Genomic DNA, 71,384 nt, shown 5'->3' on the forward strand with positions numbered 1-71,384 from the left:
GGACGAGCATATTCTTTATTTGCTTATGTTTTACCGCCCCAGACAAAATTTTCCAGGGCTCTTTGAATAACACCCGCGAAGCAAACATTTCACAAAGCGACAACAGAAAGTAGAAAATTGCATCCTGCCCTGCCAAGGCTCTCTGTAACAGCCTGGGGAGCTGTGCGTGACCCAACACACAAGCGGCAATGCTGGCGTGGACTTCCATGCCTTTGGGAAGCTGTGGCTGCCCCATCCCTGGAGGGGTTCAAGGCCAGGCTGGATGGGGCTTGGAGCAACCTGGGCTGGTGGGAGGTGTCCCTGCCCAGGGCAGGGGGGTGGCACTGGATGGTCTTTAAGATCGCTTCCAACCCGAACCATTCTGTGATTCTATGATTCTGTGATCCCAGCCCCATGCTCGGCACGTTGTTCTCAGTGTGCCTTTCCGTAGGCTGCTCTACAATGCACCGTGCACACAAAACTTGGTTTCTAAAGAGATATTTCTATGTTTTCTTTCAATGTACATATTATATCTTGGGCTTCTATGAAATAACCATAGCAACAACACTAACACTGATATCTTCCATGAGAAATATTAAGCTATGGCTCTCGCTGTGATTCTAAAATGAAATCTACCTCGCTGTTGGCAAATTCTGGGGTATGAGCCAAGCCAGGGATTAAATCCCATCCCCAGGGCTGTTTTACAGTGCAAGACGGATACATAGAAATCTTCAGTAGTTTCTTGAGGTGTTTGTCCAAGAATGCTGGTGCAGACTGACTGCTGGTTTCCTCAGAAACAGCCGAATTTCTGGGAAGTAGCAAGCAAACCGTGGAGTTGTACCTGCCAGTCATCCCTTTGATAAGAGAGTTGTTCTGGGAGCCCCTGTCATGCCTAATGGCTATGGGTGAAATAGAAGTCTCTTAACCTGGTGGTGAGTCCATCAGTAATATTTCTTAGGTTGGGTTTTTTTCCTTCCTTCCTTTCCTTAAATGGCTGCATAATCTTCTGCTGGGGGAATCAAAGACCTCGTCCCAAAGAAGTGGGTCTTTCTTCGTACTCCCTTGATCTTCTGCTAACCCATGTGGTTAGCTATCTCTTGCTGTGAAAAATAACCTAGCTGGTTTTCCTTGGATCTGTCAATCGTAGCATCTCTTCATCGCCGAATTTTTCTCCCCTAAATGGGCATGATGTAAGAGCTGACTGTATTGCATCTTCGTAATGGCTTAGCTATCTAGACGGGTAATTATCAATGCCTGAATGAGATTCAAAGCCTCACACGCTTTGCCCATTGCCTTGGGGCTCTTGTATCTCTTGAGGATGCCTTGGCTAACACAGCAGATCTCTCTCAGCAGCATTCAGGCAAATGATAGGATGCACAACATAAAAAAAAAAAAAAAAAGATAAACTGAGCTATGTTGTTTGACTTGGGCAAGGAACAGTGACTGAGGGGCAAGAGATTGCATCTGTGGTGAACTGCGGGCGCAAGGCTTGCTGCAGCGATCAGAGGGCTTACCCAGGCAGGGTCTGGAAAAGAGAATCTAAGAAATTCTGCTTTGGCTGAAACAGATCAAAGTCTGAGCCAAGTCAGCAGGTAAATAGATGCTTAAACAGTCATTAATTTGTCTTCAGACACGCTGCTCGCCTGTAGGAATGGCTTCCTGCATGGCACTGCAGGCAACCCGGTGTCCAAGAGCAATAGGACCAAGGGAGAGCTTCCAAAAATGGGACCAGCGCTGGGTGCTTTCCTCCCTGTTCCCAGCAGGGCTGGGCTAGAGGGCTGCTGTGGGTTTTGTGCACAGGGACCTGCCCCAGCCGGGGCAGCCCGCGGTGACATGAGGGCAGCAGATGTGGCACAGTTTGCTCCCCGCAGCCTGACGGTGTGGGAGCCCTGAGGCTGGAGATCTGGATGGGAGCGTGGGGTGGGAGAAGAATCACCCAGGGAGCCTGTGCCATCTGGAGAGCCTTCACCCTGCTCACGCGCTGTGGACCGAGCCATCACCCTGCACCTCTGGCAGCTGCTGTCCTCAGCAGGCAGGTGACTCGGACCTGTCCCCAGCAGGCAAAGCCCCAGGAGGCAAGACCCCAGGGGTGAATTTGGAGGGCAGATTATTAAAACACTGAGTTACCAGAAATCTACTCCAGAGAAACTATTTGAGCACACACAAATCTGTATGCAGAGATTCAACAGAGACATGTCTGAGTGATTAACAACCCAGATTTATTAAGGTTAGCTCATGCTGAATGCATCTAACTGCCTTCAGCATAGTTGCTGATGAAGATGATAACAGAGAACACAGTGCAGGGGATACCTGAATTCCAGAGACAAATCCCCTTATATAGCCCCATCACATAATGAACAAAGAGACCACAAAATGCCAACGAGATGAAGAAAAAGCAAGCAAAAAAAAAAATCCAGAATGAGTCAGAAAATTAGCTCAGGAAGGAGAAACAGAATACAATTATCATCAGTTAGCTCTTCAAGTGGAAAACAGTACCAAGGGGCTAGTCCAAAACACGCTGAAGGAATAAATGGAAATGTCCTCAGTTAAATCCAGACCAAGCCCTGGGAAGTGGGGATATAGCTGGGTCAGTGTCGGAGACCATCCTCTTGCGCTGAGATATAACTCAGCAGCTTGGGTCCCTCCCAGACCAGGGGAAGAAGAGGGAGGAAAAAGCCCGACCCTTGCTCGGGAGGCTCGGATGCAAAGGGCACACCCAGAATTAACACTTGGCAGATAACGAGCAGACACCCTCTGCCATGGGCAGCAAAGGAGAGTCTCTGCCTCAAGTCAGGGCAGATGGCTCTACCCTCTCACCGACTGAGGAGCAAACACGCCTGCTTCCCTCCAGCTATCGCCTCCCGCGCTGCGGTAGGGAGAAAAATGCTTCTGATCTCCCCAGACTTTGGATGAACCCCAAGCAGGAACGCTGACAGGGTAAGGGCAGGTTTATCACGCCAAGCACGGTGCTGCAATCAGCTCTCGGTTTGAAGACTCAAGGCTTTTCACAAAGCCGCCCTGCCCCCAGTGCTCAGCAGTAATCCCTACCCAAATTCCAGTATATATATATTCCTAAACTGCTCCCACGAGCTTGATGTCCAAGCACTCCCCACTTGATGACCACACCACTCGGCTCATCCCGATGTGGCCAGCAGGTATGTCAGGGGCAATCTCATCGCCAAGACGTGTTGGCAATGCCGCGTTTCTGGCGCCTACGTTGGAGCAGGACTGAAGTCCTTTGGGGTCGCTGGCGGGTGGTACGAGGCAGGACTGCAGGAGCAGGTCGCCAAACGCTGCTGCAGGCGAGGCGAGTGCCCGAGCGATGCTCCGGGTGGTGGTGGAGAGGGTGGGTACCAGCGGGTGGGAGGGAAGCGAGCTGACACGGCCGGAGCAGGGATGTCTGCATCCTCTGTGCCTGGTGCGCTGCACTGAAGCAAACCCCTCCTTAGGAAGCTGCTGGAAGGCTCCCCATACAGCAAAGCAAAGGCGCTTCTTGCCCTGCCCCACCTCCAGGGTTTTCTTCCTTTGCCCCAGTAATAAGGGTTGAATTAGTGCATTTGGCCCTTGTAATGGAGTTTTATTCTCCCATGAGCCCATGCTGGCTAATAACGCCTTGTTCAGCAAGGCCAAATCGCGTGAGGACACTGCCCTCTGCAACGAGCCGCCAGTGAAGAGCAGCTGTCACTTATCAGAGGTGAGAGGAAAAAAAAAAAAAAAAAAAAAAGCAATAAAAAACCCCCGAAGCCAACAGGCTGCGTCCTGCAGAAACCACATGTCTGATTTTACAACACAATAGTCTGTCCCTTGAAGAGACTTTCCCATGACAGGCCTCATAAAAATCTCCTTGGCAGATAAGAACAGACGAATTGCTTTATAAAATCAGATTCATGGACCACCTAATTTGTCTGCTGGAGACAAAAACGATTGCTTTATGGGACACCATAGGGGACAATTATAGGGAGTGTCCCCATTAATGGAATTCTGCTTATTGCCTTGCAATTAATGCTGCTTCAGACCATAAAGGTTTATATCCTCTCCAATTGTCATCTCTATCCAACGTACCCATATGCTCTCATTGTATACGTAAGCATCTAATACATACTGTGTCCTGGCCAGGTTGCTGAACCTCGGTGGCCTCTTGCCCCAAGGATTTCCCCTCTGCAAGGACCTTCAGTTGGTGTTTGTAGCTGGAAGTAGGGCAGTGATTTTTCAAAACATCATTCTTGGCAGTTTCATGCCTTTCTACCAGAATTGCAGCACATTCCTCAACCAGGTCTGCAGAAACCCTTGCTATTTCAAATCCACATGTGTAGCCAATTTGAGGACCGCAATCAGTGTGATTCCAAGGTGGCCAGGCTTTGGGTGTTGTTAGGAGACAGTTTATGATACATAATAAAAATGAAGGCAGGCAAGTTTCGGAGCAACAGATTTTATTCCCTTCTTTTGCGACAGAGGTGATGTTTGCTTGCTACTACATCTTGCCTCAGGCAATTTCCAACAGGGATTAAGTGATCAATTAACCAATGGCCTAAACCGTTTGCAGCTTCTTTCTCCTTCCACTGCTCATTTTGATCTTTTGCTCGTGATACGTGTCAAACAAGGCAGGATTCAGAATTACAAGGAGTTCCTGGATCACCCAAAACTTCCGTGATGGATTTACCACAAAGTTCAATTAATGAGGAGTTGCAGTTGATTGGATAAATCTGGGCTATTTTGGAAATTTCTGTTTCCTTCTGAACTGTGATTGATTGCTTGGACCTTTCACATTAAGGTTAATAAACCAAGTTTCCCAGACTGGGAAGGAATCAAGTTTTAGTTTTTACCCTTACTGTATTTCTAGGATTCCCTACATCGTACATTGCCTGTCCTGAATCTGTCTTTACAGGTCAGTTATTTAACAGAATATCTTCATTTTCTACCCTGTTCTTGAATTAAATGCACCAGTGGCTCTTCCTGACCAACGGGGAATAATGCTGACAGTTCCCTGCGTGGAGACGGCGATAGCTACAGCTCCCAATAAATACTTCAATGCAGTATCCCCTCTTCATGTTCACATTTCCATTGCAGGCAACAGATATTTTCCCCCTTTATTAAATTCGAAGGTTAATTTTAAGAAACCTAAAGCTAAAGGTGGCTTGAACATAAGGTTACCCTGTGTCCTATTTAAAAGAATTGTATTAAATTGCGTTACATTGCCTTCTGTTTAGTGGAATATAAGTATTCCGCTGTCCTTCACAGCTTGCAGGGCACAATGTAGAAATATATTCATCCTCTAGGTGAACTGTAATGATTAACACAGCTAATAAAGATGAAATGTTTAGTAGCACATTCAGACATCTCAGCTATAAATGGGAACAGGTTAAAAATTAACCTTAAGCTTGTCTGATCCCCAGCTTTCAAATGCCGCAGGCGCCATCGTGGTCCTTCCAGCAGTCCGGGATGAGAAACTTTTAATATGCCCTTGGTGCCCTTCACCGGTGCCCCTGTGAAATATTTCTGGTGAGAAGCTGGGGGATTGAATCTTCAAGCTGTACATTGCAAATATAAAGTTTGGTGCCCTGCATTTCTAGTTAGCTCTGGGGGCATCAGTTCTAATTTAAGGGCAGATGACGCGATTCACGGAGTGGAAGGAAAAACGGAGGGACAGAAAGAAAAAGAAGAAAAAATCATTGTGAGATTTAGTGACAAACTTGGCTTGGGTGTGCAAGACCTTCCAGCGGCATTTTCTGTGCTTATTCCCTCAGGTCCATCCACGCACCCCGGCCGAGCATCCCTCTGACCCCCCCAGCTGCCCAGCAGTCAGTCTTCTGCCGTTAACCCCATTTCACAGAGGGCCAGACAGAAGCAATGGGTTCCTGGGGTTTTGACTAGGGAATTTACAGCTAAAACACTCATTTTAATCCTCGGTGCAACTCTGCAAAGCGATCCTTGCTTTTTAAAGCAACGAGGCTGCTAAACCCTGCAAGTGACAGTAAAGGGAGGCTGGTGACCTCAGGAAAAAGGACCGGCTGTGTTTTGTGCTCTTCTTTTCCTCCAAACTCAAACATTATAAAATCCAGCTGGCTCACATGTTCTCGCCACACGAAAGGTTATTTATCGCTGCATCCTCTAGGTCTTACCCGAGAACGAGAGAAGAGCTTACTCGGGAAGAGGGCAGACACTTCAGCTCCAGAACAGGCTTTAAAGGAAGGTTTTCTCCCTTTCCCTGTGGGTGATTTCGTTAATCAGCGCTACCGCCCCGTTCCCAGTGCCTGCATCCCGGCCCAGCCAGCTGTGGCACAGCTGTCCCCATGGGATGTGCCTTTGGGAGAGGCACCGCCTCGCAGGTGCACCCAGCAAGAGTCTTGCCCCATCATTTGCAGACTGGTATAAAAGGGGTCGGTAAATGAAAGGACAGGGAAGACGCTGGGAACAACAGCTTGGCTAATATCCCTTGTTATAGAAGCTTAAAATAGCACAGAAAGCCCAAATACCATGTAGCTTTCCACGATTTGTATTCTCCATATTCTTGGGGAAAATAAAGCTCTCTCAGAAACTTTAAGAGTTCTGTTTTACAGCCTTTTATCTGTTTGCTCCTTTGAGCCCTTGTCATGGCGTGACAAAAAGGTTTGGTAAGTGAAGAACACTGATTGTATTTTCATTATCTTAGAACATTGGCATGGCAGTAAATTAATAGAGTAGGAAATAAAACACGGGCTGTGCACAAAGGCGGGGAACTAAAAGGAGGCAAGGCAGAGGGAAGGGATGCTTTATACTGTATTTTATACTAAGGTATCATTCACTGGAGTGCATCGTGGAGGGGTTCAAGGCCAGGCTGGATGGGGCTTGGAGCAGCCTGGTCTGGTGGGAGGTGTCCCTGCCCAGGGCAGGGGGCTGGAACTGGATGATCTTTAAGGTCCCTTCCAACCCGAACCATTCTGTGATTCTATGATTGCCTGGGCAGCTGGACCCCAACAGACACCTCTTCATCGGCGCAGGCTGCTGAGGAGCCTGGCTGGTTTCTCCAGAGGCACAGGTAGCGCCCACAGCGCTTTGTGCATCGTCTCTTTGCTGGTCCCTGCAGGGTGATTCCACATCTGGCACCAAGTGTGTGGAAACAAAAACGGTCACACCATTTAATGGCAGTCCAGGTCCTGCTTGTAGAAGATGCTGAGATCTTGTTGGAGCTCCTCCCCGTCGGGGAGAGAGGGAGGTGTGCGGACACAGTGTCTCACACCAGCAAAAGTGGAGTGGGACGGGGGAGCACCTGCAAATGTTGCTGCAGGGTGGGGGCTCATTGGCACGGGCTGCTGGTACCTCCGGGGGATCAACCAGAGCCTGTGTCTGCCTTGGGCTGCAAAAGCAAAGTGTTCGAGGAAGTTATGCTGGATTTTACCAGAATATTCTACTCCAAAACATTCTAAAACATGGCTGTAAAGAACATGAGAGTTGGAGAATCAAGCAGTAAAAAAGGAGGAATTTCAAGCTTCCCACGAAAATGGGCGTTCTTGTGCCTATGCGTTATGCTACAAGTACTGCCATCTTCAGTTAGATGTCAGCCAGGTATGATTAATGAGATCTTATGCGTGTATGTGTGCGTGAAACATGTTTTCCACTAACCTCATTTCTTGGGAAAAGCTTAGTTCTTTCATCTATAGTTTTCCAATAAAAACATGGTTAGTCTGAGGCAGACAGAGTGTGGTAAAAAATCCATGGATGTTACTTCCGTGAGGCAAAGTTAACGGCCATGAAAACCAGAGCTCCGTGCCGGAAAGTAGTGCTCATGGCACCTCGCATCCAGCTGTGTCTGGAGAGATGGTGTGTAATGGCCGAGCGTTGATGTGAACCTTCACTGCTTACAGCTCTTCTGCAGACACCTCCTGATGATTTCTCCCCTTGCAGACCCACCAACTCGAGCTTTCCACCCCGGTTCACCTCTCCTGCATCCCACCTCCCCCGGTTTCCCTTCTTGTTCGGCTCGGCCAGGCAGTCACTGCTATCGCCCCGAGCTGGTCTCGGCTTGGGCCAGGCTAGCGACAGCCTCAGTTGCCAAGCCTGAATTGATTTACCTATTCCTTCTGAAGCCAAGTTGTCAATTATTTTTTTTTTTGTTTACCTTTGCATTTCCCCTGGTCATTGCAAAGGAAGGAGAGACTGAGGGTGAAGGTGTGAGGAACTGCAGTGTTTTCCTATTTGTTGTTTTAAGCATTGCTAATACATTCTCTGCCCCCCTCTCCCCATACAAAGTGGAAGATATCACAGAATCACAGAATGGCAGGGGTTGGAAGGGACCTCTGGAGATCATCTAGTCCAACCCCCTGTCAGAGCAGGGTCACCCAGAGCAGGTGGCACAGGAACGCCTCCAGGCGGGTTTGGAATGTCTCCAGAGACGGAGACTCCACCACCTCTCTGGGCAGCCTGTGCCAGGGCTCTGCCACCCTCAGGGGAAAGAAGTTCCTCCTCGTGTTGAGATAGAACTTCCTATGGTCAAGTTTGTGCCCATTACCTCTTGTGCTGCCACTGGACAAAGTGTGGCAAGCAGATTGAGGGAAGTCATCCTCCCCTCTCCCTCTGCTCTGCCCCGGTGAGGCCACATCTGGAGTACTGGGTCCAGTTCTGGGCTCCCCAGTTCAAGAAGGACAGGGAACTGCTGGAGAGGGAACAGCAAAGGGCTACCAAGATGCTGAGGGGACTGGAACACCTCTCTTATGAAGAAAGGCTGAGGGATTTGGGTGTCTCCAGTCTGCAAAAATGATGACTGAGGGGGGATCTTATCAACACTTATAAATACTTCAAGGGTGGGTGTCAGGAGGATGGGGCCAGGCTCTTCTCAGTGGTGGCCAGTGACACCACCAGATGATCTCCAGAGGTCCCCTCCAACCCCTGCCATTCTGTGATTCTGTGATTCTGTCACACAGAGCATCTCACAGCCCACCCTGCTCTGCTGACGGAGTGGTCCTCGTGCCTACCCCGGGTCCCGCGGCATTGGGGACAGCACTGGGACAGCATCGGGGACAGCATCGGGGACAGACACCCCCCGGCTCGGTCTAGGTCGTGTCTGACCCCATCCTTTGGAGGTGGCCGAATACCCTGAGGCATCGTGCGCTTGTTGCTCCCACTTGTTTTAAATCAACTGTAGGAGGTAAGAGATTATGAAAATTGGCCCATTGTTTTTGCAGTTGATTGGGGTATTTATTTGTAATCCAGTAATTTCTTAAAACCAGCTCAGAGGAGGATGTGAGGGGGAGTTTGAAGAGATATTGAGTGGGTTGCAAAAACACTTTATTCTTTTGCTAAAACCCTGCTCCCCGATGCAGCTGCCTTTGAATCCAAAATCAGTCCATTACCCAGTCTGTTGGCTCCCGTTAACATAATAATTGTCACACAGAAATGGGCTGGCCAGCCTCAAAAAAACCCCATTTACCATTAGGACTCAGGGAAGGAATACAGGAATTTCACTGGGATAATAATGTATTTTTGACAGATAGTAATAATTATTGGCATCAGGCTGTGCCTGAAGACAAAGAGTGTTTGTTTTTCATCAGCAAGGCTTTATGGTTGGAGCTGCAATGTTTTTCCTTAAAAATTAACTTCTGCTGCCAATAAAAGGAATCAGGCTTCCATTCTTAATCTTTTTTTTTTTTCTTTTTTTGTGGCTGCTGTCCCCGGTTTGGTTCCAGTTGAGAGGGTTTGCTCTCATTAATATCCCCCTAATCCTCTAAACGCTGTGCCCAGTTCCCCAGCCCTCCGTCCGCACTGCCGGGGTGGCATGGATCGGGGGGGTGGGGGGGAATGTCCCCTTCTTTGGATTTGGAGGGAATCTAATGGCAGAGACAGTCCCTGGGCCTGGGTGCAGGTTTGTCTGCCCAGTAAAGCCATGGGGAGATATTTCATAGAATCATAGAATGGTTTGGGTTGGAAGGGATTTTAAAGCCCACCCAGTGCCACCCCCTGCCCTGGGCAGGGACACCTCCCACCAGCCCAGGTTGCTCCAAGCCCCGTCCAACCTGGCCTTGAACCCCTCCAGGGATGGGGCAGCCACAAACTCCCTGGGCAACCTGTTCCAGTGCCTCAGCAGCCTCACAGTAAAGAATTTCTTCCTGATATCCAACCTAAATCTCCCCTCCTTCAGTTTGAATGTTTGCACTTACTGCGCGGGTGATGGAGAGCAGCCGGAGCCGCTGGCGCCCCAAACCCAGGCATTGCGAAGCTTTTTAGCTGCCTTTTGAAAACCGCATCAGGAGACACCCCATGAGTCAGCCCACAGGTGAGTTTGAAAGGTAGAAGAAAAAGAAATTTGTTTCCTGCCAAACACACTCAATAATTCAATAACGTGCTGTAAAATGTGTGTTTTCGTTCACTCGTAATTGCCCTTGTGTCCTGCAGAGAAGCAGTAATATGAGAACCATGCGCGCAAGGGAAAGCTTGTGGAAAAAAACAAATGGGAAAATCAGAGAACAAACAATAAAAAAAATCATCTGCAGGGAAGGAGAGGAAAGCGAAGAAGAAAAGAAACTTGGGGCTGGAAACTCAGTTCTCTCTAATGGATTTCAAGTCTTCGTTTTTAGCAACCGAAATTTAATTGACTGTCCACTAGCCCCTCTGCAGAGGAGACCGGAGCACACAGAAATTGGTGCAGAGCGGATATAAAAGCTACAGAGCCGCAATTACTCTGTCAAGGAGAGCAGGGAGGTGTGGGGCTGAGCAAGACGAGCCCAGCGGGAGAAGTGGTTTATTACGGCGCTAAGTGTGACCGATGCCTACGGGCGCGAGCAATTCCCACGCGAGGAGCAGCAGCAGAGCAGAAGGGAGCTGAGCATCACCTGGGCCTGTCCGCCCCCCCCCCCCCCCCCCCCCCGACATGAAAATGAGCTGAAATTTAATTACCGGCTTTCTCCTTGAGTTCATCCCTGTGAATCCCCTTCTCTGCCTGCCATCATTCCCCTGGGGTTTCTGCTCTTTCCTCTTTGTCATGGCCACACACAGGGAGGCTGGAGAGTGGAGCCAGACCCTCTGCCATGGGCAGCTGCTGCATCCCCGCTCCCACCCCTCACCTAAAGCCACTGCAGCGTCTCGTCACCGCTGCTGGGTGTGGGGACGTGGGGGATGCTCTGGGCACGGCCCTGGCTCTGCTCCCCCCACCAGCGGGGTCTGCATGGCCAGGGTCAACCTCGCTGGGGCACCGGGCTGAGAGTCGGGACCAGAAGTGGGTTCCAGCGTGGGGAGAGCCAGCAGCACGTTCCTCCCTCCTTCCTCTTCTCCATGGCTGTCCCACCTTTGGCTCCGAGGACAGCCTGGCACAGATACGTGAAGGAAAACTTTGGAGGAACATACCGGTGACCCTCCAAGTCCAGATGCAGTTTGGTGCCCGGCTGCTTACCTAAATTCTGCCAAATTATTCATGCTGGATAAGTAGATGTTAATGACTCGGCTTAAGTTACTTTCGGCTGACACAAAAATTTGGTCGGACAGTTTTCCACCCGCACGAAATGTGCTCTGAACATTTGTGAAATATTCTTCTAACTGACTGTCACATAACTGAACGCAATCGGGCGTCTGTGTGTGCTAACGAAGCAGCTGTGCCAGGTTCAACCTCTGCCCAGCCAAGCTGTGCAGGGCTCACCCCCGCGTGCTCCTGGGGGGGGGCGGTTCTGCCTCCCTTACTTTGTGGTGGCTCACTTTTCTTCAGATCCCTTTGGTCTGTGTTTAAACATCATAGCTTTCTATAGGGTAGGCAAGAAAATGAAGTGCAAAAGCTGGAAAGCTGCGTTTGCCCAGCTGCTACTGAGCACTCTTTGTCATTTCTGCCCTTTGCTCGCTCCGCCCCAGCTCTGCAGTTTAGTCAAACGCCCCTGAGGAGCACGTGCTTCCCTCTTCTGACCCTTTTCTTCGGAGAAAAGAACATTCCTCTGGTTCTACAGTCCCTTTTCCCGCCCTCTCCTCCCTATGAGTACGGTTTTTTTCAGGTCTGCATTTTCATGCAATGTTGGTTTTAGCCCAGATCATCTCAGACCAAAGACGGACAAGCAGACGCAGGGTTTCAGGAAAAAGGTCTTACTGCAAAAGCGCTTGCTCTGTGCCTCCAGACTCCACACACGAGGGAAACCTTAGAAAGCTCATCCGCCTTAACTGTTCACAGATCACGCAGCCCTTGTTAATACAGGGTTCCTTAATTAGCCTCGCCCTTGCTGTAGGCCGCCAAGTAGGATCCCACCCAACACGCTGACATTAATGGGAACATCTCCTTCAGCCTGGCCAGACCCCTCCATCAGCTCCACTTTGCAAGTCAGTGCTCACTGGGCAGGAGGAGCCCCAACCCTCAGGTGGGAGCCCCCTGTGAGAAGGACGCAAAGACCCCACTTGACTTGCAACGGCGCCTCCGTAGATCTTAGATAAAGTCTGCTCATAAAGTTTACTGGCCTACACGAGGACATGGAGTCACTGGTCTCCACCTCTGCAGTTACTTCACCAGGGCATGCAAGTGATGTATCTCAACACCCCACACATTTCAGTCAAGTTCTTTAAAGTAAAAACCCACCAGTCAGGAATATTTGGCTTGGCAGGATCACTGGCTGTAAGCTGTGGCTGCTGGGAAAGGCAGGACACACGTCTGCATTCCTGCTCGAGACCAGCTCAGGAGAACACCCAGTGCACATGCCTCGTGTGGGCCAAATGGCATTTACTGGCATCCTCCTCTGGAACTGGAGGCTTGTCTAGCAGTCGGCCCGTGTGCTTTGGATGCCTTTGTACAGCTTTGCATCCCAGCTGGAGATGTTCCTCCCAGAGGCAGCTGAGGTGAGGACCGTCTGTACCCCAGCATCTTGATATGCTGCCAGCCTCTCTGCAAATTGTGGCTGATGAGGCACCAGGAACCGGAGAGGTAGAAGTCAGCCTTGCTCTGACCACCTCGGAGCTGGTTTTCAACCCCACGCTTCTCTCCTTGCATGGGGTATGTTCCTCCTGCCAGCTCGGGCCCACAGATGTCTACTTTTATCACAGCGCTGAAAACAAGAATCCCAAGTACTTTGAGGGGAACACAGTTTATCATCGCTCCTTGTGCATCAGCCAAAAAATGAGGCGAGACCAGACAACACAACCGCTCTGAGGCAAGGAGCAGAGCGGGGTGGAAACCTCTTGTTCACAGGGAGCTCCTGGTTGGGGTGTAAGAGTCTGCTTTGCATGGGAGTGGTTACCCCAGGGACTTCTCCGCAAGCGCAGACCCTCGAGATAGGGCCAAGCCCACCCACACCTTACCTACTGCAGCGTGTCCAGTCCTCGGACACCTGAGAAAGAGAAGTCCTAGATGGTTACAGCCCCCAAAACCACGAGACATTCAAAGGTAAGGCAAGGCATACTCTGAACTCCCATCCCAACCGCACGCAAGAGGCTGCTCTCCCAACAAACACATCTCTGGGGCTCTCCTCCAAGCACAGCCTTCCTGCAGCACGCCAGTAGCCTCAGGCAAGCTGCCGGGCATGGGCTGGGCTCTCAGCCCGGGTCCCAGGACATGCCTCACCCGTGGGAGGGCTGGGCTCCTCCCGAGCCGGCAGTGTGCCCGCCTGCACCATCCCCCTCGGGTTTTACTGGGGCTGGGTGCAGGTGGAGACATCATGATCACCGACTCCTTGCAGGCCCTCCGTAAGGCTGGTTCTTCTCAGAGCAGCAGCAAATTCATTTCACTGTTAACTTGGGGTGCATTATTTCGAGCGTCTGTGAAAACAGAGGCTCCACACACCCGAGGAGACCCATGGAAAAGGCTTCTTTGGAAAACGCGCGCACTGAATACCTCTACCGATACTACGGTTTTGCATTCGGTGGTGAACGACTGGTTCTTCTGGGCCTTGATTTCAGAGGCTTCTTGATCTATACCTACTGTATGGCGTTAATGGCAGGACTGCACGCAACAGCATGGCGTGAGGGCATTCTTCACAACAGGAACGAGCTAGAGCAGTACAAGCACCTATAAAGCTGCGAGAGTTTGGACAAGTATAATAGCTTTAATTAGAAGAGAAAATCATCGTATCCTTCATTCTAATAATTATTTTAAAGAACAGACCAAATGTAAGGGCATGAACAGACTTAACGAGCGCTTAAACGAGCAAGTAATTACCAAGCTTAAAGAATGACTGCTCCTTAGCAAAGCTTCAGGAATGGGAGCTCCTTGGGCATTATGAGCTCTCTGCCTCCTCCCTGTCGACGAACCCTGCGTGGGATTTGGCCCTTCTGAGGCAGATTAAACCTACACAACAAATAGCAGCTGATGTCCCCTGGTCAGGGCAGGCACCTCGCTGGGGCCGCAGCCGCTTCTCTCCAGCGGCACCCATTTAAGCTGAAGACAGGCTGAGAGTTGGGGTGTTCAGCCTGGAGAAGAGAAGGCTCCAGGGAGACCTTAGGGCCCCTTCCAGTACTTGAAGGGGGCCTACAGGAGAGATGGGGAGGGACCCTTGATCAGGGAGTGGAGCGATAGGACGAGGGGTAACGGTTTTAAACTGAAAGAGGGGAAGATTCAGATTAGATATTAAGAAGGAATTCTTTGCTGTGAGGGTGGTGAGCCCCTGGCCCAGGTTGCCCAGAGAAGCTGTGGCTGCCCCATCCCTGGAGGGGTTCAAGGCCAGGTTGGACGGGGCTTGGATCAACCTGGTCTGGTGGGAGGTGTCCCTGCCCAGGGCAGGGGGCTGGAACTACATGATCTTTAAGGTCCCTTCCAACCTAAACCATTCTGTGATGCGAAACTGTTCCTGCCCCATTCCCACACCAACATCACGAGGATGACGGACTCAGCTGCAACAGCGTCTGCTTTGAAAAGTGCCACCTGCCCCTGACGGACGCACCCCTCCAGCAGACCCCACCGTCAGCACCCACCTCCCAGGCCCCAGCTGAAGGGACGCCCCGGGTGTGGGCGGGGGGGGGTCCCACTTTTCTGTACGCTCCTGCCCAAGCCAGACCCACAGGCGGGAGGGGAGAGGAATCCAAACTCACCGAGCACCATCACCTCTGGCTCCAAAATTTATTTAACTACAAACACACAGCATCCGAGAGCACCAGGTCCGGGAGGAAGGTGGGGCACGCAGACACATACCCCTTGTTTAACAAAGAGGGCAGGAGCTTCAGCTACTGCTTTATTCGAATACAGACATCACCCCAAAAAACAAGAGGAACAACTCTACTTCAGAATTACAATGGCAATGACACAGAATTTACAAAAATATAAATAACCTATTCGTAACCTTAAAGAAAAATAACATCCACCATAAAAAATACCATGTATTCCCCTAGGTAAACCATGGCTACAGAAATGTATCACTTTTTTAAAAAAAAAAAAAGCACCAGAGTCTGCATTATTAAGTAATCCAAAACACATAGGGAATGTCCCCCTAACACTTGCAGACTTTTCTGAAAAGTGTGCCCAGATCATTAAAACCGAGTTTTCTTCAGTATTTCCTGCTTCTGTAAGAGCATATTGAAGGTACAATTCTTATAAGCACCCTGTTCAAGAAAAGCACCCGAGGATGTACTAATTGTTCATTTTATTGAACGTTTTAATAGGATTTAAGTACGTGCCTATTTTTAAGCCTATGCTTAAGAGCTTTCCAGAACAGGGCTGGACTTAAACTTATCATATAAATTCCTCTGCAAACCAGACTTCCAGACAAGAGCGGTGTCAAAAAAACAATCGCTTGTAAAAAAAAAAAAAAAAAAAAAAAAAAAAAAATCATCCCGCCGCACAAGAGTATTCCCATTGTTCAGCCCCAGCTAAAAGTTTGCCCAGATGTTGAATGATTTGATTTCTTTCAGCTCTTTTTGAGCCACGCCAGCTTGGCACAAACGCCTTCCTGACGCTGCAACGCGAGATCCAGCGCTACGGGAATTTCCTTCCCTTACATTCCACGTATTGTCCTGAAAATACTATTAAAAAGCGAAAGTCAAGTATCAAGTCCATTGGTTCCCAGTTAAAGGAATTCACCGGCCAGGGACTGCCGCTGTTGCCGATGTCCAAACCACAGTGTTATGCCCCATTTTTCAGGCTCTCGTTCTTCCCCGTCTCCCAAGGACTTCAGCCGGGCTTGTGGCTGAATCCGGCCACAGGGGTTCCCAGGGGGGTGAATTAAAGGCCACTTGTAGGTATTTTGGCCCGTGTAAACACAGCTGATTTTGTCACCGCAGCTGGAAGGAGGGTGCCCGCCATGGACACTAGGGAGAGTGGGGAGCAGCCCTTGGGTGGGAGGGGTTGGAAAAACCTCATCCCGCAACGCTCTCGTGCGGGCTCCAGCCTCCAACCACGGCGACTCGCACCGAGGCCACGTAGGAGGCTGTGGGTGGGACTGAGAACAGTTAAAACACTTAAAAGACGGCTAAAACCAGCCAGGCAGCGTGCCCAGCGGCACGGCTGGGGCACGAGGGACAGCCCCCCGCGGGGCAGGAGCTGTGGCGCGGCACACGCACACCCCCCTCCCTACACATCGTATACGGTGTGGCACAAACCCACCCTATGCACTGTGTAAGGCGCAGCACCCACCCACCCACCCCACCTGCCGCCTCCTCGGCCCCCAGGCGGAGGTTAAGTTTTGACGGTGAAAAATATTGCTCAGGCGTCAAAACTGCGGAAAAGTCATAGTTTGCCTTAAAAACGATGAAGCAAAGGGGGTTGGTTTCTTTAAAGAAGAGAGGGAAAAAAAAATAATATTAAAAAATAACCCAGCCAATAGGTCCCGAGCCCACCCACTGGCACACCAGCAGAACTGCTCAGCACACACGGCAGGGACAACCTGCAGCACACACGTGTAGTGATGTCCTCGTTATTCACCGGTTTTAATTTAATGGCCATTCCTGCCCATCCCTTGCTCCTGACACTGCCGTGGGACAGGAGGAGGCTGGCTCTGCTGCCCTGCCCGGCTGCCGCAGCACTGGACACCCCGAGGGACCACCGGTGGCACTGGTGACACACCAGGGACACACCGCCCTGACCAGTTCCAACTTCAAAGCCAGGGCTGGTGAGTGGAGCTGCATGAATGCTCTGACTCAGCCAGCTCTAGGCGAATTTATCTTAATTCCCGCTGGAAGTGACTAAGTGTGTCCACAGAGGGATTAAATATTTATTCGATTTTGTTAAGTGATTAATCCAAACACTCTCTCCCTGCTGCAGACAAACCTCAAACAAAAAAAAAAAAAACAAAAACAACAAAAAAAAAAAGCCTGACCCCAGGCTGCGTTTGCTTTAACAATACTCTTCCTGACTGCTCCGTAACAGACCAAGTATGTAACGAGAGCCTGACCAAATCCTAAAATGGGTACGAGGTTTACTACTTCTGGTTCTTGCGGAGCAAAGAGCAATAAAACTGACCTTGACTTTGGAAGAAACAAACAGCGGGGGAGAGAAAGTGTCAAATCCAGCTGAAACTGCCCGTGCCTCCCCTTATCTAACCACATCCTGAGCGCATTCAAGTCTTAACAGCATTTAACGGGGAAAAGGAAAAAAAAAAAAAAAAAAAAAAGAGAACAGCAGCTATTAATACCCATGTTCGGGCAGATCTGAGGAAAGGGCTGCCTTCCCAGAAGGTCACCCTCTTTTTCCAAGTGCTGTGGTCAGATAAAAGGCAAAACTTGTGAGCTCAGCCGGGGATGCCCGGCGGGTGTCTGGGCGGGCGGCAGGGTAACAGTGCCACTTGCTGGTGGCCGGCGTGGCCGGGGACCCCGGGGAGAAAGCAGAAAGCGCTCGCTGGACCCAGCCACCAGCCGCAGCCTTGAGGAACAAAGCAACAAAGCCACCGGAGCAAGCGCCACCAGCTTGTCTCCCGTGCTGCCGCCCAGGGGTCCCAGGACAACCCGGGGTGACACTTATGGGATGTCACAGGGAGCAGCGGGTCACCGATGCCGACCGCAGCCCCGCCGCCGGCTGCTCTGGCCATGACCTCAGCAGGAACGGCATCCGCGGCCCCACGCCGGCTCCACCGCCTTGGCCCCACGCCGGCGCAGCTCCCGCATGCCTGGCCGCCCCCGCGCCGCCTCGCCCCCGACAGACATGCCAGACTGCAGAGAGGCGAGCAGGAGCAGCGCAGGGCTCGGCTCCGGCACGGGCATCCCCCAAGTCCCGTCTGCCGGGAAAATCCCGCCTGATGCCCCAGAGGCTGGGGGCAGATTCAGGAGAACAGCCCGGGACGCCCACAGCCACCCGCCTCGGGGCACAACACCCGAAATCGCGGGCGCCCGGCGCAGGCGGGACCATTACAAGCTCCGACAAATCCTCCAGGAAGAAATTAAAAGCAGAAGGGTGCTCCCCTCCCTAGCAGCTACTCCCAGAAATTAGAAAAGTAGGTCATTTTTAGGCAGGAAAAAGAAAAAAAGAAAAAGAAAAAGATGATTTTAAAACAAGCTGGCTCTGTTGTGACCGGCAAAGGGACGTCATCGCTGACTGTGACGCAGCCAGCGTCCAGCTGCTGCCCGGCGCTGACATGGCACCGTCTGCTCCCCAGGGCACGGGGGTGAAGCAGCGCTGCCTCTGCCACCCCATGTCACTGCAGGGGGGTTCGCAAAGCCTCGGCGCTCGCAGGCGGGGGTCAGCAGACGGCCGCGGGGCTGGGGTGCACAGCAGGAGCCCGGGGAGTGAGCCAGCACCCACCCCAGGCTGGCAGTCACAGCACGGTGCTGCAACAAGGACATATGTCAACCCACCCTGGGGATCAGTCTGAGACTGGACACGAAGGGGAAGGCGCCGGCGTGGCACAGGGAGACCATGCAGCAGCCACGGCCAGGTCGTCTGCCGAGGACCATCTCCGGCACAGAGGGAGAAGAGCAAGCGAAAAGTAAACCAGGAAAATGGCAACCGGCACTCAGGAAAGCAGAGCACGGGCCAGACAAAGCACAGGAAAGCTGGAATGGGAGGGAGGCAATGGCTGGGCCCACAGGAGGGTGGCTGCCCGTGGAGACCGAGTCCCACGGCCAAGGGACCCCACGGGGTCAGCACAGGGCTCACTACAGAGAGAGAGCACCACGGCGCGGGCGGCACAGTGACTGATGGCACTCCATGGCCAGATGAGGGTGTCAACACAGCTGGAGAAAAACAGCCTCCGGAGGGGCCCAAGCAAACCCTCCCGCATGGCGGGATGCTCCCCCTTGCATCCTTCTGTCCTGCTATGCAATGACCACCTCCACATACTCCCCACGTGCACACCAGAGAGATTATGTGACCGCAGGGCCACCGGATCCTCTCCCGTACCAGTACACACAGTGCCTGGAGCTTCCTCCGGCCCTTCCCCGTCCTCTCTAGCGCTGGCAGCCCTCAGCCTGGCCGAGGGCGAAGTGATCGCAGAGCAGGAGCAAGGCATCGAACCGCTGGAGCCGCTGCAGAGCCTGGGCCAGGAGAGGGACGGTGATGGCGTCTCCCGAGTAGGTGAAGTGAGCGACGAGCTGCTCAAATCCCGATATCCGTCCCAGCAACTGGGGCGCGACCCCCAGCTCCAGCGCCACATGGCTGAAGTTCTTCACACCGTTCAAGGAAGGGTCCAGCAGGAAGGCAAGTGACTGCACCAAGGAATGGGGCAGCTCTGCTACCGGGAGACCTGGGGGCAGCAACGCAGCAAAGCTGGGTTAGAAACCAACCCATCCGGCTAGGATAAGGAGAAACGGAGCAGCCAGACTCCAGCCCGTGTCCCAGCTGAGCAGGTGGAATGTCACCCTGCCAGGGAAGGTACCTCCTCCAAAATCACTTTCACAGCACAGCAACATGGAGCTGGCTCAGTACCAGGGAGGCTGGTAACTGGTGACAACTGGGCACCCATCTGCCACCTGCCCACAGACCATTCAAGGAAGCATCACTGGAAATCTACCCCGTGAGCTATCTCCAAAGGCCACGAGAGTCAGATAAGTAAGTCCCTGTGATGACTGGTACCTCTACGTAGCCCTGGTGGGGCTTCTGGAGGATCTCCCTTACAAGAATCTGCTTTTCTCCGCTACCCAAATACTCGGAGAACAAAGATGAGGCTGGAAAAATGCTTACCCTTCGCCATGCTGCTGATCTGAGTCACGAGGCTCTGGGCGTCATCCACCTGGCAAGACAAAGACCAGAAGGTTGGTGCCAGTCTGGTGAGACCAGCAATGCCTGTCACTGCTCCCAGGGCCGTCAGAGGCTCAGAGGAACGGCGCTTCTCCTTCCAGCACTACCATCCCACGGAGCCAACGACCTCCTCAGGATGTTCCAGGGCCTCCCAGCAAATTGCTTCCATAAACGGTCACCTGGAGCTAAGCTGTTACACACATCTCTCTGCCAGACATTTTCTGAGCCTCAATGATCTTAGTCACTGGGTTCATTAAGAGCTCACCAGAGAGGGAGGAGGAACCAGCTCCCCCCGCTGCCAGGTCAGCTTTCTGGAGAGCAAGAGAACAAGAACCACTCGAGAGCACATCAGTTCAAGACACGCTTATTCGATAAATCGACTCTGGTCTTTTGGGTGTTTGAAACCGCCCCAGCAGGTTATGTCTCCATGGCTGATGGCCTGTTGAGTGACATATCACTAAACATCTGGCAAATAATTTTTGGTAATTACCAGTTAGTCCCAGATATTAATGAACTTTAGTCTAGGTCCCTAACCCACCGGTGAGCCCAGCACCCTGTGCCCAAGCCCTGGATGCCCGGTAGGGGTTTGGAGGAACAACGAGGATGGAGGAACTTACCTGCTGTTCCCCACTTTCAGCGGTGGGATTTGGGAAGGCGGAGGGCATGCGCTGGGTCCCCTCCCGCCCCGTGCCACCACTCTCTGCCGGGATCCTCTGCGCCACCCGGCTCGCCGTGTCCTCCGACCGCTCGCCGCCCACAAACTCTGCCTGGGTGGAGAACTTCTGGAGGTCCAGCTCGGTGCACTCCACCGGGGCGTGCGGCCACTTGTGCTGCATCTCGGAGGCGCAGGAGGAGAGGGGGGCCAAGACCTCCGCCGTGCCTGGCTGGCCCTGCCTGGGGTCGGGGGGCGGGAGGACCCCCGCCAGGCGGTCGCCGCGGCCCGAGGCTCGGATGAGGGGTTGGCTTTCCAGGAGGCTCCTGCCCAGCTGGGCTTTGGAGGCAGCGCTGACCGCGACGGCTGGTGACAAGTCCATCTCCGGCTGGAGAGAGGGGAGCTGGAGACCCACAGCTTCCCCGTCTGAAATGAACTGCACGGCTTCCATGGGGCCTGAAACGAGAAGCCGGCGTGGCTCAGCGAAGCCCAGCATCTGCCCTGGCCCCTTCCAGGGCACTGCCAGCCCCCCCCGCCACCCCCAAACCCATCAGCCCAAGGCCTGTGGGCAGAGCGGGGAGCCCCCTGCCAGAGGCCAGGCCCCTGTCCCCTGCACCACCCCCCAGCAAAGCCACTTTGGGCCTTTCTGCAAAGTTCTAAGTGGGGTCAATCCCTCCCCCAGTCGCAGGGCGGGCAGGAGCGGGCTGGGGGTTGATCAGGAGCTGCGTGAGCATTTCTGGTACAAGATCTGCAAGCGTTTGTTAGGAGAGGTCCCACATTTCAAGTTCGTGGGACTCAGACACCATCCTTCCTGCCTAAGGGCATCTCAGTAGGTCCTAGGACCATGCGAGCTGGAATCCAGCATCACCCTCCCTCCCCCCAGAGAAAGAGGTGGCAGAAGCCAGGTACCTTCTGCCTGCCTGTAGCAGGGGCTCAGGTTCTTCACACCCAGGCAGCAGGGACCAGACATCTGCTCCTCACACAGGAATCTGCCAGGCGCCGCCGCAGTCGGGAACATTGCTCGCTGGCCCGAGAAGTCCTGAGTCCTCAGGAAGACTTGGGAGGATAGAGGAGAACCAGCCTGAGCGAAGGCTTGGCTTGCTTCCCCGGTGTGTCCTCAGCCATGCGGTATGTCTGCCGGCGAGGAGCTGGGAGCCAGCAGCTCCCTGGCACGCTGCTGGATGCCAACGTGCCCCAACCCCAGCCATCAAACCTCCTGCCCTCTTCCCTCACCAGTCCGACGGTCCTGCCCTGCAAAGAGCCACTCAACCTCAGCCTGCCCCTGAGAAACCCCAGCAAGAGAGGATCGCCAGTTCTGGCTGTGTAAACCGCTTTCTCCTACTACTAATTACGGTACTAAGGAGGAGGGAGGCTCCTCCATGTCTTTGAGCAGGCAAAGCACAAGAGAGGTCTTGCAGATGTAAAAAGCAGGATGAGGCCTTTCTTCTGCAGAGGAACGTTTGGGTCACTGTATGCTGCAGGAGCAATGGGGCAATGCTCCACACAGTGAGGAGGGGGCCACGGGCACGTGTGAACAGCAAAGGGAGAAGGAAGAGAAGCACTGCAGGCATCGACTCACCTCGCTGGCACTGGCTCTTCCAAAACCGCTTGCAGTAGATGATGGAGAGTGCCAGAAGCACCAGTACAATGATGACCAGGGCACTGCTGGTCAGGGCGAGAAGGGCCGTGTCCTGCGGCGGTACGGTGGGGATGGCTACCTTCACCAGGTTTGTTCTGGACCGACCTGCAAGCACACCAGCCACAAAACATTAGAGCCTGACCCCGAGGCTTGGGCCACCCCCTCCCGGCCCATCCCTCTTCATGTGTAGTGACCATGCCTCCTCCAGCAGGTCTGTGGCACAGTGGCTCGTGCCGTGGCCAGCAGAGTAGACTGGCCAGCGAGCAGGATCAGGGAAAGGATGGTGCGCATCTGAGCACACGTCTGACGTGGTCACCATGACTTTGCATGTACCACGAATCTGCTCCACCAGGTCCTCACCACCCGCCCTATCCCAGAGCACCTCGTCCCCTCCACCGACGAGGGACGGCACGTACACTGGGGCTCGGAGGAGGGCGTCTGCTTGGTGCAAGGGATGCACTCCCAGTCCAGCTGCCCGCTGATCCGCGCCTTGCGGTAAAACCTGCAAACAAATCAGAGGGTCTCAGCAGGGCATGGAGGAGAGCTGAACCCCCAACGCTCCAGCCCCGGCAGGATGGGACACCCCACAGCAGCAGGTGTCTCCATCGCTGGCTGATGCCGTACCCACAGCTACTTTTTCATGTCTGTCACCACTTCGGCCACGAGCGACATCACTCAAACTGCCTCCCTCCCTCCCCGCATCTGCTAAAAGTGGGCGATAGTGATCAATAGCTCCATGAAGCCACAAAAACAGCCCAGCCTACAACTGTGTCTGGGAAGAGGTTCATAAGCCAGTACCCGACTCGTTCCTCTATCCCAAGTCCTACTGCTCGCCAGCACATGGTCTGCAGCCCTCAGGCATTTTGCTGGCTGGTTGTACGCAGCAGTCTTCATTTCAGCAACTCCTTAAAACGATCACCGGAGCCGTAGCCTGTTCTCCTCTACACGCGACCACCGGTTGTAGTGGTCTACAGACACTCATCTTCCAGGGCTTAGCCAACCTGGTGGCCACAAGAACAACTCAGGCCTGGAAGGAGTTTCCTTCCACTGCTCGTTCACGGGAGCCTTCAGGTTCCCTTCTTTAGAGCTACAAGGGGGACATCAGGTGGGTCTGATTCGCATGTCATTAGCAGTGTCCCCCTCTTACATCTCATGTTCTGGCTGGCCTCAGATAAAGACCCCTCTGACCATCCCGTCCCTGCACACTCCCACGTGTGACCACCGTGACTCTGCTCGAGCCAGGATCTGGCCCCACTCACCCCGGCAGACACTCCCCACAGACCGCGTTGGTCGTCGCCGTGCAGTTGGACTTCTGGATGCGGTTGATGAGGGTGCAGGACAGGCAGGGCTTGCAGCCATGATGCCCCCAGCTGTCCTTAAACTTCCTGGGAGGGCAGGCAACGCACTGCGCGTCCCCCCCGATGCCATCGCCACAGTCCTGCAAGACAGGAGATCAGGTGCACAGCTGTGGCGAGGAGCCACTTCAGGTCCCAAAGTAGTACCGAGAGGAACGGGATCCCTTCTTCGGGGCAAAAAGTGGAGGGATTGCCACTCATGTGAAGGGTCCTCAGAAGCCAGCCGAGAGCAGATGCCACCAGAGCAGCTCTGATGGAGACGCACTGGGAAACTGGTTGCTGCCCAGCTGGGACCCACCGGCAGAGTTTAGGGAGGAGGAAAGCTCCGGCAGCGACGTGTTCCTGGATGCACCGCTGGTGGGGGCAACCCGTGGGGTGCCTGGGTGGGAAGCACCCGTCTGACCGCCGAAGCCAGGCCAGACCCCCTCTGCAGCCATGTCCTGCTCGTGCCCATCCAATGTGCAGCCCGGCTGGGCAGCGCAGCTTCACCTGGCATTCCAGGCCAGGAGGAAATTTAGATTTCCATTGGCAAAAAGGAAAGATGGCACCTCGAGCAGCAACCTGAAATCCCTTCCCACCCGTTACTTCCATCGTCTCGCCCTCCTATCCAAGGGGAGGGAAACTGTTCACCGTCCCTTCCCCCAAGTCCCAGCTCTTCCCAACATGACAGGATCTAAGATTATCCTTCTGAAGGAAGGCTGGCAGGGGATTCCCCAAGCACCATAAAAGCCTCATGATGATTCCCGGTCCTTCCAGAGCAGCCGATTTACCTTGGAAAGCTCCTGCCCGGGCATGCAGTTTCTGCAGGGGACACATTTCCCATGCTCATCCCGGTACTCGCTCTCTTGGCAGTTCATTGGGGCCGGAGAGGGGCCAGGAGCCTGAGGAGGAGAAGAAGAGAAGTCAGAGAGGTCACAGCCAGCCCCGACACTTTTAAAATGAGCAGTGTGCCCTTTTCGGGGCAGAAGTTTCCGCTCTGGCCGGGCCGGCCGGCTGCATTTCTTATGGATCACGGATGTCGCTGTGGCAGGAGGCGGCTGCTCCAGCAGCTCAGGAAGGGCTTCCCAGCAAGGCTGGAGATGAACTGCCTGGTTCTGCTGCCACATCGCAGCCTTCACGATGGAGCAAATGAAATTTCATTTCCAGCATTAAGGCAGACCCACTGATTGCTTGGGTCACCGATTTGCAGGAATTTGCCAGCCCTGGCTGGAGGTCTGGGCATCCCAGACTATCAGTAGAGCTCAGTACCAGCAAAATCCCAGTTTTGGGACCTGGTAGCCCAGTCCTGGCCAGTGTGGCTGCATTGGTCTGACATGACCAAGCACCGGTGGCTGGCCATGTCCCCAGCAGAACAGGACACACACCTGTGGCCCCGCTGTGCTGGCCCAGAGCGGTGCAGGTTGCCCAGGCTTTTGCTCCACACGTGTTCCACCTCAGTGTGGGCTCACTTTGATATCTCAGAGGACCAGCAGAACAAGCACCCACCTCCCTCCAAAACACCATCCAGAGCCTTCTCCAGGTGAGCTAATGGCTTGGCTGAGGTTAACGGCAGAACTGCCCCAGCCTCAGTGGAGCCACAGTTTGCACCTTCAGGGAGGGCAGCTCACGGTGGAACACGGGACCGGCATCTCGCTGAGAACAAGCAACTCGGACTGAACTATTTATTTGGAGTTTTGGGGCTGTCTGTTTATTTCTGCATATTCTAGGTAGGTTCTTACCGTGATGACAGAAATGGAATAAAATCCGCTCCCACTAAACCAATCTTCATTTCGCTTTCCCCACAACCTCATGCAACAAGTCAGGAGAGAAACAGGGTTCCACCAGCCTTGGGAACAAAACTCAACAACTTCTCAACACCCACCAGGAACAGGGAACGCCTGAAAATGCTCTTTTGAAGACCACCATCCTGAACCACCTGGGAAAACCTGGCATTTCAGCCAGAGCCGTCCTGCTCCACAGCAGGAGGAGGACAGGCTTGGCTGGGATGCCCATACCCTGGGCATCAGTACTGGGTCCAGTCCTCTTCAACATATTCATCAATGACCTGGATGAGGGGATAGAGTGCACCCTCAGCAAGTTTGCTGATGACACCAAGCTGGGTGGGGTGGCTGACACACCGGAAGGCTGTGCCGCCATACAGAGAGACCTGGACAGGTTGGAGATCTGGGCAGAGAGAAACCTTATGAAGTTCAACAAGGGCAAGTGTAGGGTGCTGCACCTGGGAAGGAACAACCCCATGCACCAGTACAGGTTGGGGGCTGACCTGCTGGAGAGCAGCTCTGTGGAAAGAGACCTGGGAGTCCTGGTGGACAACAGGATGACCACGAGTCAGCAATGTGCCCTTGTGGCCAAGAAGGCCAATGGCATCCTGGGATGCATCAAGAAGAGCGTGGCCAGCAGGTCGAGGGAGGTCATCCTCCCCCTCTACTCTGCCTTGGTGAGGCCGCACCTGGAGTACTGTGTCCAGTTCTGGGCTCCCCGGTTCAAGAGGGACAGGGAACTGCTGGAAAGGGTGCAGCAGAGGGCTACAAAGATGATTGGCGGACTGGAACACCTCTCTTATGAGGAAAGGCTGAGGGATTTGGGTCTCTTCAGTCTGTAAAAAAGACGGCTGAGGGGGGACCTTATCAACGCTTATAAATACTTAAAGGGTGGGTGTCAGGAGGATGGGGCCAGGCTCTTTTCAGTGGTGCCCGGGGACAGGACAAGAGGCAATGGGCACAAACTTGAACATAGGAAGTTCCACCTAAACATGAGGAGGAACTTCTTTACCCTGAGGGTCACAGAGCACTGGAACAGGCTGCCCAGAGAGGTGGTGGAGTCTCCGTCTCTGGAGACATTCCAAACCCGCCTGGAGGCGTTCCTGTGCCACCTGCTCTGGGTGACCCTGCTCTGGCAGGGGGGTTGGACTAGATGATCTCCAGAGGTCCCTTCCAACCCTATGATTCTATGATTCTACCCTGCAAGGCTCTAGCAGCAGAGGGGGGAGCGGACTGCAGGACCCCCAAGCACCCCCCTTTCCCCTTCCATCCGCACCGTTCCCAGGCACCCAACACCACGTCCCACAGCAGCATTCCTCCGCAGGCTTTTTTTCCTGCGCTCCTCTGCTTAATCCCCCACCACTCCCTTGCTGGCTGCCTTTTGGAAGCGGACACTTGGACGAGCTCCCTGGGCTCTGAACGACCGAGATTCATTCGAGATGAAGTCTGCCCCGGACGAGCATAGAACGTGAGTCACCCCTCGCCGCAGCTCCCGCACACGGGACGGCTCTCATTAGCTGTTACAAGGAAAAGCAGCACAAGCCAGCGAGGACTGGGGATGAGAAGCTGAAGGAGCTAAATTTATCTGGCAAACATCTCGGGAGGGGCACGATCACAACCTATAAATAGCGTAAAGGTTACTGACACAACCGAATAAATAAAGGGGATTTGTCACCATCTCAGAAGGTGGTGAAGAGGGCGCCCGGTGCCAATGCCCAGGGAGAAGCACAGGGTCTGGCGTTAGGGTTCAGCTACGGGCTGAATGCGGTAGCAAAAATAAAAAGGGGGGGAGACAGGCTCAAGAGGGGTGACACACAACTGCTTTGGGAGGCTGGCACGCTAACGGCCCGAACCCAGCCTCTCGGTGACACACACACACACACCACCCCCGCCAGGGGGTACCTCTGCCCAACACAGGGGGGTCAGCGCTGATGATGCTCTGGTCCAGAACGCAGAGTTTGATTTAGGCTTTCACTCGTAACAAAGAGCACGAAGATGAATGAAATAGAGCTGCAGGCAACAGAAAAGGAGCCAAGACACCGGAGCCTGGAGAACAACGGGACCGATTTTCATCGGCTCTCCAAAGCGCCGTTGTAACACAAGAAAGAAATACCGGTGGCAAAAAAGAAAACCCACCAAAAAACCCAAACCAGCAGTCTTTTTGGTGCAACTGTCCTGCGAACACAACACGACCGCTTTCTCTCCTATACTTACAGACTTTTCTGCACTTCAGAAGGGCCTGCAGCTAGGGATACATCTCCCCAGAAGAGGCACAGCTCAAACCAGTTTCCCAAATACAGAAAGTTACACAGGCAAAAGGAATCCCGTGCCAGCGCAACTCCACGCGCGGGGACGCCTGCCAGCATGACGGTATCACTCCGGGATGGCGGGGAAACTGCGCACCGCAACCATGCCAGCAAAACTATTAAGCGTAGAGCAAGCCTGCTCTTTCTCAAGCCACAATATAATGATACATGGAACAAACACTTTGTTGAGTATCTGGCACGAAATTCAAAGCTGTGAGATTTTTTTTTTTTTTTTTTTTTTTTTTTTACTTCTTATTTTAACAATACCAGAACCAAGACGTTTAATTTGCAAGTAGAGCATACATCCAAACCACATAGCACTGCCCTGGTGGAGCAGCAATTTCTGATAGTCTAATAAGCCGCTAAAACAACTGGTCCTAATTAGCCAAAAGTAAAAAACAAACAACAAAAAAACCCCCCAAAACAAACAACAAAACCCTCCCACCTCTTTGGAAACTACACAGGAGCTCAAGGCGACTGCCAGAGCAACAGATTTTAGTTGCCGAAGAGGAAGACCAACATGACAGTATCGATGCGCTTCTAAGTTGGAAGGAAGCAAAACGTGCTGCCATCCTTTCGAGATGCATGGAATCTTTTAACTTAAAAACATCGTAATTTGTTAAGAGACTCTTTTATTGTCTTAATGGGACAACTTGCCCGGGCAAGGCGAGCAGAGGGTGCTCCCCACCGCGATATTACTCAAGGCGGCGAAAACATGAGTTGCTGAATGAGTTTCACTGCATGAGATAAAAAGCATTTCAGCAAAGCTACAGTGGAAGCTGCAATTCATTCACCTCCGTGACACTTCTGGAGCTCTGACATTTCCTTTTCCCCCTTGAAAATGTCATTTTCAAAAAAAAAATTAAGACTATCTGGGAGTCTAAACTATTTATAAATTTCTTTTGTGTCCAGCTAATGGATTCTGGTAGGAAAAAAGAGGGCAAGGAAATCAGTAAGTGAAAGGGTACAAAAGAAAATCATCAGTGAAAGCATTAGTGCTTCTGGTTCTCCCTATCTGACCATGGCCCAGCTGGTACCGGGGGGGGTCAGGCAGGGTGGCGCAGGAGATGGGCCAGGCTGGTCCCGCTCCAGGAGAGGACCCCGTCCCCTCAAGCCGTGGGTCTCTGTTTGCCCAGGGACAAAGGGGTGCCGAGACCCACCTTCAGGGGCTCTTCCACATCACCGTATCAGGCAGCGGGACATCACAGGAGGATCCTATTCTGCTACCGCGTGACAGACTGGCAGAGCCAGGCAGTAACTGCGGCTCGGATGAGATACTTGTATATAGTGGAACATAAAACTAGAAAGCTGAAAGCCTAAATAAGAGCTGCAAGTGAAAAGGAAAGGGGGGGGAAAAATGAAATGTTATCTGGAAAATATTACTGCATGCCTTGTGTATGGCAGTGTCTAGTCCAGCCTCTTGCTCAGTCATTCCTCTGCTCCTCCTCATTAGTCGGCACTCATTTTGTCTGGACAGCATCTCTCTGCACCTCCCTGGACTACAAATCATGCCACCCCCTGAAGGATGGCCCTGACGACAAAGGACTGCTCAGGGAAGCAAAAACAGAGAGGAAAAAAAGGCTGAATCTGATTCTTTCCATGTGGTTTGGAAATGAGCAGGTATTCCAAGATATTTGGAAATTCTACTCACAAGACTGTTTCACTTGGAGCGGCACCCACCCAGACACAGGTTTATCCCTGCCCAAACAAAGGGGGCAGGAGCCAGGCTACAAACTGCAGTGGAGAACCAAGGCTTGAGAAAGAGAGAATCCAGGGTCCTGGAGGACCGTGACATCCCTCCGGTACATGGAGGACTTCAGCCCTGTGATCCCCAAGGTTACGGCTACAGGGCTCCACTCCTATATTCACTGCATAGAGGTTTCATAGATAATTACAGACGGGGACCCTAACTGCTGAATTTTGTCAAGTTCTGGCTGTCCACCTTGGGCAAACGCACTCTACCTTAACACATAACTCAACTCAGACTTCCAAAACTCCTATCAACTTTTATAAAACCTTGGATTTCTGTCTGGTTTTTGCCCCGCGTCTACTTCTAAGTAATTGTCGCTGTCTTGCTTGCAGTAATAATTCAGTCTCTTTGGAGTCCCCGTTTTTTTCTTCACTTCTTAACACCATCCTAAATAAACTCACACAGGTTACTCTGAGAAGGGGAAAAGCATCATGTAATTTGAATAACGACTGTTAGGAATACAAGATTTTGCAAGCAGTACTTACTCAGAACTACTTAAACGTGCCCTTAAAAATACCCGACGCCTTTCGATAGCTGCAAACACTTGAGCGTTTCCAAGGGGTGAGCCCACCACCGTGCGCCCCAACAGCCGACCCCGCCACATCCGCAAATCCTCGCGTGGAGGTGGGCGAGGAGCGAACCGAGCACCCCGCCACACCTTATTTTTGACTTAAATAACCCAAACGTGGCCGGCGGTGGCTGCGGGACACGCGTGTGGCGGGCAGTGCGGTGTCCCACGCGTGCGGGGCGGCGCGATGCGGGCGGCGGGTGTCACCCACGCGTGTCACCGCCCACGGGTGCGCCCCGGGGCCGGTCCCCGCTGTGCCGCAGCCCACCCGCCCGCCTACCGGCCCCGCTGCGCGCCCCGGCAAGCCCCGGCTCGCCCGCCGCCCCCGGCCCGCCACTCGCGGAGCCCCGGCCGCCGCCCGACCCACGCGGGGCGAACTACCGAGAGCCGCCCGGCCCCACCGGCGCCCCCCGCCGCCGGCCGGGGGGAAGGCGGGCAGCGCGCCGGGATATGCCCGGGCACGTCTCGGCGAGGGGGTCCCCGGCCCGCGGCGGCGCGACTGCTCCACATCACCTCGCCCGGCACCCCCCGGTCTCCGCACCCACCGTCCCGGTCCCCCCCGGCGCTCAGAGGTGCCCACCGGAGCCGGTTACAGCCCACGTGCATCGCCGCTGCTGCCCTCCCAGGTGCGGGACCCGCCGCAAACCCCGCCGGTCCCCTCGACACCCTAAGAGCCCCCGCCCGGCGGTGACACCGGCGCCGGAGAGGGTCGGTACCGCCGGTGCCGGACCCGCATCTCACCTGTGTCCCGGGACCGGCGGGAGGGCGCAGAGCGGGACCGGCGGCGCGGGCAGGACTCCCCGGGACCCCGCGGGGACGGCCCGCCCCCAGCCCCGCCCCTCCGCCTCCCATTGGCGGGCGCCGTCGACTGGGCGGGGATATGCAAATGACCGCCCTTGCAGGGGCGTCCGGCAGCGGAGCCGACCTGCAGCGCCGAGCACCGGGGAGCGCAGAGCAGCGCGGCCGGGGCCGGGGCCGGGGCCGGGGCCGGGGCCGGGGCCGGGGCCGGGGCCGGGGCCGGTAGGGACCGGGGCCGGTAGGGACCGGGAGCCGCGCAGCGCCACACGGCGTCTGAGCAGAGAAACGGCGGGGCGTGCCGGTGTTAAAAAGGAGAACCCCCCGGGCCACTCGTGTCTGGTGGCTATGGAGCCCGTGGGGCGGGGAAGGCAGCCGGGAGCCCCCAGGCGAGGACCTTGTTCCCGGAGACCTGGATTTGTTTGGCATCTCAGCACCAGGTTTCTTATAGAGTTTGGAAGACCCCCCCCCCGTCCCACCACCCCTCCCATCAGTGGGAGGGAATTCATGCGATAAAGGAATAAATGTACCGTTTTCGACTGTGGCTCTGCCGCCCCGGGGTCAGGTACAGCACTGGCTACAACAAACACCGGGGCAACACAAATCACCGTGGCACGGGGGCTTCTCATGCTCAGAATTAAACTTCTAACGGTGCATTTGGCGTGACTCATGGCTTGAATCTTTGGGGAGGTTCCAGGGAGTTATGCTGGAAGTATCCCAGGAGTATTGTGCAAAAGACTTAACTCCATCACAGTGTTTACCAAATTGCCAGGTGGAATCTTAACTTTCTTGTGCAGGAGGGGGTTTATTTTCCCACTTGTACTGATCGTGGAACTCTCTCTTCAGTTTATTGTGTGTCCAAACTAGTTAGGTCTGAAGTTTTGATCTGCCAGGCCCATTTCAAAATCTTGCTGTCTTCCCGAGCTTTGGGATGTGGAGGGCAGGCAGAGTTAGTGCTGCTTAATTTCGGCGGGTTGGGCAGTAGCTTTCAGTAACAGTTGTTGCACGAGAATGTGTACCTGGACTGTGTTTGGTTTTAAACCTGCTATTTTGGGACATTGTCCCTACATCTCTCTCCTTTTTTTCAAAATTCAAGCAATCTGTCTGTAGCAAATGCTTTTGAGAACTCCCATAAGTTCCCCGCCATTGCTGCATAACAGCTTCTAGAGAAGCTAGACTGTCAGATTGGAATAACTGCAAGGATTTTTATATAAAATTCAATTAAGCAATCAACTCCCTCACTGTTTCCTCACTGGTTTTTCACAGCTCGGTGCTTCAGCCGGGTTAACGATGCAATCTTCACAGGAAAAAATAAGAAACTCAAGGCGGGGGGATAAGGATGACTTCATCTTTCACGTGGGGCTGTTTGGGTCCGTGTCTGATGCAACTGGCCCGCACTGTAACGCCGCTGCCCCTCTTGCATCATGCAGACGGCGCTGACGGAGGGGCTGCCTCGCATCAGGGCTCTGGGGCAGCAGGACAGCCGAGGACATAAACACCAGCTTTTTGCACTTTGGACGGCTGATAGAGTTGTTATTTACATCAGCAGAGGTCACCTTGCAGGATTATTTTCTGCTAAAAAGCTGATTGACTCAAGGTGAAAGATTTGCAACAAGAGCATCCGGCACATCCCGCCGCTGGGTTATTCGCAGCGCTGCCCCGAGCGGTTTGCGGTGGTTCGTGGCGGTTTGTGGTGATCCGGCTGGTGGCTGATGCCCAGCGCTGGGAAGCTGCTCTGCAATGTCCAGCCTGAGCCCTCGGCATGGGGCCGGGACTGTAGCAGGCAGCCCCGCTCTCGCCTCAATTGCTTTCTGTGAGGTTCTGCTGCCTCCCCTTGTGGCCTCAGCGGAACCAGAGGAAACTGCCAAGAAAGCTGGAAATGCTGTTACTGTGGTGGGGTTTTTTTCCCAGTCAGCCCAGCACCTCACAGCCCCCCAAGCGAGTGCCAGTGCTGCCCCGGGGACGGCTGTGAAAGCCTACAGTGACACGGGGAGGTGGCAGGGCTGCCCTTTTGGTAGCAGCACGGACTTCGACCGGCTTCAGTGGTTTGCCACGCTGCACCAAGGAGTGACTGGTCGTGTGATGTTTGCCAGATTTCTGATATTCCAGGGTCAGGTAAAGTGCTGTACATCCAACAGATCTGGGGGTATTTTGCAGGTTAAGGCTGTTGAGACGTTAGCTTCAGCCTACAGAAACCTGTCCCGAGATATTTGGTGTTGAGACTGTAATTACTTGATATGCTCAGGATCATGTTATCTCCATTAAGTTGTAGCTATGTAGCATAATTAACAAAGTTACTGTATTATGAGTTAGCAAAACCATGAATTCTGAAGCAGGGAATCTGGTTTACAGATTTTTTCTTACATACTGGAGTATTCACAACACTAGAGGGCACCAAGTCCAGGCACAAATCTATCGTGGGGGCAAAGCAGAGTGTAAACACCCCACCCGCACACAGACACACACAAACACACATGCACACACAGAAATGCCCTCCCCTGACACAGGGGGATCATCCACTTAACAGACAATGTGGAGAAGAAGTCACGCTTGTACAGTCAGACGGACACCTTCCACCTTCCCTTCGGTTTCAGATCAGCGCTCTGCCCATCCCTGCCCCAGGCATCACAAAATCATGTTTTAACCAGGTGGGGAGGTTATAGGAGGCAATGGGAGCAGTGCAGAATTCCCCTCTGATGCACCTGGCCTCCAGGTGAGACCTGTTGGAGGTGCCCAGCGCTCAGCCAGACACGACGTTCAGCTGAAGTCTCATCCCTGCCAGGCTGACGTTCCTCCAGTTTCAGTTCTCGCTTCATAGTCAAAGCCACCTTTTCAGAGCCACCCTTCTTGCTTACCTTGTGCGAGAGTCTGCTTTGGGCTGAGATCCACTGAATTTTCCCTGTGAGAAATTTCCTATGATTGCCTAAGATGTAGCTGAGCAGTAGAGTTTTGAGGTGATTTGGCTTATTTGTTCTTTGATTCAGTGCCCTTTCCATTTACAGTGCTCAAAATAATAGGGCGTGTGTTCAGACGGGCTTATTATCATTCCTGGCCATACGGCATTTACTGCACCTATATGTCTAGCTCAGTGAGCACGATTTCTTTCCAGGGCCATTACATAAAACGGGTTTTTCACATGATCACCCCATGCATGCTATGACTCTTCTGTACATGTCAGTTAGCATTTGCTGCTGTCTTTTTTGGAAAGGTATTTGTAAGACATTTGGCTTCTCTCAAATATTGTCTTGTGGTGCTCCAGGGCTTGAGTCAGGAAACTAGGCAAGCCTTTCCCAAGACAGGAACGTGCTTTCCAGTGCTCATGGCGTGTTCCTCCTGGTGTAAGCCTGTGGACTGCAGGTCTAATTGTGAGCTGGATGCTGCCTGGGAGGTACCGCCTGGGGAGATTCCACTTAAATCCAGGTTCAGCTGACTGAAAGACTATAACCCTCTGAAACAGAGACCTGTGCCTCCAAATCCATCCAGGCTGCCTTGTCTTGACAATGATTTAGCATCTTCATGACACTCTTAGAGGCGGCGTCACTCACTTTCTGGACATGGCCTGAGGGAAAGGGGATGGACGGTTGGATCTGCTTTTACATCAGCACCCATTGGTTAAGTCACCTTCCTGGGAAGTGGAGGAGGTAAATGAACTTCCTCTCTCAGCGAGAGAAGTCACAGGCTGACCTAAGAACAAGCATTGCTGGCCAGAAGTCACCTGTGTGACAGGCTTTGTCTGGTAGACATAAGGATAAAGCTAAAGCAATACTTCTCCAGAAGTGTCTCTCAGCCTCTGAACAAGCTGCAGTTCAGAGACAAGCGATGTTTTTGCATTAAATAATGCAGATGGCTTATTTTTCCAGTGAATCTGTCCAGCCCATAAAAGCCAGGTAGGCTTTTACATCCTCAGCCTTCCTGGGCAGAGTATCCAAAGTCACCTGGGTAGGACACAGTCATCTCTCCTTTCAAACCTGCACATTTGCTCTCGGGGACAGGCCTATGAAAGTTAATGCTACAGCATCTCGTTTGCCAATGCCTGAAGTCCTTACTTGGACCTATAGTACCCATCACAAATCTTTCCAGGGCATTAATGATTAAAAATGTTCCCAATCTGCTCATCTTCACATTTGAAAAACCAGCCTCCAAAATAAAGGTTGTCGTTCCTGTGCCTGAAAGCTCATTTGTTTGCTTTCCCCAGCCCTCTCAGCCCATCTCTCCCTGTAAGCCTTGCCTTTGTACACCCCTCGCGGGACTGTTTTTCCCCAGCATCTCGTGAGGCTGAATCACGGGTGTTTCCGTGCGCGCTGGAAGGTGTGAGGATGCGCATGGGCAGGCAGGCATGGGCAGGACACAGGGCATCGCCCGCAAGAGCTTCAGGGAGGGCCAGGCCAGCCTTGATTTCAGCATTTCCCCAGAGGGGAATTGTTGGGGTTTTTTTTCTTGCTGCCAGAGGAATTCAGAGCTCAGAAAGTTGCGTTTGTGAAGCTGTCTGGAGCTGACAACTCACGGGCTCCCTGCAGCAGCCGCTGCTCGGGCTGGTGTCAGCAGAGGGCACTGGATGCTCGTCGGGAGCAGCCGGACCCCGCAGCCGGGACTGCTCACCTCTGCCATCAGCAAACTGCCCTCTCCTTCCCAAGCTTCATTGATGAAGGTCACGCAGCCACCGGCACAGATTTCATTTTACTTTGCCTTACATTCTCCTTTTCTCTCGTTCTGCTCTCCCACCCAGTTTCACTCATTTTCTCCAGTTTTTCCTCACCACTGCTCTGCCGTGTTCCTTCCCAGACATAAAATGGAAGGCTTTCCAAGTAACTGAGACCTCTTCCCCATGCTTTTCACCCCTTTCAGTCCTCACATGTGTGACAAGACGCTTTGGACCTCTCTTTTTCATACAATTATGTGCAACAACCTGCAGTTTTAACTGTAAGAATAGAAGCAGGCAGTACCCCTGACGACAGATGATGAGTTCAGACTCAGCATTGTACAGGCAAATGGTCCGTGCTTTCACACTATTCTTCTCAACAGCAAGCCCAAAATGAGTCGTTCTTTGCTTCACTGCCCTTCCCATACCATTGCTAAAATCCCCCTGTTCTTCCCACCAGGGCTCGCACCCTTCAGACAGCTAAAGACAACCCCAATATCGTTACTTAAAATCAGCATATGAGCTAAAAAGGGGGACTCAAACCATTCTGTCTATGTTTGGTTTTGCTTGTAAGCAGGTGGTATAGTATGGCCTTGGGGTGTCATCACATCAGAGATGGGACATACCAGCCAAACTTTTCCAAAACAGCAAGTATGGTGAGGAGACTGCTACACCTTCCGGAGAAGGGGCCGGAGGCTTTGGAGGCTCTGGGTGAATCAGGGATGCTGTGGATCTCTCCCAACTCTGCCTTAACTCACTGCTTTCCAAGTGATACAAGAGAAGAGAGCTTGGCAACCATCTTTCGAGGACAATATCCTGCCAGAGAAGCTGCAGTGTATAATGATCTCTGGTTCTGCAATACCCCCCACCCCACTAGTGTGGGACACCGGACACCCTTCCTGAGAACGATGACCAGAAGTGGTGATGGAGGACGCAGTCCATCTCCAGCCCCTTTCCACTGCTTGAACACAGAGGGCTGCCCCAGCTCTGCAGGGAGAAAATTATCACAAAGGCATGCAGAGCCAGAGGGCCTGGGCTGGGCCACCATGCTAGGACCACCGACATCATGGTCATGTTGTCACACAGCAGAGCTGACTCCTAATGGCGTTGGTTTCCTCTGCAATGCCTGCAGTTCAGCAGTGGTACCCCTCTCCTGCTGAACAGGACCTGCCACTGCGCCTGGGCCACACTGGGATTCATGTGTGGGGCTGGCATGGGACAACCCCACCAAGAAAAAAGAGGAGATTAGATGTCCTTTATGCCTGCCGCTCGGAATCCCCCCAAAGAGAGCTCGTCTCTGGCCCCCAGACCTGGGACCAGACGTGTGATCCCACCCCAGCTCTTGCCCCATGGGCAGCACTTCTGCCCGCAGTCATCCTGTTATTGTCCCCTTTCCTCGGCATCCTCCAGCTTCCAGCTTCACTTTGTTTTTACACACCGAGACATTTTGCTCTTTCCCAGCTGTGTCTCTCATTTGAGTCTTGAGTAACCCACTTAGCGGTTTCCAACCATCATTTATTTGCCTCACTCCTCTAGTGGAAATGTCCGTAAGGGGCTATCAATTCTTCTCCCATGGGGGTCACAAGGCAGCAGTCGTGCTCCCAGGCTTGCAGTGACCCTCTGACTTCTCCCGGCTCTGGGCTGCCCACCGAGCCTTGCCGTCACCAGCTGGCACAGGTCGCTCCTGCCTGCAATCAGTACTCTTCTCCGAGGAACATATTTGCACAGTCTCTTAGCGAGGACAAATGCCCCAAAGTGGTCCAATTCCAAGTGACATCAGAGAAGGCAGGATCAGACCTCTCGGGAACGATGGGAAAGACTTGATTGTCTTAGGGGACTGAGTACAACTGTCCAAGAGCAACACGCAGGGAGCCCAATGCTTGCCTAGGAGTTGTAAGACGCAATTGAAAACTCTCAGAGAGAAAAACACTGGTCCTGTACACAGCCCTATTGTTTACTTAAGTCTTGCTGGACTTCACATGCTTGATTTTGCTTCTTTCCAATGCTTTTAGGTGGGCTTTCTTAAAGGAAAAAGGATAGGAGTATCCAGAGAGGTATTCCACTTTTTTTCACACAATTAAAGCCATTAGCAAAACCGTGTTTACAACTACATAAGGGAAACAATCACACATATGTGGGCAGTAAAGCAGAACTGGTTTTAATGGAGTTGATCTAGGAAATTAGAGCCTTGGAGTTAGCACCTCTGCATCGGCAATCTGCTGCTCCCCTGACATGGCAGCATGCTCTGTGCCCCCCTGCACCAGTTGGGCTGGAAAAAGCAAGGAGGCGATTGCCCATCAGATTTCTTGCCCCGTGGCACTGCCTCTGCTGCAGAATGAGCTCCCCACAGGCTTCCTCAGCTTTCGTCTGGGGCAACACTATTTTTGCAGAGCACTGGCAGAGCTGCAGAGGGGCCTGAAGGTCTTTGGCAGCAGGGAAGAGAACAAAAAGAAACTCTAATTTGAGAGAAAAAGGACAAGGAATGACTTTAGCTTTTTCACATTCCCAGCTGGGAGGAGGAAGATCTCTAACAGGTAGAGACTGCACACCAGTGAGTCGCAGCTCCACCTCGCTGCGTCAAGGACCCTGCCACAGGCATTAGGGGCTTTAAACATTCAGCTTTCTTACCTGGGTTGCAGTTAAGTCTAGAGTTCAGATTTTGAGTCCTCTATTAACAGCTGACATTTACTTAGGGCCGTGGCAGATAAGGGCTCATTCCAGCTCCCCCTGCAAAGAAACTATGCACAGAAACCACATCTGCTGCTGTACTCCCCAGGTATGTCTGGTGGGTCATCCCCAAGATGCTCTTAACTATCCAGAATCATTACTTCCCTCATGTGATCTTTTCCTTCCTTCCTTCCTTCCTTCCTTCCTTCCTTCCTTCCTTCCTTCCTTCCTTCCTTCCTTCCTTCCTTCCTTCCTTCCTTCCTTCCTTCCTTCCTTCCTTCCTTCCTTCCTCCCTCCCTCCCTCCCTCCCTCCCTCCCTCCCTCCCTTCCTCCCTCCCTTCCTTTGGAAACAAACCCAAATAGAAACAAACCATGTTCAGGGTCTTTTCCATTCAGTGTTTGAGAAAGGGGGTCAATGAGTTTGCTGATGGCCCATAACACCACTGAGGGCTGATATTTCTTCATTGTCCAAAAAGTTACAAGAATTAGATCATTTTTTCATGGAAATGAGACACAAGAAGAAGGCAGATGCCTCTAAAGCTGTCTCAGAATAACTTTTTCAAGGCATTCCTACTCCTCATTGCCACTGTTCATTGGAAAGCATGTTGCCTATTTACAGCTGTGTGCTCCTGAGATGCTGGGGTTTTCCTAATTCCTAAATTCAGAAGACTCTCTGGAAATCTTTGAAAGAATAATATGTCAAAATATTTTCCATCATGAAACACCTCTTGTGTTTTCTCTAGCCTCTTCAAAAGTAGGTCTATGTTTGTTTTGGTTTCTAATAAAATGAAATTTAGTTTGTGTGTTGATTTTACTCTGTTTTCATGTTGAAGAAGAAAAGCAAATATATCCTGCATCCATTCTTTTCACAAATGATTGGATCAAAGGAAGCCAAAAGAAAATTCTTTCATTTAAAGTATTTGATTTTCACAAAGCTGTGTGGGAATGGACATGCTGTGACTTTCGTACTTCCCAGGGTATCAGACCCCCACTGTCGATGATCAGTTCTTCTGGAAGAGACAGATCTCACCAGATGTACAAAAACCTGCAAGGCACGCTAACACGACTGCCGAGGGAGATTCGGCAGCAAATTTCAAATACACCAGATGAGACCAGGATGATGTTTCATCTCAGAGCACGAGAAGCTTCTTGAAGCTCTATCAGTTTGCTGAGCGGTTGTGTTTTAGGGGGGCTGCCATCGGGGACTGACAAAGAGTTCATCGGTGGGCTACATACGCTCCACATCATAACAGCGCAGACCAGAGTGCATACAGAAACTGGAAGGGCTCAAATAATTGCCCCAACTGCAATTAACAGAAGCTGTTGCTGGTTGTAACACCCGCTGCAGGTTAGGATCCCTATCTGCCCTCGGGTAGCAGTGAATCAGACAGCAGTCTACTAGTTTTTCTGGGTTTGGTTGTTTTTTTTTTAAGGTGGAAGGTGCTTCTCTGGTCACTCCAGGTCAGAATCCAGGAGGAAGACCCCCAGATAAATGGGGACTGTGAGAATGACAGAGTGCCTCCTAATTTCAGAGGGGAAAATGATGACCAAAGAGGTGGATGGAACAACTGGCTGGATGCTTTGTTGTTTTTTGCAGAAGGGAATTGTTCCAGAATACTGGTTGTCGACTGGTTAACGTGTTCCAGCTGTTTTCTTCCCTGAGCCAAGCTGTGCAGGGAGGAAAAAACTCAGGAAGGAAGATCCTGACCAGGAAGGAGGTTCACCAGTCAGAAGAAGGCTGGTCCTTCACTGGACACCTGAGGAAATACATCCACTGTTTTTCATTCTTCAGTTGCACATCCTTCCAACACTTTAAGGAAAATCTGATGCGAACGAGAGTTTTGGGCATTTAGCAGGAAAGAGGCAGAGTTTGACTTGTAGAGTGAAAACAGTTTTGCGTAATCCCTAATGCTTTTCATGGCATCCATTTCTGGCAACCCGTCCTTTCAGCATGATTAAAAGTAAAACCAGAAGAGATAGAAATTGTTGTCACGCATCTTTCCCTTGCAGCCTTTGGAGGACATTACAGTGTATTTCAGGAGCTTTCCTTTGGCAGGACTGGTAAAAAGTTACTGACAATCTTTCTGGCAGTACCAAGACGCTGTCAGAGAACAAGCAAGCACGTTGTTATGTACTCGTAATAATTGCGTATTTGAGAAAAGTAGGAATTATGTCCTTAAAACGCATCGATTGTTGCTCCTTAGTTTAAAAAAAAATAAAAAATATTTTGATATTGTATTGTTTGTTCTTATCGACTCACCATCTTAGCTAAGGGCAAGCTGGCATTGTGAGAAATAAGTGTCGCTCCCAGAAAGAGTGAGGATGCCATAACTGCTTGAATAGCACCGAACCAGCCCTTACGCCTCAGCCCAGGTAGCTGTAGGATACAGGGCACATCGGGGCATGTTTCGGCGTTCTTACGACTGGGCCAAGTGCTCCTCTGCCTTTCCTGTCTGGAAGAAGACACCACAGAGACACTGCTATTTCCAGTTTTACAGGAAGAATCAAGTAGATAATAAAAGCTATAAACTCCCCGCCCTTTGAACAAATCTGGTGCATATCTACCACTATTCTAAATCCCTCATGTACCACTTTTAGCTTGTCAGACAGGGTGTTCTTTGTTCACTGTTTCTGCTGTCACGAACCCAGGGTCAGCCATCGTTGGGCACCTCCTCACTGCTCAACCCTTCCTTCCTGGTGCTGCATCTTTCACTGCCAACACAAATCCTCTCGCTGCTCTCTCAACCTTGATTAATGATTATTCTGTATTGTTGGGCTTTTGCACAGCACGCAGAAGGAGAGATGTTCTTCCAAACCCCAAGGACAGGCCCTGCCTCGAAGATCTCCCAGGCCAAATTCCAATGTCAGAATAAAAATGGCAAAGAGCGCAGGGGGCCTGAGTCAGGCACTGGAGCTGGATTGCGTAAAGCTGTTGATGTGAAAACCTGACAAACAGTGGTGTGTGGCTGAGAGCACTGGCACAGACCATTGGCTCAAGGACAAGGTGGCATGAACCTGACAAAAAGGACCATTTGCAGATGACCAGAGCTATGTAAAGCTTTGCAGGTAAAAAGACAAGGACTTGATTTAATGGAGGGAAAGACTCCAGAAAGGGAATTACTAAAGAATACAAGAACAAGCTTCCAGGGCCATGCCAAAGGACCCTCCAGCCTGGTACCCTGATTCGGACAATAGCGAGATGTGGGGACAGGGACAAGAAAATGAAAACAGAGCACAAATGTTTATTTAGTAAACCTCGATGGACTTCTCTTCCTTGAACTCTCTGGTTTCCTCCCAAACCCATGGAGAAATGTGTCATCCACAGAATCTTTTGGCGAGGAGTTTCATAGCTCAACTACCTGTCGGGTAAGGAAGCACCTCCTTATTTGTTCTGAACTGGAAACCCAGAGCTTGTTTGACAACCTCCAGTTTTTGCGGTACAGGGGGAAGCAAACAATCCATCCCTGGGCATTCTGACCGAGACGAGGAGAAGAAGAGATAACTTCTCCAGGTACACTGCAGCCTAGCCCTCCTTGTTTACCATTTATTCTTCTTGCTTGTATGACTAGATTGCAGCTGCAAAAGCACTGCTTTTTACATCCATCTTCCAGTCTGCTCATGGTAAAGGGAAGAGCTTAAGCTTTCTGCTAGGAAGGACTTCACTTTCTGCCGCTGAACCCCTCTGTGTGTAACTCTTCTGATTTCAATAGCACGCAGTCCATTTGCAGCTGAACAGAAGTCAACCTTAAATGCGTCTATACATCAGGTGCCAAAGCTGGCAGTCCAGAATAAATAATTAAGCAGAAACTCAGCGATGGCAGTAGCAACCTGCTGCCTAAAGTACGTTTGTAGGCATTAATGCAAATCAACTGTTCTTAACCACCTGGCAATAACTATGGCTGTTACACAGCTACAGTGTTATTGTACAACTAAATAACATTTCAGCCTTTGACAAATGAATATTGCAAAGAACTGTTTAAGAAGGGCAGTCACAGCATGAAGTCTGCTAAAATCAGTGCGATGTTTTAACGTACCAGGATCTTTGGGCAACCTTTTGCTCTCACTTGTACCCACAGCCTCATTCTATGCATTTGATTACATTCTTTGAATTGATTTTTCAAACTTGCTTTCAAATTCATGAGAGAGCTTCCTCTCTATTAGAGACTTGGCAGTGTTCAGGGGCTGCAGGCATTACTTATCCCTGTTTTCCACTAAAACTTGAGCCCTGACCTTGCATCTTAATGTTGGCCCATGGAAGCTAAGAAAAGCAGATTCATTTTTTTTTTTTCAATCACTAAAAAATTTCTGGTCAGAAAAGACAAGCTCTCTTGTTGAATAAAAAAAGATGTTATTAGCACTAGTTAATATATCTTACTTCTAAGGATAAATGAAGAACTGCTCATAAAATGTCGGTGAAGGGGTGCTGGCCCGGACTTCGGGAGAGTGGATTCCACTGCAGACGAAGTCACTGAGCATCCCATAACGGTGGGGTGCACTCAGCTGCGAAGCTGCGGTTGCCGCTGCTTTCCCTGTAGCATGAACAGTGGGGATTAATGTGTGTACACAAGAGAGTAGCAGTCCAGACGTCGGGGCCAGAGGTCCGTTACATACATGAAAAAGCAAATCCTGCTTCTCTCTTCCTTAAATATTCAGCTGTTTTCACATGCACTCGAAGGACGACTTTGTTTTCAATTTTATGTCACACACAGAAGCCCCAGAGCAACTGAATGCCGGAGCGGACTGTCTTTTAAGCAGAACTGAGCAATGCCAGCTCCTTCGATAAAAATCCACTGGCAGCTGAGACCATTCAGTAAGTAATATTTTTGTTAAAAAGTATTGTTTTATTAACATCAAAATACTGCCGGAAATCACATTGATTTAGGAGGAGTTTTTATCAGCTTTCTGAGGTGCTCTCTTTCAACGAAGGACAGATTCAAATTAAAATACTGTCTGTTTGCTTTTCTTTCTAGAAGAGGAATTTCAGCACAATATCGAGTCAAAAAAGCACTGGAGATTAGTTTTGGATTCAGAATGGACTTTTTGCTCCCTGGAAGGCAGCTTTATGCTATCACTCCAAAGCTTGGGATCAAAACCTTCTGCATCACACACAATATGAATTTTCATTCATTTGTAATGAAATAACGCAGTGAAGATTCAGCTTTCCCTGTTGTGAAATACGTACTCGGGGTTTGTTTGTTTCTTTTGCAGTGCATTATGTCTTGGCTGCTGCAACTCCAATAACGTAACTCATCTGCAGAGTCGTTCCTCAAAACTCCCGTAACACCCATGGTGGGTTCTATGCATGTGTGTACCTCTGCAAAATCATTCAGAAAGATCATATTTTACCTTATTTATGTCTCTTCTTTCTCATTTAAAAAGGCACATCCCAGAAAAACCATTGTATTTATATTAATCTATAGTATTTTGCGCACAGACAAAGTGCTGCAACAAGCAGGGGTACAGCTGGACCGCTCTTGTGAAGGCACGAAGGGGTAGGAGACACTTCTGCTGGGGGGCATTAGTCAACCTGCTTTAATAGAGAAGTAAGAGAATGAGTCCCTGTGAATAAACAGAAAGCCAGCTACAAGCTTTGTTTTTACAAAGTCAGCTTTGAGTCATTCCAACTCGGGTATCGGCGCTGGTGCCGCCAGTCACCCACAGCTCATAGTAAAGATCCCTTTTTTCACCTTTTTCTGAAGGCAGAGATGCTTTAAATTCTTCAAAAAACAATATTTAAGTCAGGAAACACCAAAGCAAGGGCCCTACAATGTCTACATTTCCCAAAGAAAGGGGAAATGCACGTAAAGCATCAAGGCTTCTGAATACAAAAGCTAGGTAAAGAGGGAAGCAATCTCAGTTGCTCGTGGAAGGGTCTCTGGTTGTAATCTAGACGTATGGCAGGTTCCAGAAACACCCTCTGGTAGGTTCATTCAGCTCCCACTGAACAACAGTGTTCATCCTCTGTCAGTGAAAAATTAGACTTAAGTTAAAACTTTTAACAAAAGTGTAACAGCAGCAAAGCCGAGATTTGTTTTCCTGACACCAGCCCATTCCCCTCTCACCACGCAACTGCCTCGCAGGAGGACAATCAAAACTAACGTTGAGTAGAACTGGATTTAGCACTTCACTTAAAGGCCAACAGGAATGCAAGAACAAAAGCCCTTTTTCTGTTGTTCTCTGTGTTATGCTTCTTACAGGGCTTTACCGACATGCATAAACCCAGGAGGGTTTTTGGCCTTGACAGCAGTTCTGCTCTGCTGTCCTACACCCTCCGCTGCTGGGACACACGGTGGCTCTACTGGAGATGAAGTGCTGGGGAGCCGCAGCTGAATAAAGGGTTTGTGAAAAGTGAATGATGGTCATGCCATTCTGAGATGTCACCCTCAGGAAGGGTTGGTGGCCAACACTGCACCACCAGATGGGTGGTGTAGATAAACAGCCCTTAAGAGCCACAGAGATGGAAAGACCTTGCTTCATTTTGGACCTCGAGCAGAACAGGAGCAAGGTTTCCAGAAAGGAGACAAAGAACTTCAAAATGCCCACAGTCACCAGAGGGTTGTAAGCAAGGACAGCCTCTTATTTACTGGGTCCGACTCCTACGTCTCATCGAACAAGCAACAACTTGACCTACAGGACATTTTGCAAGCTGGACGCCATGTGTATGACAGAAAGCCTGTAGTTATCTACTATCCATCTCCATATTTATAGCCTTCGTTTATGTCTATGTTATTGTTTGGTGGCTTTTTGTCTTTTTTTGGCAGGGACAATAACTTTTCTGCTGTAATATAAACGAGAAGCCATGTCCATGAGCGTATTTCAGGTCATTTTCACAGCACAGTGGTCACAAACACTGGGCAGGCTGCCTGCCAGGACATCTCCGCTGGCCTGCTGTGGGGCAGGCAGCTCCAGCACTGCCACACACGCTGGTATGTGGGTCTGCAAAAATAGAAAGCTGCTTAAAAATGGGCCTGGGCCATAACTTCTCTATATATACTTCATGGAGGAAGCGGTCAGAGCGTGAGTCTTCTCTGAAGGCCGGGTGGAGACATTTGCACCAGGACCCAGTACACTCAGAACTTCAAATATTTCTTGGCCCAAGGGTACTGGAGCTCCCAGGGAAGTTGCTTAGAAAACCAGGTAATATCACTGTTTGATTTATTTCTTCCCAGGCTCATGTTCTTCCAGAAGACAGAAGCAAATCAGATGATCTTTTCCTCCTGCCTCCATCCTTTTCTCTGGCTAACTTCAATTTTAGCACTTTTGACATGGCTTTTATTTTGCTCACCTAACTTCAGCTCTTCCAAATTCATTCTTTTCTCCAGAGGATGACACGGGTCCATGGACATGCACAACCTCAAAGACTCCCAAGAGCAGGAGGGAGCAGAGTGCAGCAGGCAGTACGAGGACAGTTAGGCACTTCTAATTAGACTCGCAGAGGAGACTGACCCAAGACCCTCGTGCCCAGCTTGTGTCCAGTGGCATGGAGGGAGGTGACCCTTCATAGCCACTTGCATGACTCAGGGCCCCGCTGGTGCAAGAGAAAACAATGGATGAATCTATCACTTCATTCATTACAGATGGTTTTGCCCTTGACTCTGTTGATTTTTTCAAGGCAAATATCAAATAAAGCCATGGTGAAAACAAACTGCCACAGATTTATGACTTCGGTTCTTAATTAAATTTTTCTTTTGTAGCTGCTCGCTCACATGCAACACTCTTGGCTCCACGGTGAACCTGGAAGAAGGCAATAAATACAGTTTTGCTCTCCCGATGGGTAGCTCTCCCATCTGGTCTGGGGAGAGATGACTCACTGTTTCCCTGCTGGCAGCAGACAGGGCAACGGGGCCCAGGCCCACGACCCCAGCGAAGAGCCAGCGGGGTCTCTCAGGTGACCATCCCTCGATTCTGACTCAGCTTCAGCTCAAGGTTTTCCATCTTGGTTTGACCTTTGGCAACAAGTGAGTCATGACAGGGAGCCACCGTGTGACATCTGCTCTCGTGATGGACATACCTCTTCGCCCAATGGATGCCCTCTGCATAAAAATCCCTGGCAAGAAAGGGCAGCCTTGATTAGTGTTCTTGTCTAACGAGAAGCATTTCTGGGTCTCAATAGCCTGCCTTCCGATTCGAGAAAAAGCACAATTACGAGGTAGCTCAGAGGATGCAGGTAGAGCAGCTATCTGTGCTGCATTTAATCTGGGTTTTAGCTTTGCACGTTTACTACATGCGTTACATGAAGAAAAACAAAGCGAGCCCAAGGCCAGGCTGCACCTGGAGAGCAGCTCACGGCAGCCGGAGCAATACGTGCAGTGGAGAAAGGCAGAAGCGCGAGCACCTTCTGCAAATTAAGAAAACAAACAAAACACGATTTCTTTCCTCAAAGCCCTTGAGCACAAGTATCCTTCCCTCTTTCCACTCTGTCCTGCCTGTCACACCAGGCAGTATATGTTGAAAGCAAAGTATGTTTTATTGAGGGGGAACAGAAAACAAATCACTGAGTGTGTACAACTAGTAACTAATCTCCATCCCCTGTAGAGTTTATGACTGCGATTCCCCAGCTGTCAGCGTCATATGCCATGAATAACAGGCTCTCTAATGTCACGTTAAATGTCACTCTTTCTTCCACCCCCTATTCCACTCCTGGTTTTCTTGTAGGAAAAACATCTTTGCTCAAGCAATGTAACTAGTCAGTATCCTGGCGGATGAACTGTTCCCTGCTCTCTGTACACCCACCTTACACCGATACCCACTGCCCAGGCAGTGCCCAACGCCCACTGTCCATCCCACCCAAGAGCAAGGAGTCGTGAACACGGCCCTGTAACTTGAATGTTTTAATCTTCAGGTTGTAGCCCAAATAAATTACACTGACAAATAGAACTTGGCCCAAGGATTCAGTTAGTGGCTTGTTTCCTTATTAAGGAAGAGAAAGTGGAAATATAGAACAAATTATGCAGATAAGTATCAGAAAAGTCAAAGCTAATCAGATCTCAGCATGTTCACGTGAGAGATTGGCACAGAATACACTCTCATTGGACTGAAACATCATACTTCTGTAAAAGTTTCTATCCCTTCTTCTTCTCCTCCTCATACCATTTAATGATTATGATTGCTCTTGGATTTTTAAAAAAATATATTTTCCAATTGAAAATACCAGTGTTAGTGCTTTATCGGATATCATTTAGCTCAAAATAACATATTTCTACAACTTCAGCATATATGTCTTTAAAAGCGTGTCAGTTTTGGAACCACAGTCTAGCTGAGAAAAGACTGAAAGATCAAACAAGCATCAGCAAGTGTACAGTGTTTAGAGAAACTTCAAGCAGGGGTAGCTCTCCTTCACTTTTGTTCTGTACTTCATACCCAGTCACATGGAAGCAAAAGGAGGATTCAATGAAAAACAAGTAAGTCAAATACAGAACAGAGTACAAAGACAAATAACAACAGATACTACTATTACCTACAGCAATAGCGACTACAAAAAGGAACAGTTTAGAGAAGGACATTAAACCCGCTGCTTCAAGCTTTAAACTGTTCTTTTTATGTTATTGGAATATTTCACATCTGCTTCCTGTACAGCTTCTTTCACATTTTTATCCTCGCGTGCTGGATAGAATCACAGGTGCAACAAGTAGGAGACAAAGTATTAACAGAATTAGTGGTTGGAAGAGGCAGTGATTGTCCCTATCCTATTAGCACTAATGGCCACAGGTTCTGTGTCATAGAATCATAGAGTCATAGAATCATAGGGTTGGAAGGGACCTCTGCAGATCATCTAGTCCAACCCCCTGCCAGAGCAGGGTCACCCAGAGCAGGTGGCACAGGAACATGTCCAGATGGGTTTGGAATGTCTCCAGAGACGGAGACTCCACCATCTGCTCTGCCACCCTCAAAGGAAAGAAGTTCCTCCTCATGTTTAGGTGGAAATGGGTGTCAGGTGATGGGGTGACGGGGTACCACTGCACAGTGCCTCACATCACAACTGCATCCATCTCCAGTCTTTCCTTCCCTTTCCCTTCATCTGCTTTTAATATAGGATCCAAGTCCTTTAATCAAACTGGTAAACAGCAACATCTACGGTATGCTCTACCATATGGTTTAGTATATGTTTTAATACGCTAAACTTGCCACATAATTCTTTCAGAACAGCCACCAACATGAAAGCTGGCAGTCATAATCCCAGCTTTGGTAACACATCTACTACTATCTACCTGGTGCGGCAATTATGCGTGCACTTGGTGATGGTCATATTTTCTTATGGCAAGGCTGAAGCCTCAATGAAGGCACAAGTGGCCAAGTCACACACAAGTACTGAAGACATGCAATTCACACAGCCAATGAAGATCCAAATGTCAGACTGGTGTCACTGCAGGACATAAACTTATGAAATGAAAGAAAGTGGCTGCAGAAATAAATTATCATGAAAATTACTATTTTTCTTTTTTTTTTTTTTTTTTGCATTTCATGCAGAAGTTTGTGAGGTGGACAATTGTGGTTCTTAGTTCTTCAAAACAGAAACCGTTTCACAGCAACAACTCTCTAGGTTCATCGGAAATATTTTTTTTTATCCGTTCAGAGGAGGAAGCAGTGCCTGAACTCCATGACTGGCTGCACCTGTGAAATCACAGGGAAGCAAACAAACGCAGGCTTCAGTGGAGCTCATCCATAGAGAGCACAGCCCAGGGATCACCGTGCAACCTGGATGACAACAAAGGCAAACTTACCGAGCATGAAGATGGTCTGATAATGCCATAGATAATGTAATGATAACAAAATTAGAAACCAGCCCAATCAGATGTAACAGGATATCCTAGGAGCGTACCATTGCTTTACAGCCAATGAGACTGAACCACACAGCGTAAGTTTTAACCTCCTCAAGTCTCAAAATCAAATGAACGTCACCTGCTTCAGTCATGTGCCTTCTATAGAACAAAGACACTCATTATCCAGGGTAAAGCAAATGATAATCTCTCTTGCCCAGGGCACTGAAGCATGCTTGGAACTTGAATTCTAATTAGACTGGGTTACTGTGTATCTTACACAGTAACTGAAGCAATTGATAGATCCCTTGGCTTCCAAAAAATAACCACCAGCTTCTGCAGAGCAGCATTCCATTGCCAACTGCCACTGCCTCCTACTACAGATGCCAACCTTGCTTGAAAGAAAGTTGACAGACTTGTGGAGACAAGTAGCTGTAGAAGGCTGTAGCGTGAAATGAAACCGCCGTTTACTTCCCGCTCGTGGAGCTACTACTTGAACAGCAGCGCAAATCCAGCTCCAATAAATCTATGCAGAGAAACTGATGTCCACACTAATTCAGGTGTTGAGTGGATGAATCCAGCAGAATTCAGATGTGTCCTGAAGTTTCTTAAGAACTGTGAATATCCCTGCCACTTGTTGGGAGGTGTGTAACATGCTCAGGAATGTGCAAGCTGCAATCTTGTATGAAGGAAAGTCTGAAAGGATTTTGCACACTATTCCCGCTTTATTATAAAAAACTAAGAAGAGGCAGAAGAAAATTGAGATGCTTGAAATGACATCTCTAATGTCTTCCAAATAATGCACAGTATATTTAACTGCTTTCAGTGGAGGTTAATATTGTGGTTTACATTTTGCATAAATGCATAGATTAAGAATCTCTCCTTTGATCAATAAATGTTTAAAGCACCGCTTCTTGTAAAATATCTTTTCTGTGATATTAGGTCTTTTAAGAACAGGGACATATGTCCTCAAAAATCACCATCAGTTTGGCACTTCAGATGGTACCTCTCGCTGAATCTTTTAACTTGAGTCACCAACAAAAAAATGAAATCTATTCCCTAGCTTTCTGTTTTACTTTTCACCTAAAGTCAAGCTGAAGTGGAACTTTGCCAGATTGTAATAGTTAAAAACTGTTTTTCCCAGTATGTCTGGCCCAAATGAGAAACACAAGTGCTGAAACATTGTGAGGAAGCCTGTCTGCATGGATCTGTGACCCAGCTGGAAGCACACATTGCTAAAACACAGCAAGAAATTATTTTCACCCAACTTCCCAGATACATGGTGTGACACCAAATTTACTTGGAGATGCCTATGACCGTCTTCAAAAACAAGCTTTGGGAACAACGAGGCTGAGTTGTAGCTGAGACTGCTACCGAGCTACCTGTTGTGAACAAAAGGTCCACACAGCATGAAGTCTTTTATAGACAGCGCCAGTTCAAACATGCTACTTATGGCGAATGTGCTTCCAAAATCACTGGGGGTATTCCTGGAGCAGACTCATCATGTGACTGCAATAATTTATTACCAAATACTGCTAAAGCCCGTTGCATCAGGCATGCAACCTGCCAGTTGACCCAGTTAAATACACGTGCAGTAAATCAGGTGTCAGTTACAAAATAATTTCTGCGTTTTTCAGTGCACATGTCTGCCCTTGTAGAATATTCTCGAAAGGCAGCATGGCATACTGCAAGCTTTACCACGTACTGTAGCATGAAGCAGTGAATATATTCCAGATCAAAGGAGGGCAAAGGAGCAATATGAGAGGAGGTGCTCCTAGTACTTTCACAAAGCACGCTAAAGTGCGTATCTTTAATGAGTGCAGTAAGGGACCAGACACTTGGGAGATTATCCTACACAAGATGCTTTCTGTTGGCCAAACCTTGTGCATTAACATTGCCGATCCTTTACTGAAGAGCTAGATACCACTGGTTCCAAGAAGTTCAGCAGGGCCGCATCAGATAATCATGTTTTTCAATAAAGAGAGATGATCAAAGCCAGAGGATAAGTCGTAGGTGTTCAGGGAATGCCACATTCAAAGCTAACAATAGGCTGAACACCAGATGCCATTTCACGCCCTGTGCCAGGGCTCGTGCCAGCCAGACTGTTTCACTGATCAAAAAGACTGAAGTTGTACTTCAACCTTTGACCCAGCAATTCCTGTGGAACTAAGATTTCATCCCTGGCCGTTCTGAGGCACTGAGTACTCGAAGCTTCCAGTGATCATAAAGAAAAAAAACAACTTCGTCTAAAAGTCAGCGCTGGGCAGACTTTGAGAGGGAGAGGTCACATTCTAGACCTAGAATGTGACCTAGAGAAAGGGGGAAACCAGCATTGTGTACGGCGTTAGCATTTCTGCAAGACTGGAGGCCCCCTTCCTCATTGCCCTCTCCTCAACCTTGAGCAAGTCTCCCTCAGTCTTGTTTCACAAAACATCACAGGGTCAGAGAAGTTACTTGTCTAGAAATTCTTGTTGAGAAAACTTCTTTTTTCTAAAGACAATGGCTACATAGCATAAGGATTAATCCAAGCACTACATAATGAAGAAAAAAAAAATTAAAAAAAGGGGAGGTGTGACATTTCACACACCTTTTATATGCATTTAACTCAAAATATCTTGTCTGGGCATGCTGTAAAGCTGAGAGAGAAAACCAGAGATTCCTCTTATAGCTTTGGTACCTCAACAGCCTTCAGGTCTGTCTCTCTCCTTCCGCACTGATTGTCTGGGGTACTTAAAGGAACTGTGAACCTAAGCCAGACACTTGAAGTAGATCAGGTTTTAAGCCCTATATAAGGACACTGAAGAGCTGGATAATGATCTGAAGTTCACTTACATCATTTAAATACCTAGGAAAAAAATAAGTGACCTTCACCTTGCTGAGATAATTTTTTATTTGAATGATAAAACAGGAACGTCTTGGCTTCTTGGACCGGGGATGCATGTAGAACTGAGTTTGGTTCTGCACTACTCTTCTGTGTCACTCTTCTCCATCATTTCTTTATCCAGAAATCAATTAGTCTTGAATACAGAAATAACTAAGTCTTATAATTAAATCTCATCCTATCAAAGGCAGTGGTTTAACTGTGATTTGTGAGTGACAGTAACAATTTGAAATAAAAAGTTTTATAAGTATGAAACTTGTGCATCGTGTACTTCAGTTATTTCAATATCTAACAGTTACTTCTAGTAATAATCAATAAGCATGGGAATCGCTCTTGCAGGTGTACAGCATAAAAATGATGTGCTCATTTCCATTTGCTCATTAGAACCGAACAAACAAAAAATATTGTACTCATATTTCTCCCCGCTATGCATGACTTAACACCAATTCAGCCATTAATATCCAAAACATCCCTGTCTAGCATTAAGGTAGATAAATAGCCTTACCTCCGATTAAAAAAAAAATAAAAAGAAGAACATTATCACCATTTCACAGATTTCAGTTCCATTTTCTTGATATTATATAGGTAGAGAAAAACCTACAGTGTCACTTATAAACTTAGTATGAAATAAACTTCAAAGAAGAGGAAACCCCCATATTCTGGTAGCAATAAGATGTTAATAAAAATCCCAAAAGGTTATTTCCAATGAACTTTCTTCTTAACCAGTATCACAAATTGTTTTGTACAGAGAAAGGAATCAGTTAAATGCTTTGCAGAGAGAGGAAATACTGAGTTTCCTCAAGAAGCAGGGGAAGCACATAGAGATAACTGTGTGAAACTTGGGATTTCAGTTGGATTGTCATCCATTCCATGTTGCCAACACCCAGAATTTCATCATTAATTCTGCCATGTTTAGATTTTATAGCTTCATCTCCTGGTGCCAGATGACTACATTCAAATACCAGTCTCATTGTTTCGTTGTTTTGAAAGCAGAATTTTAAAGCAAAGCCCTCCCAGTTGCACAGGTTAACCAAAAAATAGTTTGAAAGTTCAAAAACAATGATTTTTTTTTTTCCCCACCATGCTCTTTTCAGAAAAATTAATAACAGATGATTTTGAAGCATTGTCTCCTGGTATTTTAGAGTCTCACCTATGATTCTGACAGACCGGATAACAGTATTACTGTTTACTTTCCCTGAAAAAATATACCAGCAGTGACTGTCTGTCAATGGTGTCTCTTTTTAACCTGGTTTCCTAAGTGAGTAAGGCTTATCTAATTATATTGCGTTTCTGTCCTTACAGCTATTTGTTAATACCCTCCTTGTTACCTTTTGAAGCTGTTGCCATCTTCACTCAGATGTGGCTCAACAGCAAAGTTCTTACAGAAACCAAGTTGCTACAAGTTTTGCACGTGGTGTCAGTGATGGATGAGAGAGATCCCAAGTAATACTCTCATGAAGGGAAAAGTTACAGTGTGAGCTCAGGCACGACCTATTCTGCTGTTTGTCTGCTGCTGCCAAGGTGGCAGTTAGGAGAACAGGAAGGAGTCAAGGGGTCGGAGTAGCAGAACTGGATTAGACATGGGTGGACTCTGCAACAGAAGACATCAGGATGCTGTTGGGACAGGTGAAAAGGGATGTGGAATGAGCACTGGTAAAGAAATCAGGTGTCAGTGCTGAAAAGGCAGCTTGTTTTCAAGGGATGCTGCCTCTTGGTCCACACAGCTACTACTTGAAGCCTTACAGAATTGTTTCTGTTAAGAGGTGAAAATGATATGAGTCAGATCTTTTTTTGGTTCATTCCTTCCTATTTACAGGTGTCGAAAGTTCTGTTTCTATAAACATGGTAAAGGTCAGCAATAGCTAGAATTTTCCATGCTAATATTTTCCAAGCACACTTTCTAGGCAGTTCTGTGCCCTGAAGCATTTTTTTTGCTCTCTTCTTGCATCAAACTTCCAATGACTTCTCAGGCTTTCCAATTGCCTTCTACCTTGAACACAAAGCCAGACAAAGCTGCAATGCCCCGCAAGCACTGGTAGCGAGTTTCCCAGGAAAACATCTTGTTTCGCGACAGTTATTTCTTGTTTAGGACTTGCAAAGGAACATTTCATCTTGGGCAATGTTTGCTATTGTTTATACTGTTGTTACAAAAGGCGCATAGTGATGTCTTCCATTTATCAGGATGAGAGGTTGCCACCTCTTCCATGAGCTTTATCAAGAACTTTGGTTGCCAGCACCCTGAGCATGTTTGTTAACCATCATTAGTATCTTTTGATATAACAGCTCTTTTTCCATAAGGACACAGACTTAAATTGTATTCCACCATTCTAAAGGAGGTGTGTGAAGGAGGACGTTGTTCAGAGGAAGACACCTATCACACTATTACACGTCTGGAGAAACAGCAAATTGAAAAAAGGACTTATTTTCCAAAAATGGATCCTTATCATGCTCTGTAGCTGAATTACACGTTGAAACATGCACACAAGTCATAGTTAGCATGTATCCTGGCTTTAGATCATAGTTTACAACAAAATAAAGCTGAAATGTAAAACCAGTAGAGGTTAAACCCAGAAGGGCACAAGCACGTTATTAGTGATGGAAGAGCAGAAGGTAACAGAGGTCGTGTTACAATTATGGAGGAAGGAGAAGAACCAGATCTGAAGAGCTGAAAGTAAAAGGACTTGCTGACTGATTTGTTTCTCGAGTTTCTAAGCAAACTCCGACGCATGAAAAGGCAGTCAAGGAGATGGAATGTAAAATTGCTTTTTTACAGCTGAAGCCTTCATATTGATCTCATATACCACAGCTTCTAAAGATTAAATGAACAACTTATGCTGCCAGGCCAGCCTTGCCTTCCAGTGGCACTGCTGCATATAGACACACTATGGTTTTATGCCTAGGGCTTGACTGTTTCACTTCAGAACTAGCAGCACGGTTGGAAAAAACAAAAAGCTTTGCCGGGCTTGTGTGGAGTGCCTGTTGTTCTGCAGTGACCCCGTCTGACTAATCTGGAAGCCGTTCAGGGCGGCAGAGAAAGTTCTTAAAGGAAAAAGGTGAGGAGCTTTATGCCTCTCCTCAATGCACGCATTCTGTGCTGAATTCTAAAAATCATCAATGAAACCCTGCTTAAGGTAGGAGAGGAGTTTTTGGAGAATTGGAAGATTCATGCTGAGACTCACACAGTGGTGTCCTTAGGTGTGCCAAACTGAAATTCAATTTTGTTTCTTCAGTGGCATCTCAGGACACATACAGGCATGCTAGACAAAAGTGGCAGGAATATAAGACATATTAGGAAGACAGTGCCGTGTGTATTTACGTGCCGTATTTATCATGCTAAGGCACTACTGTCTGACTGGCAAATGTGACAGATTTATGGGTTGGGCAGGAATCCTAAACCTTTGGGAAGGAAGCCAAAGAAAGGAAACTAAAGCAAAACCAGAAGATAGTGTGAATTCTTGATCACCACTGGGGGAAAGTTCAGAAGTGTGGGTTAGTCAGGGAACTGTATGTGAACAATGACAGCCTGATGCCTGCATCATGAAAAAGGCATCTTAGTCTCTCTGGACAGCATCTTTTTGTTCTAGAAAGAAGAAAGACATCTGTGCGGGGGGGGGGAACTGATGGGAGAATGTGAGACTGCCTGAGGAGCTTGGAAGAATGACGATGTGCTAATTGAACAGAGAGTAAGGAATTGTTCCAGCACAGCAACAGGATGGGAAGGAAGAAATTGGTGACAAAGGTAAAGGAAGTCCTATGGTACCCACAGTCTCCAAAGCCTGGTATCTTCTGATACCACCAAGGCAAAGCTGGTAGAAAAAATGCCATCGTTTCATCAAGTAGCATCTAACTTTGACTGTTACTTAAACTTTCACAGAGTTAAAGAGGATTTAAAGTAGGGAAATGCGGAGTAAATGAATGAAAGCACAGCACTTGCACGGCGAAGGGGATTGCAAGAAATGGGATCAGTGTTGTGGCTTTGTGAGAAGGTTCTTAAAAAGTAGAAGAAGAAGAAATCTGGGGGGTTTTGCCACTCCTCACTTTGCTGCAGAAATGGCAAAGGTAGGAAAACAAAAGGTAGGAAAACCACCACCACCAAAAGACAAAAATTGAAATCAAGGAGAATTAAAGAGATTTTAAACACTTTTACAAGTATATCGAGATGAGAAATGGGGAAAGTGCAAAGGCAGTGTTCATATCAATGGGAATGGTCTTAGTGATGGAACCAACACTGGGCAGTGAAAAATCTGTCTGTAGTAAAGCCATCATGCCAGCACATAGACAATGCTAACGCAACCACTCTGGGCAGCAGACTGGCATTGTTAATGGCAATCTACAGCTCCTGCTCTTTGGACAATGATCTACACCATTTCTGAAAGTTTTCACGCCTGGTTTCCAGTGTCCCCTCAAATCCTCATCAAGTGGTGGGCTGGTCCCACATCCCCGGCACAGCACACCCCAGCCCCACTGCCCTCACCAGAAGGTGGTGTTGAGGCAGCTCTGCCTGCTGCTGGGAGGGGAAACGACACAGGGGACACCCCACAGAGCAGCCTCGGAGTACAGGAGGCCTGGGAGAGACAAGGGGCAATGCCGTGCTTCCCTCCCGCGTCACTGGGAGAGCAGGGCCTCCCCTCGCAGCCAGGGGCAGCTGATCCTGGCTCTTTGGCCTCTCACCTCCCGGAGAATGTCCTGACCGTGAGGGTGCTGCAGCTGCCGAGTGGCCGTGCCTAAAGCCGCGAGCCACCTTTGGCTTTCCCTGACAACCAAGAGGGCACTGAGAGTGCCCTCAGTTTACAATGAGGGTGGTGAGACACTGGCCCAGGTTGCCCAGAGAGATGGTGGAGACCCCATCCCTGGAGACATTCAAGGCCAGGCTTGATGGGGCTCTGAGCAACCTGATCTAAAGATGTCCCGTGCTTCCCGCAGGGGGGTTGGAATAGATGACCTTTAGAAGTTCCTTCCAACCCAACACATTCTACGATTCTATGTGAGAACAAGGACAAGAGTTGGGTGCAGTCAAGGAGAGGGGAGCATGTCTGGGTGGCCATATGGAGCCAGCACTGCGGGGAACCTGCAAGGGAGGAGGTTTCATGTGAGGTCGGGTGTCCTGCCACACTTTTCAGGATTATTACATATCAGAGCACCACACGCCCCTGGCAGGTCTCTCAGCTCTTTCCAACAGCGACAGCAGCGACAGCCATCAACACCGGACGCTGCAATGCCACGACATGGGTTGCAGTGGGGTTTCAGGAGGCTGTGGGCCACGCCGGGGCTCCTGCTCCAGCCCGCAGCACGCTGCTCCCGCGACCGCAGGACGGGCAGGGCAGCAGAAGACGGCGCCGCACGCTCTCCCGCTTCTCCGTCCCCGCTGCCCCCCGCTGGCTCCCCGCATGCGCGGCCGCGCCCGCCCGCCCGTTCCCGCCCGCCGCCGGGGCTCGCCCTCAGCGCGGAGGCCTGAGGGACGGCGCGCGGTCTTCCTCGGTCGTGCCGGCGTTCTTCCGCCCTGCTGACCCCCTCCCGTGTCTCGGGAGAGCTCACGGTCACTCTGAAGGGCGAGCTACCCTATGTAAACCTTGTCGAGTTCGATGGAATGAAGTTAAATTGTCCCTGAAGTGGTTTTCACACAGGAAAGCCGCTGGTGTCAAGGTGTAAGGTGGCAGCCAGGGCAGAGGGGAGGAGGAGGACGAAGACAAAGGAATGAAAATGCTGGCAGGAGGAGAAGAGACCTGAAATGTCTGTGGTGGTGGGCAGCAGCGTGCGTGTGGTTGCTCCCACCTTGCTGTTGTTCCAGGGGATGTGGCAGCAGTAGTGGGACTGTGTGGTTCCTCAAGAGAAAAAAAATGTCACAGACGCTGTTTATACGTGGACTTCAGGGCCTAATTTTAAGTCAGAAGCGAGATCCACAGACAAATACTTTCTTTTTGACTGCACAGTGCTGCTGTTAATCCAGCAAGGCCCATTCAGTAAGGTATCACATACCCGTTTTCTTCAGCCACCTTCAGTGGGAGGTGATGGTCCAACAGCACCTTCCAGGATTTTTTCCTTTGTGAAGGTAAAATCATTTTGGCGTACTATTGAATCTACAGTTCAGTGCTGCTTGAACTCAGCGAAGACGAGAGACACTTCCACCAGTATGCAACAGCACACGGGTTTTTGCTTGCTCTGTCTGAGCTAGAGAAAATCAGTGTTTTGGTTTAAACTGGCTATGAAATGCTGCTGTTAATGCAGTTTTTCTCAGGTGGGCACTTGCTGCTCTGTTGAGCTATCTAGACCGTGATGTGGTGAAGCCTGCAAGTCACAGGACGTGGGGTAGACAGCTTCTAGGAAAAAAAAACCCCTCACTTTAAATAACCTACATAGTTCAATTGCTTTGTGTAACTCACTGGCCCATCAGTTGCTTGTGGAACGAGTTCCAAATCCTCAACGTGTGTCGTTACTGCACGTGTTACCCCTCACACTGTTTCCTCACCTATTTCCACAGGGACAAAAACCTTGGCAGCTTTTTGGGGTGTGAAGAGAGCGTTCCTTGCCTAAGGAGAACGGGTCGGGTCTAAAGCGCACGGGGCAGCGGTACTCATTTGGCCAAAGCTCTCATTCACAGGCAGCTTTGTGTGAGGAGGATGCATAAAGAAGGGAGCGCCGGGAAGATACTGGGTGGATGTAACGAGCTTGAGCAATTACAGTATCGCTGTTGTAGCTGCTTACACCGGGGCTGGGTTGTACTTGGTGCCAGAAGGCAGTTTTGTTGAAACAATTGCAACTGAGGTTTGACACTGAATAAAATGGATTCGCATCACTGGGAAACAGAAGTGGGTTTCTCTGTAGGAAGTAAAGGAATTGGTTTGGTTTGTTTGTGTTTGCAATGTCCAGAAGTTATGGCTGGCCGACCAAGTGATCACTGCCCTTCCAACCACACTCCAGGTGTTTTCCTTCATGGCTGTGGCTGACATAGCTCACGTAAGGCATTTTGGGGGCTGTTCTGGAGCAGCCAAGACAGCTTCCCTGCTGCTGAACTGTTTCCAGCACCAGCAGGTTACCCCATCCTCCACCTCCCTGCGATGAGGTGTTTCTTTTCGCCGTGGTCTGCGTAGCAGCAGTAGGTGAAAGGTTCATACTTGTTCTCATTTGAAAATCGGTAAGAGTAGCCCTGTTGTGCAAAGCAAGCGTAAGGACATGGAGAGCTGTATGAATAAATGTGAAAGACCAGGATAAGCAACATAAGTTGAAGTTGAACAAAGTTAAGATGATCACCAAAGGGTTTGTATTAATCCTGTGTGATCTGCATGGAATAGCCGTATAAATAAGATGAAACAGTGAACAAAATGACCCAGAACTTCTCATATGCCAGATGTCTACTAGTTCTCAGGTCTTTCATGACAGTTTGAAATTATGCCTGTGCCCTCCTCTGAGGCTTCTCAATTTGCTGATAGTGGAACAAACAGTCTTAAAATTTTACTTTTTTTCAGTTATTCTATATAATTTTCTCTAGTTTTTCCAAATATTGGTATAATCCTATGTTCCTCTTCAGCAGTCCTAGAGTCTGCATTTAGAATTTGCGGTGAAAGACAGTCCATCAGTATGCAAGAATATTTGTGAGTTAGTGCTATTAAAACCAATGCAATAACCTTAATGGCCCTTTAATCTGCACTTCTTTTTTGAACTTTCCACTACATAATATGTTTTCCCCTTGATGGAGCAGTATTTATGTTTCATATTTCATGCATAAAATGCATTCAGTTGTCAATTCAGAACAAAAGTAAGAAGGCAACATTACCTATGCAAATGCTTTAGCTAAATGCTTTCCTCATTGTTCCCAAAAGGAAAAAAAATGAGACAGCATGTAGCCATAATGCCCATCTACAAAATTTCTAATCTTTAGTTTTGGTAATATTTATTAGATGCACGTACACTGCTTATGTTCCTCAGCTGGATGTGGGTTTTCTTCTTACTGCAACAGTTTGTGTGTATCCCCCTCAGCAAGATGTTCAAGTTAAGTGGCAGCATTTCCAGAAAGATGCTCCAGCGTACAACCGAAGTGGGGAAATAACAAAGAAATTATTTGCTGTCTAGCTGAATGAAATAACTTTACCATTAAACTATAGAATTGGCAAGGTTTAATAGAAAAATGGTCTAAAATTATGATTACTGAAGGATTGCTAAAAGCATTCCTAACAGTGGAAATTGTTGGGTTTTTTTCAGATTTATTTTTCCTGGCTGTTACCATCTCTTTGATCTCTCCAGGAGATGCTTAAAGATGTCTGCTGTAGTTTAGCAGGTAAGGGAGAAGTGGTCTGCAGTGAGAACAGGAGAATAGCTTTATTCTGTGACTTCTGGGGTTTTTTTCCCCCTCATTATGTTATTTTGCTTTTAATCTTTGCCTAAAGATTAGCTAGGCTAGAAGGAGCATTTACATACCGCTGCTCCCCAGGGATCAGCTGTATTTATATGATTCTCAAAGGCATTTTTACCTGTTTTTAAAAGCTATTGTGACAACCGTATGTTCTTCCACATATGCACGTAAATGTGCATGTCTATTTAGATACTCTAACCAGAGCAGCATCCTGTTAGTACCTCTATACACACACCTTTGACATCTGATTACTCTTCACACTGTTATATTTGGTGGATGAGGTCATTTTAAGTTGGTAATATAAAAAGATCTGGCTATTTTGCAATTTGATTCTATGTACTAAACTGCTGTTTTTCCACTAACATGATGGCTGTGTAGCATCTATACCATCTACCCTCAGAATATTTGTGGCATGCACTACTGTAATATCTATCTGGGATCCTCTTTAACAAACACAAACTGAGGCTCAAAATACCAAGAGGGAAACCCGTGACATCACTCGGGTATTGCAACACTCACTCAGCACCTGGTGTTTGAAGGTGTGACAGCTGAGAAGCCTGCAGCCTAAAGACCTTCAGGCATTGAGCACATGGACACTCTTGTATGTGTGATGATCCTTAGGTGGAAGCTTAGAGCACTTAAGGATGTTCAAATGTCAAGAGTAAGGCAAGTCCTGAAGGCACCGTAATTTCTTCGCAGACCTTAGCCTGTGCGACTTTCTCATGGCCCCGTAGAAGGTCTATAGCTCAGCGCAGAATCCTTAGATCTTCTGAGTCAAGATAGTAGGCATGGATTCATCTTTTCCTTATGTGTAAAAAATGTAAAGTCAGGTTTTAGAGAGAAGGCTATAATCTAGTATGTCTCTGAGTATTATATACATCAGATCTTTCAGGGATCCAGTTTGGTTTTGAACCCTGTAGCTTAAGATTTAATAGAACTTATTGAAAGCTTTTTGGTGGAGACAGATGACAATTGGCAAACTATGTCTTAAAGAGTGGTCAAATTTTTAAAGCAAAAAATGTGTTTGTAATAAGAATAGGAAAATTGTCAAGAGATTTAAAACATAAAAATGAAACTGTCTTGCAACTGTCTGGCAAATTGTGTGTGCAAATCCATTTTTGTTTATCTTCTCTTCATACTAATATGGTGATTGATATGGAGCTTTATGGAGAAAACATCCAGAAAGACCTTTCAATGTTTCCATAACACAGACTTCTATTTAGTTAGGAAAGGAAAATAGCTATTCTCAGGCAGATTTTATTTTTTTTTAAAGGCAAATGCTATTAAAGTGATAGGAACACAAAATATGCAAGCTGTGAGTTATAGAAAAGGTAGTTCTGTAAAACAAACATTTTCATATTTGTCAAACAGCACCAGGGACAGGGGGAACTAAAATCAAAGGTCTCGCCGGAGGAGGAGTCTGCAGGTCACAAATAGAGGCAGCTCAGCAATTTACAGAGTACAACTTAACTATGCGTGGGCTGGTTTCTAGGTGTTGCTCTGAACGGCTGTAGCTAGGACGTTCTCTGGCTTCTACTGAGGAACACTATCATGGTAGCCCAGAGAGTGACTTTTACACCTTGTCTTCTGACCACCAACTTTGAGCTAATGATGCACAGATGCAAGGCTCTTTGTCCATCTGTTCTCCAAACTGGAGTAAATATGACAGAAGCAGACCAGCGTGATCCAAATTGTTTTGCCTCTTTATTGGACGACTACATATATGGGTTCCATGAAAGCACAATACCATAAGACACGAGTCCTATTACAACATGATTAATCTAAGGTTTCTAAAAGACCTGTCCTTCATTTAGGCCTTGTTTTTTGCTGAATTAGTTTTCTTCTGCTATTCTGGCAGCATTCACCAGTAGTTTTCTGGTATTGACACTTCCTGGTAATTTAACGTGTCAGAACCCTTCAAAAATACAGTTACCTGTTGAATTAGTGGCAGTTTTATTTATTTTATTTTATTTACATAAAATGGAGGGACACTAGGAACTGCTTCAGGGGTTGTTTGAAGACTGTGAGTTTCTTTCTTCCACTCTCTGCTTCACTGGTGGGCCCACAAAACCCCGGAGATGCTGCCCTGGGTCAAAGGAGTTGTACAGCTCTCTGTAGTGGGAGGTGGCCTTTCAAATTGTGCAACACTCCTCAAGGCTTTGTGGGATTGTACACCTGGATTTCATTCCACTCTGCTTCATTTCTCATTTCTGATGAAAGATTCATCTGTGCAGCTGGTAGCAGGGAAATCAACTTTTGTAATCCCTTCTCTCTGTAGACATTTCATGGGAGCAACAAGTTGAAATTATGCCTGCTCCCAGCCTCTTCTGCTATTTTAGTTTAAATGACTAGCATCATGTTCTTCTGTGACCTCTCCTGGAAGACTACGAAAAGACATTAATTTTGCAAACAGCTGCCCGAAGACAGCACTGTCCCAGCTGCTCAGCGCCACTCACAAGCTGGAAGTTTCCACCCCCACAGCTCTGTTGGCAGATGGGATCATGCGAGTACTCTCTTCTAGACACAACATGTTAGACTAGTGTAGTGCTCCAGTGGTGAAACTGGGAGAGCAGAGACCTTCGTTGTGGATGGTGATGAACCAGCTTCAGCTAACAGAGCGAGGTCAAGAGAATGTCTATAAATGGTTGCTGTCCTCATTTACAAATAAACATTTTTTTCATTCCTGGACTGTGTACAAATACTGCAGAAACAAAACAGGCTTTCAAAGCAGAATCTGGAGCACTTTGTGATACAGATTTTATCAGGTTAGCACTGTTTGTCTAGAAGGTCCCCCCGATAGGCTCCTCATATGGGAGACTGCAAGGATGTTCTTAACGAAGCTGTTTATTTCAGTCAGATACAGCAGAGCTGTTTGTAGTAACGGCCATTAAGTGCTTTTCTGTATAGAACTTATTGGCACCAAAAAATGCAACACAGTACACAAAACAGAGCAATAATATTAAGCCTTTAAGGAGGTTTGTGCCATGCCTATGAATTTAAAAACCAAGCTGTTTGTATCTGTACCTTATATGCTGGATAACATAAATTCCATTGTGATCCAGAATTTACCAAATTATCAAGCAGAAACGTCTTGAATCCTAAAATACACCCCTAAAATCTTAACCGTTCTATCAGTGTATCGACTTCTTATCTCTTCAGGATAACACCGGTAAACTCATTCCAACACAGAATGTGATTTATCTTCATATATAGTGTTGGAGTAAGGAAAAGAATAACATTATTTAGAGGCAATTACTTATGTACAGGATTTGTAACTTAAATGGTCAGCATACCTCAGTGAGAAGCATAATTAAAACTCAGTCACAACAGCAGAAGATTTGTTGGTACTGATACTCCCTGACCAGTTTGGACACAGAAGGTTTATTCAATCTTTGAATTAAATTCCAAATGAAGAAAGGTGATTTTTTGTGGGAGATTTCTTGAGTCATTGTCCTGATTCCAGTGGGGATAGGCTTAATTTTCACAGAAGCTGTGACAGACACTGCTGGGTGGCTGACCCAAAGTAGCCAAAGGGGTATTCCATACCATGTGATGCCATGCTCAGTATATAGCTGGGGGCTGGCCAGGGGAGGACACAGAAATCACTGCTTAGGAGTGGGCTGGCCTTCAGGTTCTGGTCAGTGAGCAGTGGTACGTTAATCATGTTTTGTATATTCCTCTATCAGTATTATTGTTGTTGTTTTCCTCTTCATTTTTCTGTTAAACTGCCTTTATCTTGACCCATGAGTTTTGCCTTTTTCTTCCAATTCTCCCCCTATCCCGCCGCTGGCGTGGCTGAGTAAGCGAAAAGCCAGTTCTTCGTTGCTGGCTGAGGCTGAACCATGACAGTCATCCACTGAGTAAAGACAAGAGTGACCGAACAGGAAATTATCCTCTAGTCAGAATTACTTGTTTGATGCAGATTTTGGAGATGTCCAGCCTGCAGCCAGAAGTGACTGCAGTGTAGTACAGAGATATCTGAGCTGGCAGTACTGGAGTACCAGTAGCAGTCCAGGCATGGCATCACAGATGTCCCCCTGACCTGTATCACCTGGCTTAGCAGTATGTCTGTAAGACAGCGGTTTTTACATGACCTCTACAGATGAGTAAGAGTTAGGGGAAATTAAGGACGTTCCCTGTACCTCACATGAGTTCAAAATAACTTAATGACATAATTGGTTGATTTGTACAAGCATGCAACTGGGATGATAACATGTACTGCATTACAGGAAATAGGCAATAGGAAGAGTGATGGAGACAATGAAAAGTGTCCCACATCTTCACTATATCCACGTCAGAAGCTTCAGAAAGGCCTCTGAATATATTTAGTCACTTTCTGCTTCCCCTGTTCTCATATGTATCCTAAAATTCCTGATAAGGAACAGAAGGAAAAGTACCAAAGAACCTAGAGGGAGGGTGCTGTTCCCCTGTTATTTGCTTGGTTGAAACTAAAAAAGTCTGGAAGCTTTCTTTGAAACTGAGATCCCAATGGCATCCTAATGGAAAAGTTTTCCCAACTGATTTTGGATATTTCAGCAACAGGAATTTCAAATTCAACTTTGAATAGTCTGACATTCTTTGTCTGTTCAATCCGAGCAGCATGTGATACTCAGCAACATGTGAATTAAGGCTTTTGAAAAAAGATGTGGGAGAAAAATAACATTAGCTTTTTCTTTAGGACAATGCAATCATGATGTATTTATCGCATCATATGAAAAGATAACACGGAGTAACTGGGCGACTAAACTCAGATGTTCATTTGCTGACTGCATAGAAAGCTTCAGATGCCCTTTTCTTGCCAAAAGGAGTTAGGCACTAGATCCCATTACTTATCTGAAAGAGCTAAACAGTTTGGTTCTAGCATTTACCTGGATGAACATAATGAGACCTCCATCACATTTAAGTCTACTAATGAGTCATTGAATGGCTTGAATAAGTCACTTGCTGACCTTTTTCATCTTGCATTCGTAATTGTACAGTTGCGTGCCTTTATAAGACAGGATGGAGGGCCTCGATATTAAAGGGATGTCTCTACAATTGAGAATGGAGTGATGAAGAGGTGGTTAAGAAACGTCTGTGGCTGAGAAAGCCTAGAAAGCTTAGAAACATCCGCTAAAAGCGTTGGGAACAATAGCTCTAATCACTAGGTGTTGCAAAGAAAAGATAAAAAGTGCCTTTTCTACTTGAGGGTCTTCATGTTCTACCTTGTGACCAGACAAAGGAACTCATGGTCAGGAGCCTGGTCAGACAGGCTTGGTGCATACTCTGTGGCACTCAATGGTTTCTGACCAGCATTCAGATGAGTAAGTTGCTTAGCAGATATCCAGGCTCCCTATCCAGTCTCACTTAGACAATCTGTTCCTTCCTTCCTTTTGGACCTCACAGCAACATTAAGCACCTTGGTTAAGTAGCTAGGCAAATCAAGAACCCAGTCTGAATACTACCTTGTTTACGGGTTTACAATGGTCTTTTATTTTATTGATAAAATGGGCTGTCAGTATGTATGCTATCACTTTAATAGTCCTTTGTGAAAAATAGGTGCCTTTGCCCTGCTAGAACTACAGCCAATGAGGATACTGGGTCTGCCTAGCACAAGATTTCTGGAAAATGTAAGTAGATGAAATCTGGGTGTATGCCATGACCAAACTGCTGTTTGCTTGGAATGTATCTGTTCTTATTCCTCAGCTGACACCGTTCTTCCTAAAAAGTGTATTATATTCTTTGAAACAAGAATGGTGAAAAAAGTCATCATCCCTCCAACGCCTTTCCTTCTTGGCCGTAATTTGCTTCTGCTTTTTTTTCTGACTTTTGAGAATTTCCTAATAGTACTCGCATTATTCTCTTTAGTCTTTGCTGTATATAAATACTAGAAGAGTGGAAGCACTGGAAGACAACAGAAGGGAATAGCCACCAACGTGAAGGTGGTAAAAATAAATCATGTCAAAATTGTTAGATTTCTTGCCATGACATGGTAAATAGACATTATGGGTCTATGGGTAAATAGACATTATTGGGTCACAACAACCCCATGCAGCGCTACAGGATTGGGGCAGAGTGGCTTGAAAGCAGCTCGACAGAAAAGGACTTGGGAGTGTTGGTTGACAGCCGGCTGAATATGAGCCAGCAGTGTGCCCAGGTGGCCAAGAAGGCCAACAGCATCCTAGCCTGTATCAGGAATAGTGTGGTGAGCCGGACTAGGGAAGTGATCATCCCCCTGTACTCGGCACTGGTGAGGCCCCACCTCGAGTACTGCGTTCAGTTTTGGGCCCCTCGCTACAAGAGGGACATTGAGGTGTTGGAGCGTGTCCAGAGAAGGGCTACAAAGCTGGCGAGGGGTCTGGAGGACAAACCTTATGAAGAACGACTGAGGGAGCTGGGGTTGTTTAGCCTGGAGAAGAGGAGGCTGAGGGGAGACCTTATCACCCTCTACAACTACCTGAAAGGAGGTTGTAGAGAGATGGGGGCTGACCTCTTCTCCCTGGTGACAAGTGATAGGACGAGGGGAAACGGGTTCAAGTTACGTCAGGGGAGGTTTAGATTAGATATTAGGAGACATTTTTTCACTGAAAGGGTTATTAAACATTGGAATAGGTTGCCCAGGGAGGTGGTGGATTCACCATCTCTGGAGGTGTTTAAAAAAAGGGTAGATGGGGCACTGAGGGACATGGTTTAGAAGTGGCTCTTGTCAGGGTAGGCTAAAGGTTGGACTCGATGATCTTAAAGGTCCCTTCCAACCTCAACAATTCTATGATTCTATGATTATGGGTAGGGAGGATGACTACAGGTGATTTGAGGTTTGACATGTATCATGCTATTATCATAAGCAAGCTAAGGATACATGATCACTAGGAAACTTATTGTACACAAAAGTGTTCGGAACCGGTAGTCAGGGAGGCTTTATCAACAATTATTGATGAAATGTTTCAGATGGGAATTCAAAGTCATCTGTTCTAGGCTCGACTACGTTAATGTCTCCTTTAATGTGCTGCATGAAGAAATGAGAAATAAGCTTACTAAAATGGCAGTTGCAGAAACTGCTGTTGTGCGGAAAGTGAACAACATGGCAGATGTTAAAAGACGATATTAAAGTTCTTAATACTCTTGGCAAATGGGAAGAATGACTGGGAAACCGTAGGATGTAGTACAGCGAGAACAAATAGACATAAATGCAGTTGGGAAGGAGTGACCAAGGGCCAAGATCCAAGATGAGGAATGAATGGCTGTCCAGAGAAGAACGTAGAGTTACAGTGGATCATAAACTCAACACGACACAAAGTCTTAGTGGTTTAAAAAAAGACTGATAATATGATGTTTAATTAAGAATACAGCCAGCAAAACAGGTGAAGTAATCTTGTGGCTCACTTAAGTTTTGGTAGAGCCTCAAATAAAACACTTAGTTGGAGATACTCTCCAAAGAAGATACAAACTAGCTGGAGAGCCTGCAGACAGAATAACAAAAAATCAGAGATCCGATAACCTGTCTTTGTAGCCTATAAAGACAGATAACTGCAAATATGTAACATGCTTTTGTACAGAAGGGAATAATCTGTTCTTTAGGCTTATGCTGGATAAGACAAGAAGTAATGTGCTTAAACTGCAGCAAGCGTGATTAAAGCAAGACATAAAGTAAAAAAAAACTATTGGCAAGGGACAGTGAAATCACTAGAATAGATTGCCTGGGGAGGTGGTGGAGTCTCCATTATTGGAGGTCTTTCAGAACAGGTTGGACATACAACTGTCAGGAGTGGCTGGTTTTGATTAAACTTGGTTTGTGGTAAGAAGATGAATTATCTGGTCTCTGGGGCCCCTTCTGGTTTTCTGTGACGCTATTGTTTATCTGGTATCATTGGTGTACTCTTTCTTGTGGTCTTGGCATGCTGTAGGAGAGTTAGTAAGGAGTGTGAACTCATTCTTCTAACCCTCGTGGTGTAGCGACTGCTGCCAAATGTGTGTTGCCATTGTTTACAAATTCTGTGATGGAGAATGGAGATTAATGAGTTTCCAAATAAGTTATCAAGGATCTCTTGAGTTCATGCATAAGATGTTCCAGACACAACAGAAATAGAGTAGCTTAGATGTTTTTATAAAACCTCAAAGTCATGTCTGATTTTGCCTTTCTCTACAATTGCTGGCCACTCTCATTATTAATTTTCTAGATTAGAGTCTTGTCAGGTTGTTTATCTATCTGCTTTGAAATTTTGATACATCCTAAATCTGACTCCTTCCTTGCAGCAGTGCAGGCACAGTATTTCCTGTAAAATTCCCCTTCTTTCTTGCTGAAATTTTGCAAGCTGACAGAAAGGTCCGGTGTTTCATTGGAGATTTTTGGGGTGTCTTTATGATTGATCAGAAAAGTTTGTGATGTTTACTACTTATTTCTTCTTAGGGGCATCCTAATTAATTTTGTCAGGGGTTATTGCATAATGTGATCAGTAAAGACTATCTGGACTGTTTTCTGTAGAGGTTTGTTCTTTATGATGATGTAATATTCACTCTCAACAATGAGAGTTTCTTTTGGGGAAATGAGTTAGGTAGTTGAAAATATCCAGCCCTTCACCTGATGTGTGCAGTGCTATCATTTAGTCATGTAGTCAGGGAGAAATTCTGCGATCCATATAGTCACTCCAGGAAACTTTCAGAATAAAGAACTCTATTTTCGCTTTCTTGGCTGTGGAAATATTCTCTGCTCTCTTCTGTTTTAAATTAGTGATCTTTGTTTTTTCCTTTAGCTTGTCTCATTTGGTCTTGTGGAGGTTTTTACAGACTTTGAGAAAGGGACATGAAAATATTTCTAGATTGGGCCTCCTCTCCAACTCACCATTTTTCTGACAGGCAGTAGCATTTGTCAGGGGCATAAGCACACAAGAAACATTTAATTTAGAGTAGCACATACAACATTTGTTCTACTCAAGTCTTCCAACATCCTACAGAAAATTTAAACCTAAGACCAAGAACAAAAAATAAATTATATCTTGAGTAAAATGCAGTAAGATCTAGGACCTGTATGAGCAGTGAATTTATTGAATAAAACTGTGATCATTCCAAAACACTAACCATGCTGCAGATGAGGATGAAACAGCTTGTAGCGGTCCCCACCAGACTGACCTGGAAGTGAAATTATTTCACAGGCCTTGATCTAGCAATTTGTCTTGCCATGAGTGTATGAACAAGACTTATCCACAATTCACCTGCAATACCACTAGAAATGCAAGTGCACATTTCCTGCATCTTGTCTGGCTGAGTCCCACCATCAGTTTCAGAGGAAAGCAGGAAAAACCTACAAGCTAAGTCACGTATGGCAGGGGAACAATGGCCCATGGGGTCTTTCAAGGAGCATACAGTCAACCAAAAGAGAGCCCCGAGGCAGAGGAATCGATTCCATATGAACAGAGTATAAACAGTTGGAAAGCCAGTCTCCTTTCAAACTCCCTTGGTCGCATCAGATGTAAGGAGTATCAGTGGACAGCATGGAACTTATGTCATCTTTGTGTCATCTTTAGTAAAAGATGATGAATCTAAATATTTTGCTTTCCTCTGCCTGTGACATTTCTTTTTTTAGGCTTTAAATCACATCAATTTTTTCATCAGTGATGGGATTAGTTTCTAGGAGAATGGGGGGTGTCAATTTTGCCGATTCTGCCTCAGTCACCTAGTTACAGTACTGAGCATTTTACACACTTGGTGACAAAGTCTGTGACTCTGTGACAAAGGTCTCAGCTAACTCTCTAATCCTGACGGATTTGCACATACACACCTTGCTGAAATGAAACCAATAGCTCCAGGGAAGGTGTGCATAAAGGAACAGACTCTTCCTGAGCTGCCTGCAAAGCTGACCTGGACAGAAGTAGTGACATCTTATTTCTCTTCAAGGAAGCAAGAGAGACCCTAAGCCCACAGTGGGAGCAGATCCGTAGTGAAGGAATGGACATAAGTAACAGGGCACTGCTTTAAAGGTGAAAGTAGAACTAGAAAAAAGAGGAAAATAAACTCACTCTGTTTTTCCATCATGCCACGGAGGTAATTCTAATGCTATTGTACTAGTTTGTAAAGACACCTTTGTCAGTCCTGTCTCTGAACACAGCTACACTGCACAGTCAGGTTGCCGTCCGGTGTCCCTAGTTATCTGCATCACTTGTTTTCTCATGGATTTGAAATTTAAAAAAATCAGTTAAAAAAGACATCAAACAGAATGGACACCGGAGTTGTATGGTCAGTGAAACAGATACCGAGACAATAAGCACATAAAGGGTACGTACCAAACTTCGCAGGCAGAGGTTCATCCCATCCCATCCCATCCCATCCCATCCCATCTCATCCCATCCCATCCCATCCCATTCCATCCCAAAAGCTGAAGTAAAAAACAGCATACCCAACAATCTAAATGGTAATAATGATAACAAAAAACCCTGATCGACATAGGACAAATACTTCCAACAGCAATACAGTCGAACAGAGTGTGCTGTGGTAAACATTGCTGGGCGCTGCCCAAATTGCTTTCTTTGAATGACCTTTGGTTGCAAAACCATGCCTGCTATGTAAAAAGTAAATAAATAAATAAATGCAAGTTTGCAGTGGTTAGTTGATCAAAGCTATTGTTTGTCACCGTGTCCTCAGCAGAAAGAAATGTTACAACGTACGGACCAGACAGATTTGTTTAGGTGAGGTCTGATGGGAACTGATAATTCCGTAGCCCAAGAAGCTGAGGAGGAAGAAATAGATGGATATCAGGTTTTTACTTTGAGGGATTCTTTTCCCCAGTGGTTCTTTGTTTTAATTTTGAGGTTTGCTTTTCATATGTCCCATATGAGAATTTCTTAGTCAGTGTTAAGCAATAATGACTTGTATAAGAACCCAGATCAGAAATGGAATTAAATGGTGTCACAACTCTGTCTTGTGCCATTGTTCCAACATGGTTATCTTAGAATTAGATTCAGTAATTAAAATTCAAACAGGAACAGGTGTGGAGAAAGAATATTAGGATGTCAGGGAAACAAAGAGCCTTATATCACAGGATCACAGAATCACACAGAATCACAGAATGGTAGGGGTTGGAAGGGACCTCTGGAGCAAAAGCAGGGTCACCCAGAGCAGGTTGCACAGGATCATGTCCAGGTGGGTTTTGAATATCTCCAGAGACGGAGACTCCACCACCTCTGTGGGCAGCCTGTGCCAGGGCTCTGGCACCCTCAAAGAAAAGATGGTTTTCCTCATGTTGAGATGGAATTTCCTGTGTTCCAGTTTGTGCCTACTGCCCCTTGTC

At 48.4% G+C, this 71,384-nt stretch overlaps 1 protein-coding gene across 3 annotated transcripts; it reads right to left on the reverse strand.

Annotated features, from left to right (window-relative positions):
• Positions 1 to 14,951: 14,951 nt before the first annotated feature.
• Positions 14,952 to 30,883, reverse strand: EDA2R (ectodysplasin A2 receptor). Of its 3 annotated transcripts, none has more exons than XM_074601425.1 (9): positions 30,780 to 30,883; positions 24,425 to 24,535; positions 23,559 to 23,737; positions 22,716 to 22,801; positions 22,240 to 22,404; positions 21,570 to 21,716; positions 20,626 to 21,116; positions 19,952 to 20,000; positions 14,952 to 19,514 (listed from the first exon to the last, which is right to left on the reverse strand). In XM_074601425.1, the coding sequence occupies exons 2-9, from the start codon at positions 24,509 to 24,511 to the stop codon at positions 19,219 to 19,221; spliced, it is 1,500 nt and encodes a 499-aa protein (XP_074457526.1). In that variant the 5' UTR covers positions 24,512 to 24,535; positions 30,780 to 30,883; the 3' UTR covers positions 14,952 to 19,218. The 3 variants fall into 3 exon arrangements, with proteins under 3 accessions (XP_074457526.1, XP_074457527.1, XP_074457525.1); XM_074601426.1 differs by lacking the exon at positions 30,780 to 30,883 and adding an exon at positions 30,619 to 30,646; XM_074601424.1 differs by lacking the exon at positions 30,780 to 30,883 and adding an exon at positions 25,373 to 25,646.
• Between the last annotated feature and the right edge of the window lie 40,501 nt (positions 30,884 to 71,384).

Source organism: Larus michahellis, chromosome 9 (genome assembly GCF_964199755.1).
Source record: "Larus michahellis chromosome 9, bLarMic1.1, whole genome shotgun sequence".
Lineage (NCBI taxonomy): Eukaryota > Metazoa > Chordata > Aves > Charadriiformes > Laridae > Larus > Larus michahellis.

Bases quoted from the DNA above. Each gene is read 5' to 3' on its own strand.
- EDA2R (XM_074601424.1), bottom strand. From the start codon at position 25,444: ATGAGGTTGTGGGGAAAGCGAAATGAAGATTGGTTTAGTGGGAGCGGA. The intron at 23,738-24,424 runs GTAAATCGGCTG...CCTGTCTTGCAG, and splicing joins CCGGGCAGGAGCTTTCCAAG to GACTGTGGCGATGGCATCGG. The intron at 20,001-20,625 runs GTAAGTTCCTCC...TTGTCTTGCCAG, and splicing joins CTGAAAGTGGGGAACAGCAG to GTGGATGACGCCCAGAGCCT.